General features: G+C 38.6%; 2 protein-coding genes across 3 annotated transcripts; both read right to left on the bottom strand.

Annotated features, from left to right (window-relative positions):
* Positions 1-1,069: 1,069 nt before the first annotated feature.
* On the bottom strand, positions 1,070-16,328 carry LOC306887516 (zinc finger protein 219-like). Of its 2 annotated transcripts, XM_079445300.1 has the most exons (5): positions 16,121-16,328; positions 9,132-9,222; positions 6,982-9,034; positions 6,570-6,713; positions 1,070-4,818 (listed from the first exon to the last, which is right to left on the bottom strand). In XM_079445300.1, the coding sequence occupies exons 3-5, from the start codon at positions 9,029-9,031 to the stop codon at positions 3,698-3,700; spliced, it is 3,315 nt and encodes a 1,104-aa protein (XP_079301426.1). In that variant the 5' UTR covers positions 9,032-9,034; positions 9,132-9,222; positions 16,121-16,328; the 3' UTR covers positions 1,070-3,697. The 2 variants fall into 2 exon arrangements, with proteins under 2 accessions (XP_079301426.1, XP_079301427.1); XM_079445301.1 differs by lacking the exon at positions 16,121-16,328 and having other exon boundaries at positions 9,132-9,266.
* Positions 16,329-24,162: 7,834 nt separating this feature from the next.
* arhgef40 (Rho guanine nucleotide exchange factor (GEF) 40) lies at positions 24,163-57,035 on the bottom strand. Its single transcript, XM_079432140.1, has 27 exons — positions 56,895-57,035; positions 49,049-49,138; positions 48,514-48,621; positions 46,210-46,495; positions 43,060-44,329; positions 42,662-42,888; positions 42,406-42,555; positions 42,220-42,334; positions 41,899-41,992; positions 41,713-41,799; positions 41,020-41,136; positions 40,190-40,288; positions 39,911-40,062; positions 39,602-39,740; positions 38,152-38,271; positions 37,803-37,994; positions 37,019-37,519; positions 34,477-34,859; positions 33,761-34,010; positions 33,394-33,483; positions 32,074-32,277; positions 30,720-30,899; positions 29,630-29,810; positions 27,680-27,790; positions 24,781-24,890; positions 24,644-24,706; positions 24,163-24,290 (listed from the first exon to the last, which is right to left on the bottom strand). Exons 1-26 carry the CDS (start codon positions 56,895-56,897, stop codon positions 24,680-24,682), a joined length of 5,286 nt encoding a protein of 1,761 aa, XP_079288266.1. The 5' UTR covers positions 56,898-57,035; the 3' UTR covers positions 24,163-24,290; positions 24,644-24,679.
* Positions 57,036-72,089: the final 15,054 nt, after the last annotated feature.

Raw genomic sequence — 72,089 nt, 5'->3', positions numbered from 1 at the left:
ACCGAGCTCAGGATCTTAGATTGCCAAGTTGCTTCAGTCAAATATTCTGAATGAAAGACGTACAAATATAGAGTGGGATTCCCGCTCATATTTCATGCACTTGAACTCCATTGGCCAGTTTCACTGGTGTGATTCAATAAGGCTTCAGTAGTATTCAAGGAAAAGGTATTTCACATAGCAATGTCTCGTTCCCTCATTTCGGGGAACCGATGTTACAATTAGTGCAATTAGAAAGGTGCAATTAGTGAGACATTAGAAGCACCAAATTGAACTTCTTCAATGTTTCGACAAACAGGTAGTATCAAGCCAAACAGTGTTTTGAAAGTTGCGCTATTCACAAAATCAACCTTACTGGGGTATTTTAATGTCACAAAAAACACACTTTACCTTCTAAATAGGTATTTACTGTAAATGTGGTATCATTTATCATGAAGTACATGCTTTATTAAAATGCACCAAAATGAGCCATGCAGGAAATGTAATGCAAAACACATCATACAGCAAGAAAACCATTTTTTTATTATTTTATTTTATTGATTCTTTTCTACTCTTTTTTTTTTTTTTCTCAATCCACAATTTCGTATTAGTCACTACTATGTTAGATCACCTTCCTCTGCCACCAACAGCAGTCAGCTACTGAAAAGACCAAACCAGACCTTCTCTCCACCTCTCGCTTCTCACTGGATAATATTTATGAATTCACACATTTCTGGTGGAATGACAAAAAAAAGTGCCTGTCAAACGTAGTGAATTTTTGAGCAGCACATCACTGTTTAGGAATACTTTATGCTTATTTCACAGTGTCAGTATATCTTCACAAAATATTAATTTTAAGACATCAGTGCGCACACACACAAACACACAAAACTATTGCCCTGATCCCTGTACACAGTTAGGTCGTCCTAAAAGAGCCACATCATTGCTGATGCAGATGTTTGGCTGCGCAGGGAGCGATGGAGAGCAGGTATCCCAGTTTGATCTCTCCTTAGAAACACAACATCTCTATTTCTATCTGTACAACATTCAAGAGACACATTTTGTTCATGTTTTTTTTTTTTTTTTTGCAATTTTGTTTTTTTCCATAAAACAAAAAGAACAATGATAATAATAATTATGAGCAGAAGAGCTTGATTTATATCTCATAGGCATCAAAGTAACATCATATAAATCAAAGTAACTTCTAAAAAGGCCTCAGAGCTAGATATAACGTAAGCTTTCAGTGGTGCATACGCTAAAGGGAAGGGGGGAAAGCAGGAGATGCAACAGCACACACGAATGATGGAATGACACTCATTATTATGAAATGGAAATGACCCCTACAAAACAGAGGATCAGATACAGAGACGTACAGAGCAGTTTACCAAAGAACACAAAGTGAAACAGTAGGGGCTAAGTGCTTTTGGTGAGCTTACAAAATACTTGAGGAAGTGCTCAGGACAGAAGGCACAGTGGCTTGACTGTTATCTCAAAGGAACACCACATCAGGGGATACTGAACACGTAAGATAATCTACACACGAAACAAGGACACGATAACGCACGTATTAAGGCCAGCCTCTGTCAATCACTGGACAAAAGTACTGCCCACTCGGTGTCTAATGATAAAAATGAGATGACCCGATGGAAATGATTTCACAGAGTTGGGCGAGGGAAGATCATCATTTGTAAGATGTGCTAATTTCACATCAAAAATGCAACACGATTACATCAAATCAAATTTGGCAAGCAGATCAGTCAGACTGACAATGCCGATACTGGGACATGTCTTGGACACGATTTCAGCATCAGCTTATAAATATATTAGCAATCACTGAAGTTTCAAGATCATCAGGCAAGCTTTAACATTGATTGTGTGTCTGAATGATTAATTTGTTGATTGGTGGATACATAAATGCATCATTTAAGGGAACGTGAATTGAATCAGCATTGTGAAAAAATTGTTTGGGAAAAAGAACGTTTGGTCTGCATTTAAAGGCGAAACAAAAGGAAAAGAAACTTTGCACAGTGCTCTAAAGACATTCTAAAGCAGTCTTCTTTCATAATTATTATAATACTTATTACTATTCTCCATATCCGTTTCCATTAACACTTCTTAAAAGGAAAACAACATTTTTTTTTCCTCTTTTTGATCTCTTATCTTTACAAAAGCTACATATGTTCTACTGGGATGTCTGAATTTGTTAGTGTGTGTGTGTGTGTGTGTGTGTGTGTGTTTTCTTTTTTAGTTTTCGATATTTCAAAAAAAAAAAAGTCTACTCACGTCTAAAAAAAAAACGCAGCTTACTGAATGTTTTAGTAGAGACCCACTTTCCACCCTCTCCCGGATAGTTTGAGAATCTGAGATATTACAGGAATATGAAGGATATATTGCCGAGTCTCCATTTTCTAGATTGTGATTCATTTCCGACCCTGAAATGACTCTTTCTGTAGTAACGGTGGTCTGGATTCCACCCAGAAATCCTGGTGGTGGTATCTTTACTGTAAACACTTCCATAGGGCCCTTGTCAAACGACCAGCTGTTCCCACATGTGGTGCTCTGGGTTCATTCATTGTTTCATTCACAGTCACACAAACTGCCACCATATTGTCACAGAACTCTACGCTCTAGCACGACTACACATATATACTGTATATATTGACTGTAACTATATTCCTGTGTTGCTGATTCTGCTAAAAAACCTTTTACATCAACAGGCACTGAGAGAAATAGCATATAGAAGAGGCAGAATCTCTGTTTCATATAATATCTGAAGAAGACCCGTCGGAGCAGACTGGCAGTGTGTGGATATCTGGTAATATAATCTTTACTCTGTCCTGTTCTGTTAGAGGTGATTCACAAGTACCGTTCAGTTATCACAGCATTCTGTTCAGAGTCTGGCAGGTGCATGGTAAGAAGTGTGCTCACTCCTTTGGTTTACTGAAGACGTGCAGTCAGATCAAGTTCACGTGGAAGTAGGATGTCCGTCTCTCTCAGCATTAATACTGTATAGCGTAGCGATTAAGAACAGTGTCTCTTTTTTTGCTTTTCCGGCTCCCCAGATTGACATTGCAGGTCCTTGTTGAGATGAGAGCAAGATTCACAGGAGCAAGGAAATTGTAAATTAAATTCAACTTGGCAATTGCGTTCACTGACGAGAAGACAGGAACAAGAGAACAGTGTTCAAGAAGGCCCCAAAACAGGCAGGCTTAGACTAGCATACAATACTGGATATCTCTGTGTGATTAAGAGTCTGTGTGTGTATGTAGAGGTAATCGATCACTAACCAAGGGGGGCTAGGAGGATATATTAAGGGGAATGTTTGATTTAAATACTTTTGCAGGCTATCTGTTTACTGATACTGTACAGTATGTTAGCATAGCGACTGGTCTGCCCTTGGTTTGAATTCCCTGTTCAAAAAACAGCATATGCTGGTTAGATATGTTTTGAAGCATGGCAACTGGTTTGAGCTGGTTTATGCTGGTCCTTAGTTGGTCATGAGCTGGATTAAGCTGGTCCTGAGCAGGAGCTAGTTGCTTTTGACCAGCACATGACCATCTTAAACTAGCTCAGGACCAACTAAGGACCAGCTTAAACCAGCTCAAACTAGTTGCTATACCTAACCCGCAAATGCTGTTTTTTTTTTTTCAGTACTGATTGGTACCGAAGTCGGTACATTTGACAACACTAGTCGAAAATCATCCAGGGCTCTTGTTTGATGTTATTTCCCAAAGACGCCTTCCTCTTTCTTGGGCAGATCCTCAGCCGTGAGGTCTGATGAAACAGACCCAGCCCTTCTGCTCTGATTCTGGGGTGCATTTCCTGCTTCCAGGTCATTCTCTTCCTCATCAACTTCCTCATCTTCCTCGTCCAGGTCCTCTCTCATTTTAAGACCCTTTTCACTGACGCTTCCCACAGGTCCAGGGGCCAGTTCAAAACTGTCCTCTGTGTCCCTGTTCTCTGGGCTGACTCCGTTCTCAGCTCTTGTCTTTGACAAGACCCAATCCTCAGGAGATGCTACGCCGTCCTCTGCACCGAGGAACTTCCACAGAGCCAGCGGATCGCGATCTGGCCCGGCCAAAGTGAGTCTTGGAGAATGATTGCTGGAAGCGAGAGGGGCTCCCCTCTTGCGACGAGACTTGCTGGTGTGATTAACCTGAAGGTGCATGGCCATCAGCTCAACAGAAGAGGTTCGGAAGGGACAGAACACGCATTGATTGAGGATGTCATTCGCTCCTTTAGAGCCACCTGACGGTCCACCTATAGAACAACTTACTCCACCTTCATCTTGTAAAGGGCGGCGGGAAAGGTCCAGAGGTTCAAAGCGTCCTTCTTGGGACCCACTGGATGTCGTGCCACCCTGGAAGCCATTTGCTGACATCATGCGGCTTGTAGTAAGGGGTTTCCGTCGAGACACTTTGGGCATTTTTGGAGGTGGTACCTCCCCAATCCAACTTGGTTCTAGACTATCAGCAAAGAGAGTACCCATCATCCCTGACAGACTGCGATACTGACTCTCCACATCTCCCTCTCTTTGACGTCCAGATGCAGTAGTGCCCTCCTTCTTCTCTGGTTGGCTTGCAGCCCATGACTGACTGTGCCTCGAAGAAGGAGCCTCTCCAGGAACCCTCCCAAAAGAAGACTGGGATATGGAGGGGTGACGGCGCTTTTTCACCGCTTGATGAGGAGAGCCAGTCAGAGAGGGGAGGTTAGGAGATGGGGAATTTGTGGTGGTTGCCATAGCATTTCTTTGCTCACGATGATGACGTTGAAGGTGGTACTTGAGAGAGCCAGACTGGGTGCCAGCATAATCACAGTGTGGGCATTTGTATGGTCTCTCACCTAAAACAAGGAATTAAACACTCATGTTAAGTAGATTGAAAACTAAAATGTTATTTTAATAACATTTGTTATTCTTGTCCAAGAATAACAATGCTTCATTAGGGAGGCTGCTGTGGTTAAGCAAAAAAACAAAAACAAATTGATTGTGTGGAACGACTATATGCAGTTACACACAGTAATAGATAGAGGGCAGTGCTTGTCATCATATGCAGCATCAGGTGTAGTCCCCAGTGCATTACTGTTAAATTAGGACATTCCATCTCTCATCAACCGTGAGAGCACTGCCCTTTTTTCTTTTTTTTTTGGTAGAGGACATTTTGTGGATGAACCTGATATGCAGCAAATGGTTTCAATCAAGCTAAATCAGGAAAATTATCATATGGGGCTATGTGATGTAATGAATAATAATAATAAAAAAAAAACCTTACATAATAATAATAATAATAATAATAATATTAATAACCACTAGAACAATCATTATCATAAGAATTATGCAGCAAAAATGGACACTAAATGGATCTAAATGGACACAATAAAGACATCCAAGTAGAATAAAATAAGAAGTGCTAAAGATTTGAACATTACATTGATCAACTGTATTTTTACAGTATTTCCCAATCTGAGCTTGGAGTCTATACTGTATTTTGCTACAAGTGTCTTCCACACAACATATCAAACTAAGATTAGGAATAATTATGATTATGTAGCCTTTACCATTGTTATACAGTAGGATCATTATAAAAATAATGTTGCTGTAGATTAATATTTAATCTAATATTATAACTCTTAATTTCTGTTTTATAGGTTTAGGGCAGGAGTCGGCAAGCCAATGCTTTTTCATCCGTCTGCGGTGGCTCCCTGCAGCATGGGGGTAAAATACGCGGGGGGACATGTTCCCCTGCAATTTTTTGGGGAAAGTGTGTTCACGTAGAGGTTTTCAAGGGCCAGTGTGAATAAATCTAGATTTAAATTAAAAGAGACAAGATAGTCACATCACTTTGGATACGTTTTATTTGTATCCAAAATGATGTGAACATTACGGAGCGCTAAACACACTCATGTTTCATTCATACACGAAGCCGAGGGTGCTCTCGTGCAGAAAGTCCAAAACAGACTCATAGAAGTAATATCTTTTGAAGTGCCAAGAATAACAAGCATAAACCTTAACAAAATATTAAGTATCAATACAAAAATATTATAGAATACAAATTATTGGTTATTGTCCAGCAGTGTATTTTATTTCTTAGCCAAATAAAAGTAAGATATAAGAAAAGTGTTTTTTTTTTTGTCAATTATACATATATTAATAATAATTATTATTAATTATAATAATATAAATTATTATTAATTATAATAATATAAATTATTATTAATTATAAATAATAATAATAATAATAATAATAATTAATAATAATAATATTATTACATTTGTGCCCCCCTCACTTCTGAAATGATTGTGATCCCCCTGCCCTGTAACATAACTGAATAAACTTATATGCCATATATGCCGTTATATAGCTATATGCCGTGTTATCTTCATTTTAGGGATCAAATAAGTTTTGTGACTCCACGTGAATTTTATTTGGTGACAAAGGGGCCAAAATGGCTCTTTTGATGTTGAAGGTTGCAGACCACTGGTTTAAGGAAATATAATTCTTTCTAAATGTCTTCTGAAACCCGATAAAGTACACCCTGGTGTGCACATGCCACTGGGTTGAGAATCACAATTCTACTATTCATGTTGGCCTCACCTGTGTGTACACGAAGGTGCACTTTAAGGTGATGGGAAGAACGGAAGGCTTTACCACAGTAGGGGCAATCCTTCATCCCTGTTCCTCGAACACGCTCCCTTGGAGATGAAGTGGAAGAGGATGATCCCCTCAGACCATTCTGACCTTGAGATGAGATAACATATAATGAATAAAAACAATTGCTTTGAAATATAATCTGAGTCTACACTGTTTCTAACAACATGCCTGCCTTCCTGAAACACAGGGAGGAATTTAGCCAAAACGAACAAAAGTGAAATATTAAAAAAAAATAAAAAAATAAACTCAAATTCAATCAGCGTCCTGCAGTGTAATAGCCTGTAAAGGATTGCAACAGATAAGAAATATTGTACGATAAAGTCAGCTGTTTTTGATTATGCTGGTTGATCCTTACCAGAAAGATGTGATATGACAGAATGGAAGCTCCCAGCTGTCCCGATTCCTGATGGTAGTTGCTTTTCCTCCTGCCTTCCTTCATTGTCATTAGTTCTTTGTCCTCCTCCTACTCCACCTGTTGCCTGAGCTCCACTCACTCTGGTTATAATGTCCTCTTCCCTGGACATGACCCCTCGGGCACTTTGACCTTTTTGTGGTTTCTGGACATGGACACGGGCATGCGCAACCACCTGCTGAAGGCTTCTGAACACCTTGCCGCAATCTGGACACTCCCAAGGTAGACTAGATCCCTCCAGTTCCTCTATAGAACCCAACCCACCCAGGTAGGCCCTCATCTGCTTGGCTTCCCCAGCGACTGTGCCTCGTGAGGAAGGAAGCTGATGGTGTGAATGAGATCGCTGTTGCTGTTGGTTGTGCTGTGCTGCCACCAGACTGCGAGCAACCAGCTGCCACATGGCTGCCTGGTCCACTCCGTCTGCTGCTTCACCTCCCCGTCCTCCACAATTACCCATTTCTGCAACCTGTGCCACTGCCTGAAGGCGCTCCATGCAACTTCCATTGCTGGCATCTTTGGGTAAGCCCAGATAACCCAATATAGAGGATTTGCTTGAGCCTGCACTGGCATCTGACCTCTCGGTGCGACTTCCTGAACCACCGCCACCAGTCATACTGCGAGCCAGGAGCAAGTTGGAATATAGGGCTCCCAGCACTTGTGTGCTTGCAGGACCTTTGGATTGCTCATTTCCAGCTGGCCCCAAATTTCCCAATCCAGCCTTGAGGCCCAGCTTGTTGAGATGCACCTTCATATGGTTCTTTAGGAACCAGGGTTCCTTGAAGCCACGGCCACACACCTGGCACTTGTGATCCAATGAGTCCTTGTGCTTCCGCATGTGCCCCTTCAAAAACCAGGACTGAGTAAAACGCTGTCCGCACGTCTCACATCGGAAAGCTGGAATAACTGGCATTTGTGAGGGAGGAGGCTCTGTTGGTGCTGTTACAGGGTGAGAAGGGAAAACCGTTTCAGCGGCAGGATCCTCAGGTGGGTGGCTCTCCTGCAGATGGGCAGCCAGGCTTTCCTCCTGACTGGCTGAGAAGGGACACATTGTACATTTGTAGGGGCTGTGGAGGATCCGCACATGACGTGCCAGCTCTGAAGCTGTACGGAACTTACCCTTACAGGCATGACACCGGAAGGAAGAAGCAGCTGCGGAAGGGGTGTTGTCTTCCAAGTGGGCATGGCCAAGTGGAGAGAAGGAGGCTGAGATTGGTGCTTCCTCTGTTAAAGGTGGAGTCAGGGCTGTGGTTCCTTCAAAGAGGAACTGAGGGCTGCTAGCAGTTTGAAGAGGTTCCTCTGGAACCATGTCCTCATCCATACTCTTATGTAATGACCCAGATAATGGACTCGGTTTCAAACCAGGCTCTCTGTTGTTGAGATTCTGGATCACACTGTTGCCCACATGGTTCAGCTGCAGTTTGGCATGTGTGGTTCGGTAGGGCGCTGAAGCTCGACGCTCCCTGTCTAAACTGTGTGCTCGAGCATGCAGGGACAAAATACTCTGGAAGCGGAACCTCTTTCCACACACATGGCACGGGAACCTTAGACCAGGCCCGGAGCTGGTCCCTCCAGGGACAGCCATGCCCTCATTGTTGAAAAGCTGAAGATCCAACTCATCATCGCAAGTGGTACTTTGACCAGAGGAGATCGCCTGCTCCAGAGCTCCAAAACCAGGAAAAGGTGTTAATGGTGTGGCTGGGGGGCTGCTCTCCGATGAGGGACTACCAAGCTCCAGTTCACCAGGAAACAGCGCCACCGCTGGGGTGGGTGATGGGGAAGTTGACAACTCCTCATCCTCCTCCTCATCTTGGAGACTGGCTTCTGGAAGGGGGCAAGGTGAGACCGGGGCATAGAGTTCTGTTTGAGGGCTAGGAGGGGTAGATTGAGGACTCTGGGGTAGGAATTGGGGACTGTGGTCCAGGGACGGCATGGAGGGAGGAGACAATGGGGGCTCACAGAAAAGAGCCAGCATACTCTCTGGTGGGGAATCCATACTCTGAGTGAGAAAAGAATAGATAATTGTCATTAGATCTAGATTAGACAGATAGATAGATAGATAGACAGACAGACAGACAGGCAGATAGATCACTCACTGTTGATGTGTTTATGCCATGCTTCACTTCCTTGACTTAAAGAGGGTGTGTTCTGATGGTGGCAATCTGCCTGACCACCTCCAACAGTCCCCTGTCAAGTACAACACAGAATAAAAAATGAGTGTACACACATTTGTTCCTGTGTACGGGTCTAAGGGCAGAGCAGGACATGGACTGTCCCAAACAGGATGGGCGCGAGATGTTTGGACTTCCCCACTCACCCTTCCTGTACATAAACTTACAGTAGCTGCTTAAATCAGAACAAAAATACATACATACACACCTTAAATACACACACACACACACACACACATCAGTGTTAGGTTCTGTGTGCTTATATGTGTTGTATGAGTATATATATATATATATATATATATATATAACTGCTCTCACCCCCTACCAATCTCTCTTTACCTAAGCTACTCATACAACAGATATACTGTAAGCACACCCTAACAATGATAAAAGTGAACAATTACATAAAGTCACACATGCATACATTGCATAAGTCTGCAGCGGACAGCCCCAGACACAATAATAATAAAAAAACACCTGCTACTTTCATAAATAAGAGAAAAATGAATTTCATTGATGATTACAGAAAGACAATCTGCTAAACATCTGTGAGGGCGTCTGTATGCCTGGATATGTGTCACTATGCTTGTATTTGTGTGGGTGGGTGTTTTTTTTCTGTATTTACCTCTGCGAACAGACTGAACTGTATGCATGTGTCTGAGTTGGGATTTATGTACACAATCAAGTGTTTGCTTGTGCATTAGTGTGTGTTTGTGACTGTGTGTGAAAGTATATGTGTCTGTGACATAAGACTTGGACGAAATGGTGGCTAACAGAGCCAGTTGACATTTTAGCTCAGACGTGACTCACAACGATATCACACTAAATCAATCATACTGCCCCCCTCCGTTTGTCTTTCTTTCGTTCTTTCTTTCTTTCTTTCCTAATCCCACCATCATTGTCCTCCTTTCCCTTCCTTCTGTCTTTTCACTTCCATAGATTGTGATTCCACCCCCTGCACTTTTTCTCTTTTCACCCTCATTCCCTCCTCCCTCTGTTCTTGACTGATTTTCTTTCATTCTATCCTTCCCTCTCTCACTCTCTGTCTCTCTGCAGCGGTGCCAGTTGGCACGGTGCCAGGGAATGCTGATATCAGCTGGTAGATTGGGGCCTGCCAACATGGCGAAGAGAAAAGAAAAGAGAGGAGAGAGACAGACAGGCGAGAAAGAGAGAATGACGGGGGGTGGGGGTGTTAGTGAAGAAAAAAACATAAATGAAGAACACAAATACATTCTGAATGAGCATATTTGATGAGTAAATCTGTCGAGAAAGGGGACAGAGTGTCCTGCTCTGCAATGGAGGATCTCGTGGTCTGTTTTGTCTGCTGGCATTATTATCATATGAATATCGTCATGGCAATGCACTGTTCTGCCTTGACAGACACATTCGTGTCTGACCAACCCTGTCACGCCAATAAAGCTTCTCCAAATTTGGATAGATGGAGAGAGTGATAAGGTGCTAGACAGAGGGGGGAGGGGAGAGATGAAGGCAGGAGAGCGATAAAGCAGCATGCGCAAATAATGCATGCACACACACACACACACACTCAATATGGCACCTAGTCACTAGATGATGCATGCATGCTAAACACCTTTGTCTGAATGGCCACATGCTACACTCCCTGTACAAGCACACACAAATACACGCTGGCACATTTTGTGCCTTCTTGGGGCACATGCATTGGCTATTTAACTATGTCATGGAATTAATATCGTTTAAACAAAAAAAACAGAGAAAAGAGAAATAGGCCACTGTTGTTTGAAAGAACTGCATGTAATGTAGCTGCTATTAAAATTGTTTGCTGTATGACTTCCTTTTATTTTTTGACTTCTACTAATTAAAAAGGTCAAAAAAGTCAACACTGAAGTAACAAATACATCCAAGATTAATTACGTCAAAAAAAACAACCTGTTTGCATCATCTGTAGGATTTTGATTGAGGTCAACTGATTATTCCATTATCTAAGTATCACTAATTGGCTTTATTGAATGTTTACGACAGAAGTACCGGTACTTTAAATAGGGTCTCATTTCACATGAACACGTTTACAGTACACACAACTTAACTCGCTCTGAAAAACCACTCATGAAACCTCTATATGACTGAACAAGCACTTGAGTCATCTTTGATAAAACAGATATTTTCCTCGCTGCGGCTCGTATTGCGTAGCCTTGAGCACCTGAAATAACGTCTCCTGCCTTTGGTGTGAGGACACACTGGGCCTCCAACAGTATAGCCATGTAACATATCTAAAGGCTAAGAAGAGCTCATTCATACGCACTGAAAGACTTTAGACTCGAGGCCTTGAAAATATAACATGAATGGCTTTATCGCAGCCTGTTCTTTGACATGTGGAGAGAGCGAGCGAGAGAAAGAGACCGATATCTTTAAATTGTGAGAGACTAAGAGAGAAACGATTGCTCAGTATGTGATGCCTGTGTGTGTGCGCTAACTTTGAGGCTTGAACTGCACTTTACCTCATATCTCTGAGTGGGATTTCTAAGGTCAGTGTGCGTATAATTCGGGATAGTTGCAGTCATACAACAAATCCCCACAGACAACATTCATTTCCTGTTTCTAACCTTGGCCTGAACTGTATCTCTCTCAGCACCCCGGCTCCCACAAACAGCGTCTCGAGCGTGTGCAAAATTATCTTTCCCTTCAACTTTCTCTTTTTAGGTTGAAATTCCAAGTCATCCACAACCTTCACCTGTTCTCCGCAATTGATATTTCTCAGAGAGACTTGCGGACAGTTTGAAGGTTCAGTTTAAAGATGCTGAAGAGAGGATAAGCACGTTCAAAACATCACAATCTCGCCCATTATCTCCTTAAGAGAGCATGACACAAGGATATCAGCCTTGAGATGATTCTACATTAAGGTGACCCACTGTCAAATTCTTACGTTAAGGGATGGCTCACATACACTAAAGATTCTGTCATCATTTACTCACACTCATGTTGTTCCTAACCTTCTGCTGAACACAGAAGATATTTTGAAGAGTGTTTATAAACAAACAGCTGATGTTCCGATTGATTCCTTTAACATAAAAAAAATTTAATAAATACTATGAAAGGCCATCAACTCTTCTTTTACTTTCCACAGAAGACAGAAACTCATACCGTTTTGGAACAACTTGAAGGAGAGTGACATGTTTTTGGGTGGACTGTCCCTTTAAGATTAGGTTTATTATACCTGGTATGAATAGCCATCTCAGGTGATCCAATAACGGTAAATGCAGGTGTAAATAGGATCCAAAACGTGTTTGATCTTATCACTACAACCACATTCGAACACACTGCACCTGTGGTGTAAGCATTAATGCATCTGGATGATAGTGATTAAAACATTTGTAAAATCCAAACATATATGCATTAGACAGAACAACAATGACATGTCTGGCATCATATATAGGCAGTGACAGATAAATATACCTATTCTTCTTTTTTTAGATCAAAATTAAAAAGCAGCCATTATTTGGGAGCAGGGGTATGCCATTTCCCCCCTTCATTTTATCAACTTGCAGTAAGAGCCTGACATATATATGAGACGTAATCGCATAATAATGATTTGACCTGTCAAAACCGAGGCCGGATCACCTGAGATGGATAATAACAGGTGTAAACCGAGTCCGAGTCAGTACGGACATCAAGAGAGTATGAGCTCTGATTCAGGAGAAATCAACCCTTGAATGAGCTAAAGAAGTGATCATTTTCAATCAGAATTAATTTCCTTTTTTTTCTTTACAACGAACAGCCCACCTCTGACCTCCACCAGTGAAACGAGCTGTAAGGTGTTCTCTGTGTGCAACAAGTGCTCAAAGGCAGTGTGCTGTGCTAGAAAGTCTAGCTTCAGGCATCTGAGCAGAGAGAGGAACTCAAACCGACAACTCTGATCTATATCTGCAGGAACGGGACGAGCCCTGCTGAATTTTAACTTGGCATTGCTTATTACAATGTAGTATGTAGAACATTTTTTTTTTAAATCATCACTTAATTTAAAAGTATGCTTTATGAGGTAGCCTGTAATTTAACAGGCTTTATTGACATCACAAATAGTATCTAATGAGACTAAATAAACATAATTGCATTCTGATAAAACACTCAAAAGCAGTTTTTAGTTGTCAAATCGGGTAAATTTGCAGGCAACTGGCATATTTTCACTTTTTATAATGATGCATAATATGCAGAGGTCCCACTTCATATTAGGTGGCCTTTACTACTATGCACTTACTGTTAAATTAATCATTTGATACAACTTATTGTGTACATGTTTTTACAATGTACTCTATTTAAAAAAAATGCATGCATGTAATTGTATCTGAAATTTATTTCTATAATTACATGTATATATAATTGCACTGTTGACCAATCCCTTACACCTGAACCCTCCCTTAAACCTACCCATACCACCAAACCTGTCCCTAACCTTACCTGTATCCCATCTCAACAGCAGCAGAAGTGTTTTAGGTAACACTTGATTTTAAGGTGTCCTTGTTACATGTACTTACTATTATAATAACAATTAATTATGCATAATTACATGCAAGTAAACCAAAGCCAAACCCTAATCCTAACCCTAAACATTACTCAGTACTTAAATGTATAATTACACTGTAACAAAGACACCTTAAAATTAAGTGTAACTATGTTTTGCAATACAATATGAACACAATAAGTGCATTGAACTTTTTTTTTTTTTTGATGTAAGTGCATAGGGCCGCCTAATTTAAAGTGGGACCCATTCAGAAATGTCCGTCAGTTATCAAACGCACAGATACCTTCAACTGACAACCTGTTGTTCCTTACATAAAAAAAGGAGATAAAAAATTTTTTTTCATTATTTGCAAGCATGCAATTATGATTCTTCATGAACACGAGCAAATCCAGGCTCCCTGTATGTTATTGCTAAATACTCTTATCCCACTTCAACACCAGCCGAAGTGTTTTGGGTAACACTTTATTTTAAGGTGTCCTTGTTACACGTTACATGTACATGCAACAAATAATTATGCATAATTACAATATGAACACAATAAGTACATTGCACTATTTTTATGTAAATACATAAGACCACCTAATATATAGTTGATCCATGTTTTGTCAGTTACCAACAACCTGTTGTTCCTTATATAAAACAAGAAGATTAAAAAAAAAAAAAAAATCCTAATTTGCAAGCATGTGGTTATGATTTTTCATGAACACAGGTAAATCCCAGTTTCCTGTACGTTATTGCTAATTATGTCACCATACCAAGCTGGAAATCTGAGGCTGAATTAGCCAGGTGCCAGGTCAGATTCTGAAGCCACTGCAACATCTCATCCAGATGTGCTGTCCCTGCAGGTCATCAAGACGAGCAGGACCAGAGCTGGTTGTAAAAGTTGTTTACGGGGCTTCCACCGCCCTGTAGCCTCATCTCTGCGCTGCTCTGCCCTCTTTATCCGTCAAGCTGTCGCGTCAGTTCAGGGGCTGGTCTCATTCCGTCACCCCGTCTAATAGCCTTTATGCCAATGCCCCAAATCTGTGCCAGCGCTAAATAATGGGAAGCAATGGCGCCTTGTAGAATATATATTTAGATATGTGTGTAAAGTTTCTTGGCGGGATGCATTTGCAGGACCTCAGATGAGCGTCTGTGGAGAGGAATTTCCTCGCGTGATGTGCGTCAGTAAAAACGCGCAACCATTTTCAGTCGCCTTCTCTCTCTCGCGGCCATCTCAATTAAAAAGCCACATTAATGAAATAAATAAATGCTCACAAACAAATGCGCGCACGACGCGTCCTCCCGTGAACGCCGACATTAAGCACGCGCATGAAATCGCGATTCACAAACGCAACGGCATCGTATTTCCCCAAACCGAGGCAGAAATGTATCTTTTTTTAGGACGGGATGTTGTGAGCTCCATTTTCTTCCTGATTTTCTTTCAACAAAAGATAAAGGGAGGGGAAAAGGACAAGCGATCAGGGCGCAGCTGAAAGTGCCATCGTGGGGTTTCTTCTTGAAATCCGCTGCCAATCTCGCCGCTATCCTGACAAATCACCAAACTTTACGTGTTTTTAGGGCCGTTTGTGAAACTAGGTTTAAACAGCAATGGCGAGCGCGCATCTGTGAGGTGACGTTAGGACATGCAGAGCGCGTGCAGATTAACAGTTTTGTATTAATATGCACGGAAAGCTCTCCTATGTTCTTCGAAGTTATTAATAAGATGCTTTTAAACAGCTGTTTCCCCCCAGATCCAGCTCAAACATGCGGGGTTTGACAGCAGCAGAACTAAGTAAAGCTTCTCATAAAGTATAAAACTTTGCAGGATTGCAGCAGCGGAGAAATGAACACTTGCTTCTCGCACTAAAGAAAAAAAAAGTTCAAACATTAACAATCAGCTTGCACCTCTGAGTGCAGGGCACTTTTTTCCACTCTTGAGGCTCTGGAAATATTCAAGGGCCTTAAAAAACGAAAGTTGCATTTTCATGCGCGAGCCTCGCATCTCTTTCAGGACACACACACACACACACACGCGTGCGCGCGCTCACACACACACCGGCAACATACACGGCACGAGACAAAAGTGAGGAAGTGTGTATGCGCGAGAACATGTATGATGTGCGCTAACAGAGACACACACCAGACGCCAATCAATATTTCCTGTATATGTGCAAAGAAACGCGGCGTTATTCCGTATCAATGGCTTTCGTTCCCCGGATCAGACCTCCCCCCCCCCAAAAAAAAGTCGTCGTCGGATATTTGTTGTTTATGAAGGCGACAACAATCGCTCTCTATGCGTCTCAAACTGTACGCTCGCGCACACCGTCTCAGTCGCGAGCGATGTGCATCAGTAAAAATCGGTCAAAAAGCGCAGATTAGGTCAGTTATTTGAACGAATCGGATATTTAGTGATGAAAGTAAGGCTGGATGTACTTACGGGAGAGGCGGCGAGGAGATTAATGACAACACACGTCATGATTACGTTTCACTTGAATTAAATACATTACGAGTTCAGGAAAAAAATGGAAATCGGGGGGTAGTTGTATACAAGCATACGCCGATGCCCCCCTCCCTTCTGCCCTCTCTATCTTCTCCTCCTCCTCCCCTCGTCTCTCTCTCTCTCTTCTCAAAGATCCATTTATTGTGCAGTCGTGAGTGAGTGAATGAGAGAGAGAGAGAGGCGGAGGCTGTAGGTTGCAAATGTAATTATAATCTCGCAGAGGCTCCATTTTAAACCGATCTAAAGATCCTCGGGATGGACTTTTGACTCAAATCACGCAGAACACGCCGCTCAGGTGTACTCTCGGACGTCTTTTAAAGATGAGCCTATATGCACGTTTGTTTTCTACTTTGTTGTCGGTCAGAAAGGGCTTCTGTGGTTGAGTTAGTTTGGAAAGAAACTCGCGCTCCACGTGGGAGCTGTGCAGGTGCGCGCGCGGGTCACCATCCGCTATCCCAGCTCTACTCTACATCACACGACCACAGGCGATATAAAGAGTGATAGGTGCCACTTACCCTCTTTCAAACAAACTACCACGACCTGAACTGAAAAACAACAACAACAAAACATACAAACATAGGCCTAAATAAATAAATGCATGCATGCATTCATTTACTACTAATGCATTTGAGGCATTTTTTTCTGTATAATAAGAAATAATGGTAACGCCAATAATAATAATTTCTCTATATCCTTTATTTAGACTGCATCAATCTATAAATGCTATAGATATCCATATGCATCTGCTATTTACCCTCTTTTAATGAGAGATCCGTGAATAAACAAATGAATAACCATCTACAGAGAAAATCAGATTCAGCACCTTTTATTTCCTTTGATTAATATATATATATATATATATATAAATAAATAAATAGGTGGAACTACTAATGTATTTGGAAGATTTTGTTGTAAAACAATACATGATAATAACAATAATAATAACATCTATCACTTTCTATATACAACAAACAAATAACCAACCAACTACTGTTATTTTTGATGGCCTTTGAAAAAAATAAAATAATAATAATATAAACTGAACTCCTAATGCATTTGAAGCATTTGCTGTAAATCAGGAATAAATTATTAAATAATAATAATAATAAATAGGTTAAACTACTAAATGATTTGGTACAATAACAACAGTACTACTAATGTCTGTACTCTATGTAGAGTCTCCTCAGATTGAACAGCTTTGTGTCAGACTGAGAGTGAGTCCTGCTGCTGGGTGCTCTTCATGTTCAGGTGTTAGAGGCTCAGATGTGTCTGTGAGTTTGAGGATGATTTTGGATATTAACTCACACACACCTCTGACTGTCAGCTCACACGAGTGTGTCTGCGTGAACGTGTGTGTGTGTGAGTGTGTGTGTGTTTGTGTGTAGTGTCTGATACAGTCATATCATCACCCGCCCCCCAACGCTTTGATTGTCTTGTACGCCACAGCACAAATGCACCAATTAATATGCAGAGAGTGAGTGAGACGGAGACAAAAAAAAGAAAGAAAGAAAAAAACATGCAGAGGTGGGGGGAAGAGATGGCATGGAGAACAGGAAGGAGTGAAAAAAGGGAGATGAAATGACAGATGAAGAGGAGGAAAAGAGAGCGACGTAGGGGTGGTCTGAGGGGAGATGAAACCTGATAGATGTTAGAGAGAAAGAAAGAGGGATGGAAGAAGAGAGCAGGGGACCGGCGCTGAATCAATACGTACATATTTAGTCAGAGATGGAGGGATCGATTGGTGAGGATGGAGGGAGAATGAGAGAAGAGGGGTTAAAGGGGTGGAGTGATGTGGCATTGGCTCCTGTCTCTTTGTCGCAGTGTCAGGGTATTGATACTGTAATATCGCCATGACAATAGCACCGTGGCGACGGCCATGACGACGCCTGGCAGCACAATACAGCCGCAGTATACCGAGGGCAGTGAGGCGCAGCAGGCCGCAGACGCAGATGCAGAAGGTGCACACAGCCCAGACACATTTAAACTTGGAAATAAATGAGGTTTCAAAGGGGCAGCATTATGGAAGTGGATGAGTCAGTGAGATCATCCGGTTCAAAGTTCATGTCAGCTGGCATTAAAGCAAAAAAGGGAACATAAGAAAAAAAATGCTTTTTTTTTTAAATTAAATTTTCAACAAATTGTCATTTGTAATAATACTAATTTAAAAAAATCATGCATTTTGGACCTCATGGTGTCTATTGATTAAAAATGTAATCAAATGTATTAAATTGCAAGTAAATCACATATCAGTATTTATTTGCTTATAATATCATTTGTAATGTAAATAATCATGATACATATTTTTGGACCTCATGTGGGGTCTATTGATTAAAAATGTAATCAAACTGATTGAATTGCAAGTAAATCACATATTGATAGTGATCACATAGTGTTAGTAAATCACATGACAATAAATAAAATACAGATGAAGACAGTGCATTGGCAGGTGAGTATATCACTCAATGGAAACGACAAAGGTTGTCTTTGTGCTTTTTGTTTTGGATTTTAGTTTGTATTTAGTTCTTGTTTCCTGTTCCCGTCATCAGCTCCTGAGTTACCCAGTGTGTATTTCATCTGGTGTTTTCTGTATTCTCGGTCAGGTCTTGTATTATTGTTGGCTGTTTGGTTGTCTTTAGTGCTTTGTGTCTCCTACTGTTTTCTGGTAATTCTTCATCTGGACTTGAATCCAGCTCTTCCTGGTCTCTAAGGTCGCTCTCGTTACAGTCTAGATCTAGAAGTCAGTGAATGGAGCCTTTTCAGACTGGGATGATGCCTTTCCACAATTAACATCAGAAACATACTAATACATTTCTAAACAAATCTATATTTATAACACATTTACTTGGTTTTATGTTACTCTGGTATTGGATGGAGAAACACGTTAAAACTACTACAAAAGTGTTTCTATGAAAGCCTGCATCACATGACATAAAGTCATGCTTAACTATTTTAATTAATCATAATTATAATATAAAAAGTTGAAATTATGAGATATTAAATCAATAAATAAATTTCATAATTGTGAGATTTTTTTTTGTCAATTATAACTTTCTCATAATTTTGACTGTCATAATGAGATCAAATCAAAATCACAAGAGTCTTGAGATTTTATTATTGACTTATTTCAACGTTGTCATTTTTAATCTCATAATTATGATTCAGCATCTCATAATGTTGACTGTCATATCTCATTATGACTATGACTATCTCATTATGAGTCATCATGACTTATTTCAACATTTTGTCACGATTTCAACTTTAGTATCTCATAATGGTTACTATTTATCTCATTATGAGTCATATTTGACTTTATCTCATAATTTTAACTTTTTGCCATGATTTGAACTTTTTATCTCAATTTCATTTAATTTGATCTAATAACGTAGTATCTCATAACGTTGACAGTCATAATTTTGACTAATTATGACTTATCCATTTTCAACTTTTTGTTATTACAATTTATCTCATAATGTTGACTTCTTTCTCATTATTACGAGCCATACTTGTAGCCCTTTAATCTCATGATTTCAACTTTTTATGTAATTTCAGTTTATCTCATAATTATGACTTAGTATCTCATAATTTTAAGGTGCAATTTTGAATTTAATTCGTTATGACAGTCATATGTATGACATCTCAATTGTTTTATCTCATAACTATGACTTCTCTTAATTTCACTTTATTTCATAATTTCAACAATTTGTCATGACTTTTTAATCCAATAATTTCAGTTTTTATAATTTCAACTTTCACATTTCTGTCTTTTGGCATTTGTATAATTTAAGATTTACCACAGCATGCTTTTTTTAATAATATCCTTATGTTACATTTCCTCTTTTTATGCTTTTGTGGATGTGACAATGAAGAGTACTGGCTGCAGAAAATTCATCACGAGAATGCATTACATTTGAAATATATTAGAAGAAATTTAATATTACTGTTTTTTTACTGTATTTTTGATCAAATAAATGCAGCCTTGGCAAGCAGAAGAGACTTTTTTTTCAAACTTGAAACTTTTGAATGGTAGTGTAGATATGGTATAATAATGAACAACGCAGAAAAGAAAGTACGGAGAGAGGCATGACGCAGGCCAGATTCGAACCTGCTTCTGTGAACACAGCAGCTCTCGTAAGGTCCTGCTCGTTTCCCACCGCTCCGTGACAAATGACTCTATTATTGGTGTTAATTGTAACGAAGGCATGTTTTCAGATAGCACATGTACTTCATAACTCGCTGCATGCGTGAGAGAGGCATGATCTTCAAGACAAATGGCTGCTTGTCAGCACATAAGTCAGTGTGAGTATTTCTCTCTCTCTCTCTCTCTTTATGATGTGCGCTTCCCCTCACTCGCCCCATCCCTCCTTAATATGATGTAAAAAGCTAATCGCATGCAAATGTCTGTTGTCCCGGTAACACGGCCGAAAAATCCCTTTGATGTTTCACCCAACTCATTCTCTCCACGTTCTCTTTGTTCGCCCGAGTCTCGCTGCCTCGTCAACACCCCTCTCTCTCTCTCTCTAATCCTCACACTATCTCTCTCTCTCTCCCCCCATTTAAACCCATTCTCTCACTCTCTTCACATTTCTATCAAGACAAAAAACTTCTCTGCCCTCAGCCATACCTTTCTCACACTCACTGCGTCTGCTGCGCCCCCCTCACTCGTCTGTCTCATTCTTTCGCTCTTGTTCTCCCCTCTCTGTGCCTCTCCGTCTGTCCCTCCTTCATTTCCCATCATCCCATCTACTGTCTTTGGCCTCTCTCTCTCTCTTTTTCTTTCTGTCCTGCACACTCTTTTCATCTCTTTTTTTTCCCTTTCAAAAATGCGATGCCTTCTGCTGGTCACTGAGTGGCTGCCATTTTCAGCGTGTCAGAAATGTTGTCAAGTGCGTATCCCATAATGCTCTCATATGCACTAAATGTCATCAGGCTCTAAAATGGCTGCGGGGAGAGAAAAAAAAGGGGATAACGACTTTGTTCTGTTCATTTAATATTCCCACAAAGACAATTAAACAGTTACAAAGTCAAAAAGGAGCATGCAATCTAAAGCGTTCAAAAATGTAAACATTAATACATGATGAGGCTTATAAAGACGGCTTGTTTCTCTGGCACACGCTCCTGTTTACAATCAAAACCATGAATCACGCCAAGGTATTTATGGTTTGGGAGCGAGCTGGATCGCACACGCCCCGCTGCGGAGAGTATTTTTGGCCTGAATGTGGGTTTGGTGCTGTAGATACAGTGCATTCCTCCCACACTCACACAGGTTTGGGGTCGGCCGCGCTTCAGTCCAAACTCCTCTCTAAGTGCTCCGTCTTTCTCAGAAATGGGGTTTGTCCTCCGAACTGCTTAATTATTGAAGAAACTATGCAACTTCCCATTTCTACAAACATAGCACAGTGCTGTTGCTCAGAGGGTGCTCTTCTGCAGTTCTCAGTTGGGTTTTATTTCTGGATTTTCCTTTGAATGCACACTTTAGTGTCGTGTCTAATCTGAGCGGAGTGTGAGACGTTATTAAGATCTTTTCTGAAATAGTTGTTTTCCTCCAGGAGTATAATCTCTTCTTAAATCTTGTTACTACTATTAAATTAATATTCAGAGTACAAGTCAAGGTCAATCAACAATAAAGTTGAAATAATGACAAAAAGTTGAAATCTTGAGATAAAGGGCCACAAGTATGATATTATACACACACACTTGACTTTTTAAAAACTTTTTGACATGATTTCAACTTTTTATCTCATCATTTTGACTCATTTTGTTTTCATACTTTTGACTTTTATATCATAAATTCAACTTGTGTCATGATTTCAACTTTTTTTCTCATAATTATGACTATCATAATTTTGACCCATGTGTTGACTATTTCAATGGGTCTCTTCTTTGTATAAAAAAATGAAATAATAATAATTATATTACATGCAGACAGCTGAACTTTAGAGGGCTATTTTGACCCACTTAAGTAAAACGTCAGTAAAACTTAAGTATACTTAAAAAATAAATAAATAAAACAATCTACCTCATTTAAAAATGGCACTTTTTTGAAGTGTGCAAGTGTGCTTCTCATTAAGTGCACTTATGCAACCTTTCATTTCATTAGTAGGCATATATTCTTAAATATTTATTTCACTTCTTTCCTCAAGGGACTTACGATGGAAGTAAATGCTGCCAATTTGTAAACATTAAAATACTCACCATTTTAACATGACTTTAGTCTACTTTCTAACATTTTGTGTGAAGTTTATCCAATTTTGCATTTTTTTTGCAATGGTAATTTAGAAGTAGATGGTTTAAAATGGCTGTAAAACTGATGTAAACAACATTACCGCTCGAACTTAGCACAAGTTTGAACAGAAGCATTCATGTACTGGAAGTACTTTTATAATATTATGAACTTCAAAATTTTGCTTTTAAAATCCTCCAAAAACTGGTCCCATTCATTTCCAATGTAATAGCCTCACTGTAAGTTATAATCAGATATTCCTAAGTGGTAATCAAAAGGTTACACCACAAATGCTGTTGACTGATCCTAACTTGTACAAAAAGATCTTATTTGCGAGTCAAGCTCAATACGCAGCTGGACAGAATAAAACTCTTCAGCGCATGGAAAAACAAAAACTTAGGCTGTTGTTTCATCAGTAGAAGACATGCATCCACCATCTAAAACATGCAACAAGACAGATGACTTGAAGTACAAACAGAGCTTATAAAGGATGATTTTCCAGCGTCAGACCTCATAAATTCAAAAGTGGATTACAGTTGCTGGAGTCAGTTTTTACGCGGTTGAACCTTTGAGTAGATTAGCGTTCCAGCACCTAATACTCTTTAAGACTGTGCAGAATCTGGCTAATGGAAAAGATGAGGGCGGAGTTAAATAATAACATAACTCATAAAGCATAAAACACACCATCCATAGCAGCTCTCTTTTGAAACGCAGGTCTGGATTTGGCTCTGGGATCGACCGGGCAATAAAAGACAGCTGGTGCTTAACTAAACTCAGAGAACGGAGAAGAAAACCGTCCCTTTTCTTCAATACTCTGAGATGAAGATGGGCCGAAATACCAGATGTGTCCTCGACCAAAAACAGTCGGAGTTTGATATACAAAATCTGTTAAAGCCTTTAACTCATATATCACAAAGTGCCACTTGAAATAAGCTGCTCTGACAGAATCTTTGCTACTTTTAATATTTTGAGAGTTTGATCCACATTTGCAATGAAGTTTGAAACTCCAAGGCACTGCTGTAGCACTTAATGAGCGAAAGTTCACTCACACTTAAATACTGACCTTAAAGTCAACATGAAATCTCAAGTTCGCCTCCAGAGTATCGCCATGTTTCCCATTTAAACATCTTGCTTTACTTCATATCATTGCTCTACTCTTTGTTATTATTTTCAGTTGGAATATAATTTCAGAGGTGAAGAAAGTTATTACAGTCTGATAAGAGATTATAAACTAATTTTCTTTGGTAACAAATATTCATGCACAAGTAAAGTTTATTAAATGAATAATTCACCCAAAATGATAATTTGCTGAAAATGTGCTCACCCAGATGTAGGTGAGTTTGCTTCTTCATCAGGTTTGTAGAAATGTGTCTCTGCATCAGTGTCTCAGCAATGGATGCTCTGCAGTGAATGGGTGCCGTCAGAATGAGAGTCCAAACAGCTGATAAAAACATCACAATAATGTTTTTTATCAGCTGTTTGGACTCTCATTCTGACGGCACCCATTCACTGCAGAGCATCCATTGATGAGCAAGTGATGCAGTGCTACATTTCTCCAAACCTGATGAAGAAACAAACTCGTCCTAATCTTGGATGGCCTAAAAATGAATACATTTTGATTTCATGTTGACTTTAATGTCATCTTTTGCAGTTTCTAATGTGTGTGGGCCTGAGATGTTGAATCAACTTTGATTCACTACCTGAAAGTCAGTTATCAAGAGCAACTGAAAGTAAAAGCAGCGAGACTGCTGCCGACACACGACCTCCAGTCTTCTGTAATACTGTATTTACATGGCTGTGTGCGTCTCGTGATCCAGTTTGTGTCCAGTTGTCCCAGTCGGAAATATGTGGCACAGTTTTTGATTAAAGAAAAAGCACCCGTTGAGTCTGAGGAAAAGACCAAAAGTAATGCTATTATGAGTAGAAAATATGTACTTTACACAGAAAAGAAATAGTTTACACCTGAAATGAAACTATAGTCAGAAAAAGAAACCTAAAATAAAGTTTGGAGTAGATTTTGTGTGACAGCGAAGTCTGAGTCTGTGCATTAAACATACACAGGTTTTAAAGGGTTAAAAGAGCATTTAATAGTTTATTAATGTTTTGTTGCACGAGGTAGCTGTAAACACACACTCTGATTCTAAAAAGCATCTTTCTCCAGAGACATATCCATGTATTTAAAAAAATGAGGAACTGTATTAATAAACAAAACAATCCATTTAAATACATTAAGTACTTACATTAATTTTAAGACTTGCATTATGAGCTGAAATGATTCACACAGCGGTGGAGGGTGAAGAGCTCTGTAAAACATAAAATATCATCATCATCATCGTCACTCAGTGTACACAGCTGTGTGTGTGTGTGTGTGACTCACCTGAGTGTGACCTGTTTGCTCGCCGTTTCTCTTTGAATCTCTTGCAGAGGCGGGTGAGTCGCCCTCTTTCATGCTGCCCACAGAAGACGAATCTGAACAACTGCTCTGAACTGAGCAGAGACCGTGAGAGAGAGAGATATACAAGCAAATATTAAACATCAGAGTAATTCTTGTACTGCCTATATATATTGCCAATTGTAATTAAATAAAAATTACTTAAAATATTACGTAACACTTAAGTTAAAGCCTTTATGTATTATGCATTATAAAGGGTTATTAAAGGGTCATATAATGCAATTTCATGATTTCCTGTATCTCTGGAGTGTTACAAGCTGTTTGTGCGTTTATAAGATCTGTAAAGTTGCAAAGACTAAAGTCTCAAAACCAAAGAGATATTCTTTATAAAAGTTAAGACTTGTCCACACCTCCTAAAACAGCTCATTTAAACACGCCCCCACATGTCTACGTCACGATGTGGGAAGATTTTCAAAACACCACCCAAATGTATACGCAATGAAAGAAGGCGGAGCTATTATTCTGGCTGTAGTGTTGTTGCTGCCGCCGGCGCCATGTCCTGGAGACGCTGTGTTTCATTGTGAAAGAGGACACGACTAGAAATCAGTGGTTAAGTTGTATTTACAACACTGTTCCAGAACAGTTCAACACAAATATTAGAGTGTGTGCAGCGCATTTTACAGAGGACTGTTTCCTGATCCTGGGAGAGTAGCCTACAATGTGAACACTATGAATGGCTGTGAACACTATAAAGTGGGGCAATTCCAGCTTTGCAAGAACAGTCTGGTGCTTCTGACTCAAAGCCTGTAAGTATGTTTCGATATTTAAAGAATTTGCTACTGACTCTTCAAAGTGAGATTTGAACAGTGTAGAGTAGCGCTTGTTTGTTGTTTCTCCGATCACAAATGCAGACATGGTCATGTTTACGCGGTGCGATGCAACACGACGTGTAAAAAGACAGTATAATTAATTATAATCAGTCATTATGTCCCCACTGGATGCAACAAATGCCTCGTTTATAATGGGTTTTTACTAGTGGTGTCAAAATTAGCGCGTTAACGCATGCTATTAATTATTTTCAGATTAACGCGTAAAAAATATTTAACGCAATTAACGCAGGGGCGGGGCTAGCGTTGGCCACCCCATTCGCAACTGCTGCCTCTGTCTCTTTTTTTCTTGCAAAGGATTGCGTTTATTTAGATGCAGAATGTCTTTATGACCACATCAAACGGGAGAAGTTTCAGACACGTGCTCTATACGTCGCCTCCACACCAGACGCGAGTCAAACAAGTGCGTAAAAGATACTGTGCTCATAGCGCGTATTAAGATGAGAATGATGCTTTTTTAAAACTATATAGTTATTTTTAAGGCATCATTTTTATTGTATTTACTTTCTGCATTGTTCTCATAGGATCTCCTTTCTGGTGGATCCGTTCATTTTCTATCTATATTTCTATCTATAGTGTCCTCTCTCTTCCACTAATTATTTCTGTTTCAAAAACATAGTATCACATTTTACACTTATTTTAATGACACTTTATAACAGTTTTCTGTAAAAACATCAGAAAATAGTTTAATGTAATTATTGCATTTAAGAATTATTGCATTGAAAATGATCCAAAAAGAATAAAAAAAGAGTTAATCAAATCTTATTTAATTATATAAAATGCTTGCTGTCCTGTGGTGTGACAGTACAGGCTTCACACCGGAGGACCTTTTCTGTCACACCACAGGATGTTTCAGCCTTTGAGTCAACCAATGACCTTGCTATTCCAAGCTAACCTGTCATTAGTGGTTTGCAAGAGACATTTGCATAATTTTCCATGATTATGTAGGTTAAAATGCAGTTTTTAATAAAAAATATATATATAATTTGGGGGTGTCACACCAAAGGACAACAAAACGTAACACTTTTGTAGTGGTTCCAAAAAAGTAAAAGGAACATTTCTGTGCCAAACTTTGACCATGTGCTCATGTCATGGGCTTCACAGGGGGCTTCAGTAACACAACCATGAACGGGGTCCTTCAGCTAATAAACGTTTCCTCTGGAATTGGCTGATGTACAATCAGGACATGGTTTTCAGAGACAATCAGTTCCTACACTTTCAGAATTATATGGATGAAAAATATGATTGACATTTACTAAAATAGACACTTGTACAATAATGCCGGAGGTATTTTTATACAATTTTTATGCTTTTCTTTTTCATTTATAAAAGTTGCAATTTATTGAACCATGCTTGAAACAGTCACACCATTGGACAATTTTGACATTTGGCTCAAAAATGTTCTAATTACACTGCAGCTTTTATAACAACAGGTCCATGCAGCACAAAGCAATGTTTAACCATTTACTGCATTTTAAATACAACAATTGTAGTGTTTCTTCTCGTGCAGTGTATCCGATAGACTACATACACGGAGAATTATATCTCAGAACTGCATGTTTATTAATACAGACCAGAACCGAGCAGCTCCTGCTGCTAACCCACTCAAGCATGTCACAGTCCAACCAAAAACCCACAGCGTAACCCAGGTGGCCCTTTAGTGGACTCAATGTGAATTACATCATAAGGGCATTAAGCTCTACACCACAACAATATTAATTATATTAATTTGTATCTTGCGGGACAGTGAAAATGCAAAAATGCCATGTCACATATATGTATGTATCTATGCATTTATGTATGTATATATACACACACACACACACACACACAATAGGCCTACTTTTTTGTCTATGAAAGATGAAATTCACCCTTGAACCTTTGTGATGAGGGATAAAGTGACATCTGGTGGATACTACATGCAGTGCAGAAGAACAGGAGGATGACTGTGTGTGTCTTCTGTGTGTGTGTGTATTAGTGTGTGTGTGTGTGTGTACCTCTGTCGTTCAGGCTGGAGCTGGAGTCCAGGTCTGAAGCTTGAGCTCCTGTCACATCCAGTAGCAGCTTACTGGAGACTCCCATACACAGAGACTCCTTCAGACACAACTCTACACACACACACACACACACACACACACACACACTTCATTCAGTTACACTGCCCCTGATAATATCTGGACACTTAAATCACACTGAAAATGTTCATCATCGTGTCTGAAGTCTCGGTGTGTTTAATTGTTTTGGTGATTTACAGGAAGTGAATGAAGTCAGTTCTGCTCAAGTTCACACAGGTGTATAATAAACACAAACAAACACAATGCTGATCATCTTCATATTTAACACTACATTATTAGACCAAACAGAGGTCGTTTTGTGAAAATATGTGCTTGAAAAGCGTACTGGGCAATCTTTCTTCACAGTGAATGACTTCTTTGTTATTTATCCCATGCTGCATTTGGAGAGTCATATAGAAACACCACTAAAGCATGATGGATAACTAACAAAACAGAAGAAAATGTGTAGTCATTTAAAAGTCTCATTTGCATAAAGAAAAGACAAAAGTGCAAATGCAAATCAATGCCTTAATGAGTGACACAGATTCATTTTCCATTATTAATTAATTAATCACAAATTGGTATTTTACAAAAACTGCCCCTAGACAAGATCCTGCAGAAAACACACAGACGGAAGATGTCTAATTAAACTGCCTTTTAGTGTTGTCTTAATTAGACATAAATAACTGGGTCAATAACGGCAAAGTATTCGTATTTAAGAGCTCATTAATTAGAGAGGACGGGCACTTACTTAATTAAGCAGAACTTTGCGGTATTTAACTAATGTATTTTTGACAGTAAACTCTAAAGCTCAAGATATTGTGGAAAAAATCTGTCAAAACTCCTAGTGCGCTGCCTACTGAGGCATCATCTGCATGCATCACAAGCCCTATTCAGATATTTTACATGGCAGCGTTTGGTCATTTTAGCATTTACAGGCAGTAGTGGCCCGATGCGCATCCAAGATATTTTCCTCTAAACACCACAGAGAACATTCCTGGCTGAATAACTTGGTGTTTTTTGACAAACACCAGGCTCGTGTGGTTATTTACTTCCTCATCTGAGTTTATAGGAGGCTACTTTATAGGCTACTTCTGAAATCATGATGTTCACTATAATAATCATAAGAATACTGTAGCTCTAAACAAGAGACATAGAGACCAACAATTTAACTGTGGCTCTTGGCTATTTTCACCCAAGTAATATCTATCTATCTATCTATCTATCTATCTATCTATCTATCTATCTATCTATCTATCTATCTATCTATCTATCTATCTATCTATCTATCTATCTATCTATCTATCTATCTATCTGTCTGTATATCTATCTATCTATCTGTCTGTATATCTATCTATCTATCTATCTATCTATCTATCTATCTATCTATCTATCTATCTATCTATCTATCTATCTATCTATCTATCTATCTATCTATCTGTCTGTCTGTCTGTCTGTCTGTCTGTCTGTCTGTCTGTCTGTCTCCTGTATTTACTGATAACATTAAGATAATACAATAATATTAATTTAATAAAAGGCCACTTAATTTACTTTCATGATTGTTCTCAACACACTTAAGTACACTTTTAAGTGCAAAATTAAAAGTTGTACTTTAAAGCATGACAAAGATATTAAAAAAATGATTTAAGATGTACTTTAAAGTACACTTATTCTGATGCAAGTCCTCATTTAATAGGTCCTCATTTAAAACGTATGCTAAAGTGTATTTCTTTTTCACAAGCAGTGTAATGAAATGTCAGTCATAAATTTAGTTCTATTGTACTCAACACTGCATCGTAGAAAATAATCAACAGAAAGAAGCAGAGAGTGATATGTAACAGGGTCAGCGGTGCCTGCTGATGTAAAGCTGTGAAGTCAAAGGTTAGTCCAGACCTGTGTTGTGCATGGCGTGAGTCCAGAGCAGCTGTGCGATGTCGTGGCTCCAGGTTTCTCTGTCCTGAACGCTGGAGGCCTGGAGGGTGAGACAGTCTCTGGTGCGGGACGCCTGTCTCACCCACACCTCAAACCTCAGTCCGTCCTCGCCCACGCTCTGAGTGAGACCCATCTCACCGGTCTGAGGAAGCACAGGCAGTCAGACACCACCATACTAACACACTACTCACGCTCTGTTTAAGTGTAACGTGCACAGAGTGTAAACTGTCAGTGTGCACCCACTGAATAAATGAAGACTTCAGATGTAAAACCCTCTAAGCACGTCTGACGTTTTTCTTTAAAGTTAGCATTTCTTTCTGGCTGCTATTTATAGGTTTCTATGTATACATAGAAACCTATAAATAGCAGCCAGAAAGAAATGTTTGAATAAACTGACAGCTCGGATGCCCAGATTATGCAGAGCTGTAATAGCTGCTGATGCTGGATATTTTGAAGGATTTAATTTTTACGTTTTTTCTATGTATAAACGGTTTATGTAATAAAATATGTTTTCGTAGTTTGTGTTGTCCCTTACCAGTTGCTGTTGCTGGCCCCCAGCTATGGAACAAGTTGCCAGTATCTATCAGAACAGCTTCTTCAGTGTCTGAGTTTAAAAGTCTCTTAAAAACGTATCTTTTTTCCCATGCTTTCAATGTTTTGTGACTGTATTTTCCAATGATATGTTTATTTATCATGTGACTGGGTCAATGTAACTGTTTACAGCACTTTGGTAAACTAAGGTTGTTACATATATTATACATTTGAAATTGAAAATTTTTGCACCCTCACATTTTCAAATAGTTATATCTCGGCCAAATATTGTCCTATCCTAACAAATCTCAGTTTTAAAAAAATTACACTTATGACTGGTCACATAATATCTATCTTATCTCTGAAGTAGACTACAAGTGAACAGTGAACACAATTACCTTTTTTGTCTCATAATGCATACTGTAGTCATTTTGTTCTAAACAAATAGCAGGCAGCGTACAGTAGTGTTCCCCTCCGAACACAGCCTGTGCGTTTTTAGTGTGTGTGTGTGTGTGTGTACCTTAATGCTGTGTTTGAAGCTGTACACACTGCATCCTGGGTTGGGTGTTTTGTGTTTGGTGAAGATGACATAGTTCTGATAGAGGAAGACGTTTCTGACTCCTGCTTTCTTCCGTCGGCCTCCACCGCAAACACACAGCTCACCCTGACGCACCAGATCTCCACGCTCCGCCACGGGGATCTGACACACACACACACACACACACACACACACACACACACACACACACAGAGAAGAGCATCATGTCAACATCTACTTTCTGTTTTGTGATTCAATATGATATGAAGGCTGCATCAATTATTCAATTGTTCAGTGTTTACATTATATCATTTGGTTTATTTATTTATGTTTTATGATCACATTCACCCTGAATCAAATACAACTTCACTAAAGGTGAAGCATGCCATTTCTGTGACTAAAGAGTTGCCAAACAGAACTGCAGAGAAAAGAGAAGAATTTAAGCATCTAATAAAAAAATCTAATAATAATAAAAAAAAGAAAATTGGTGCAAACTGGCCAGCAGCATTTTATTCACTCATCGAAACACACTGTTGCTTGCATCAGGGGCTTGGGCAAGTGTTAATTCTGGTTAAAACCACTCATGTTCCACTGTGCATGTGAGCAAGACCTGGACCTGTAATAAGTGTACTTTACATCACTGAGGATAAACAGCCTGCTAAATAATTATTAAAAAACCCTGTTTTTAAAGGATCATGAAACCACATATTTTGAAACATTAACAGATGTGTATGTGTTGCACATTATTAAAACAGTGATATCACACACAGTTATTTGTGCATTTGCATTTATGCATTTGGCAAAGGCACACATTTTTGCCGGTATAGGTGTAAGAAATCAAAAACCTGCAATCAAGGTGTTGTTGGCACCATTTAGAGCTACAGGAACAGCATAATTATATGATTATTTATATAGTATTAGATTAATATATTGAATTAGCTTTTTTAACTATTTACCTTTTTTCACTTTCACTTTTAGTTTTAGTCATTTATTTTAATACTCCAGCTTAAACTTTTCTCTTTGAAGGCACCATTTACAAAGTTTTTAAGTTTAACATGTTCATGTATTTATATTTTATTTGAACTTACTTTCAATTAACAAATGTTTTGAATAGTTTTAGTTAGCATTAAAAATACTTTACAGGAGCATAAAAACATATTTGATTTCATGATAATTATCAGTATTATGTTGTGAATGCTTGACCCTTTAAATTGAATAAAGGTCAATCTGTTATTTTCTTTTTGACCACCAGGTGGCAGCAGTGCAGTGGTCATGTGACCTCACAAAGACACACTGTAGACTGTGTTCTGAGTGAATGTGGGATTTGAGCTCATACCGGACACCCTGTGATGAGATCACTGGCTCGCAGATCCTCTCCGTGCCGCTGGGCGTGTTTTAGGATGGAGAGGGCGGAGTCAGAGGTGGGGTTGAGACCACCCAGTTCCTCCAGTGTCTGGCAGTACTGCTCCAGTCTCTGAACGGGAGTGGAGAGACACTGAGGAAACGGAGGAGCAGGAACAAGAGAGGAAGACAGCTTCGACTGGAGACAGAGAGAGAGAGAGAGAATGAATCATTATATCCCACATCTAAAAGATGGCACAGATATCAAAAACACATGTGCCACCCTGTGGGCAAAGACAGTAGTGCAACATAAACTGCTCTACAGTACACAGAGCCAGGAATAGACAGATCAGCTTACAGCCAACTTGAGAAACAAAAGTGTGCCTGATCGTATTGAACGCATCCTTCAAATCTTATAAGATAGATAATGTAACATTAATGAAACAGAATGTCACTTAGGCGACTTAATGAGACCCTTTCATGACTGATTCTTAACACGCTTAAGTACACTTTTAAAAAGCAATTTGTTTTAATAATGTCAAATTGAAACTTTTACTTTAAAGTACATTTTAAATTGTTGTTTTAATCACTTGTCATGCTTTAAAGTACACTAATTTTGATGTGCGGACTAACATACTAAAGCAGATGCAAAGAATTTGATTATAATTTTAACTGTAGTGTGCTATTCAATATTACATTTATTATATGTTAAATGTACTCCGTTGCAACCTCATCATTACAAATGTGTAATTACAAATATATTCAAATACAAGCCAGGTTTTCTTAGCAATGACAGTATATTTTAGTTATAAATGCTGGTCAGTACATTCAACAATGCTCTTTAACCATATTTCAAGACAATAAGAATTCATAATGAAATTATGCTACTAATGAAAAGCCCTACTTCAGAGGGTCAAAAACACTCTAAAACTGTATTTAATATAAACTTAAACTGAGTTTTACATCCAGTACACATAGTAGTATATTATTTTATTATATATTTAGCAGTATATTCGTTTAAAGTATACTATATCTGTACTAAGTACTCATTTTAAAACGAAGTGCACTTTTTTACATGGGTATAAACTGGCCTCTCATTCCATTTTTTAAGGAACAAAAAGCACACATTTCATGCATTTTTGTATGATTTTTGGGAAAAAAAACTTGGCCCAGAAAGTAGGTAATGTAGCATGCACTGAGGCTCTGTTTCCCACTCAATTCATGAAATATTGCATATGGACACAGCTATAGCTCTCCTGTGCGTGCTCTGATGACATACTGATCTATTAAATGAAACTTTGATTTGCTTTCTCACCCTGAAGAAGTCAGCAGCCTGACTGATGAGCAGAGCGTCCGGCTCAGGTCTCATCCGGATGTAGTGGGAATACAGAAGAAACTGATCCTTCTGTGGAGCAGAGACCAAACAGATATCAGGAAATACTCCATTCACAAGGATACATACCAACATTTCATTATTCATAACATTCTTATTATAATCTCAGAATCTTCATTCACATTTATGTGTCTGCTTTTATTTTATTTTAATACAATTTCTTTTTATATGAAGATCACATTAAAACAGCCTTGTTTTTTTTAACGATTCTTTATTTATTTTTAACATGTTGTCATTTACAATGTAACTGTAATTTTGCAAAATTATGTAAAAAGTTGTTGTTACTCACATATTTGCTGAAGCAGTCGGTCTGCTGCAGTGTCTGGGAGAGAGCGCCCTCCATGGCCGGGAGGAGTGACTGCGAGTGGAGGGCCGAGAGGCTTTTCCAGTTACAGAAGAGTGACTCTGTCTTTCCTCTCAGCGCAGACGGGACGTCTGAAGACTCCAGGAGGGGCAGATAGTTCTCCTCCACACCTTTAAGAACAGCCACATACTGCCTCTCTGTGCTGACCAGCCGGCACCACTGTAGGTACAGCTTGCTGTGACAGAGAGAGAGAGATTGACCCACAAAACATGGTTTATCTTTAATGAAAATTGATCTTGAAATGCCTTATTTGTCATTGACCTGCTTTGTAAAAAATCTAGCTACTCTGTTTGCGGTTTTTCAAAGTGTTGATTTTTGGTAAATTGCATGGAAACCAATGGTCGGTCCATTTGACCCGTATTTTCCAAAACAAATCTATGTATCGAAACTTTTCATTCACATGCATGACCCTAAATGAGAAACTGTCACAGCATTTCTGGAAGAAATAACTGGGAGAAAATCAAAAGCAACAGGAGGGTGCAGTGACTCGGGAAGCAAGACCAAAATAACACAAAATAAATGCATTACATTGGCAGCTCTAGAATTGCAATGTCATTTATTTAGCCCTTTAATGAACGTTTACGAATATCCTCAAAGTAGTTTGATCAGGTGATTGTTGAAGGGAAATCTCTCACACACACCTCTGTGCGGTCACTCCTGCTCTCTCCAACCCTGTCTCTCTTTCAGTACGGCTGAGCAGCACATGCTGGCGCGTGAAGCCCGTATGATCCGCCACTTCCTTACTGCTGACCTCCACTCCTCTGATCAGCACTCCTCCTGTTCCTGCTCCTCCTCCTCCTCCAGCAGGATCCCTCCATCCTGGAAGCGCTGCTGCCACCCCTGCCGTAAGGATGGGATCCGTCAGCGCCCGACGGCCCAGCCAGGACAGAGGAGAGGACTGGCCCGATGTGGACTCGAAGGGTTTAGACACGGCAGCAGAACGGCGCGGGGCCAGCAGAGCCTGGAGGTCAAAACTGGGGTGACGCTTGCGAGGGGGTTTGGGAGGGAGTGGCGCATCTGTGGCCTGCAGCAGGACAGAGACAACCGTTACTTAAGCCCAAAGTATACTTGGGTTTTTACGTGAACATGATGCGAATTGTATCACCAGAACAGTATGTGCGTACTGCACATGCAACACCTGATTTTTGTAACCAACTTTAGTATGCGCAGATCGCACATGCACACTGAATTTGTTTGGCAGTAATCAGTTGTTCCACAAGGTGGCAGCACTGACCCGGGCCATGGTTAGAAGAGATGCGGAAGGGAAATAAAAATAAAGTAAATTTGCTACCTATCACATTCTGCTTTATTAACGTCTACACCTACCCAACCCTAAACCTACCATTACATTAATGCAAATACAGATATTATTGTTGTTCAGTGTGAGAAAAATTATGCAATGTTGATTTGTGCATGTCCAGTAAGCCTTGGTGAACGTAGCTGTATCCCTTCTAGCCTCAACCCCGGGCCGTTGTTTCACAGTAGAAAATTAAAATAAAAAGACGAAACAACTACAACAACAAAAGAGTGGAGGTTGCAACAGATTTCTGCAATGACAAGAACTCATGTGAGAGGGTTATGAGATACAAAGTACGAAGACATTTTTCTTGGTCATAACATCTGGCGAAAAATAGCGCAGACACTGGACAAAGGTGAAGCATGCGTTGGCTGCCTGCATTCGAGCATGCTATCAAATGTAGTATGTTTTCAAATGGTGTATACTTTTTTTGTATATGTACATGCATAAAAACTAAGTATACTTTGAGCTACAAGTAATTATTCATTTTAACATACACTCTTATTCACCTAAAAACAAAACAAAAATAAAACAGGACACAAAATGAGCACTTACCAAACAACAAATGCAAATAAAAGCTAGTTGGCTGAATGGCAATTTTTTTGATGAATTGCAACATAATAAATGGTTTAAAGGTGCAGTAAAACTTTCCTGATAAATACTGTAAAAGTGGATCAGACTGACCACCGAAACACACCTGCCGGAAGTGAGACTCAAACCCACGACCTTCGGGTTACAAGTCCGACTCTCCATCCATTAGGCCACGACTGCTCCGCTAGAGGCAGAACTATCAAGATGGATTGTGATCCCTTTGGGTAGGCATGTGTTTGTTTTGATGATTTCAAATATCTAGAGCACTTCTCAGATATCACTTACTGCATCTTTAAATCTACAGTATGTGATTTAAACAAATATATCCTTAGTATTTGTTCTAATGTTTTACATAGGGTTGCTAAGGGATTGCTGTGCATTTTAGTTGATGCTAGTGAGTTGCTAAGAGTGTTGGAATATGGACTATGCTATGCAATTTGCAAGGTGTTCTTGGTGGTTGCTATGGTGCTGTGTGAGGTTCCCAAGGTGTTGGTCTCTAGATGGTCCCTGGGGGGTTACTATAAGGTTGCTTGGGTGTTTTGGGTGGATCCCAGGGCATTGGCATATGGTTGTGGTTGCTGTTTTTAGAGTGTTTTGGGTGTTTGCTAGATTGTTGCTAGGGCATTGTTATGCAGTTTCTAGCTGGGTTCTTGGTGTTTTTTAAGGTGTTCTAGATGGCTCCCAAGGTGAGGCTAGCAGGTGTTAGGGTGTTGCTGTTTTGCTGAGCAGATTCTAATGAGTCCTTGGTGGTTGATAAGGAATAGGTAGATAGTTGCTAGGGTGTTGGTGTGCATTTAGGAGGATGTTGCTAAATCATTGCTATAGTGCTGTGAGAGGTTCCCAGGGTGATTCCTGTAGAGTTATGCAGCTGCTAGGGTATTCTAGATGATTGCTATGGTGTTCTGGGTAGATCCCAGCATACTGGTTTACAGTTACTGGAATATTTCTGTGCAGTTGTCAGGGGGTTCTGGGTGGTTGCTAAGTTGTTGCTATTTGCTTGATAGGATGTTCCGGATGGTTCCCAGGGCGTTACTATGCAGATGCTAAGGTGTTACAAAGTAGTTTATAGTGTGCTCATGGTGGTTGCTAGGGAGTTGCAATGCATGTGTTTTGGGTGGTTTCAAGGGTGTTGGTATGTGGTTGCTAGGTTGATGTTAAGTGGTTGCTAGAGAGTTGCTAGATAGCTGTGAAGGTGTTAGTATGCGTTCATCAGGTGGTTTTTAGAGTGTTTTAGTTTATTTTTGGTTGCTGAACTCATGACTGTGACTCCCTCACTCTAAAACATGCACACTTACATTTTTCTTCGCCGGGTGCAGCAGATTTTGCAGAAACTTCCCCCCTCCTGGAGTCACCCCCTCTTTCTTCTTTTCCTCTCCAATCTTGAGCGTTGAACAGTTTTGTGGCCGGAAGAGAGACGCCAGTGAACCCCAGGACTGCAGGCCCCCGTCTCCTCCTCCAGGGCACCAGTCCGGCTCGATCTCACCCTCTAAATCGCCCAGGCTGGACGTGCTGGGAGCGGGAGTCCTCCCTCGTCTCCCGGAGTCCAGCTCCTGACCCTGGGCCATTGACGAGCCTCTTTCCGCCTGCAGGATTCGGCTCTTAAACTGAGCCAGAGTTTTCTGATAGCGCTCCAGAGTCTGGGACCAGAGGTCCAGCAAAGCCCCACCACCCAGATCCAGCGCAAGAGCGCGAGCGTCCTGGAAACGTGATGGAGGGATGGGAGGCAGAGAGGAGAGAGGGGAGGACGAGGAAGAGGAGGGAGAGGAGGACGACACTACGTCACACCACTGAGACGCCTGCAGAGAGAAAAATGGAGAGTTAAGTTATGATTTCTGGCTTGAGTGTGTGTATGTAGAGTAAGTACTCTAAATGTAAAAGTAATTTTATATTGCACTCTGGTCAAAATGCTCTCTCACGTCCACGTTCACTCTCTGTTTTTGCATTACTCCATAGTAATATAAAGTGGTCCTGTCTATTGCTGACTGTAGAATTATCTCTACCATGGAATAAACAGTATAGAGATATATTATCACACACAATCATACTGTAAACTTATGTGTGTATTTGTTTGTGCTTTACTTCAGTAAGTGTAGACAGCAGCCGTTGTGTGTTGTCCAGTTGTGTCCAGCAGTCCGACAGACAGTGAGACACGTCTCGTACTTTTTCCCTTATTGGAGGGAGTTTGTCCTGCACGGCTCTGAGTCCAGGCCAGTCCAGCTCAGACCAGTTCTCCACCTCTCCCAGCAACACCAGAGTCTCACTGTGAAGCTCCTGATAACACACACAAATGCCAAAAAAAGCCAGGATGCATGAGTGGCATAGGTAAGATCACATATATAAGTGAACGAATAACACATATATGGGAACGAGGAGCGTCTCAGATCATTTATAAGAGTCCATTTCAGCTGTAGTTATAAAACAGACTCACCATCGCAGACTCTCTGAAGCTCTTGAACTTGTGCTGTTTGAGTGAGAGTCTGCTGAGAGACAGAGGAGGATGTTTATAGTCCTCGAGCTGCTGCTGTACGTGCTCTACGTCTCTCTCACACTGGAGCAAACACACACACACAGAGAGAGAGAAAGAAACAAGAAGTCGGGTTAGTAACTGGTTAGTATTTTCACCAACAACAACAACAAAAAGGTTTTAAGCAAGTTATTTTGATCTTTTGCAGTAGTGTGTCCATAGGAAATATCAGCTTATATTTCCAAACATTCATTAATTGTAATATATGTTTTTTGTTAATTGAAATAAAGCTGAAATTACTATATATATATATATATATATATATATATATATATATATATATATATATATATATATATGTGAAACAAAACTATAATATATACTATATGTATACTATAATTTTTTTTTTTTTTAAATGACAAAAGCCAGTGAGCCATTAAATTAAACATCTCAGACCAATTATGAATAAATCATTTAGACTATTTTTGCAAATCAGAATCCAATTTAATAAAAGATTAAGAATTAGATATAAACTCAGTAAGAAAGAGAGTCAGCAAATGTTTGTGAAAATCAGCCTTAATTTCTGACTTAAAATATAGTGAATGAATCCTTTATGATGCATTTTATGTTCATATGAACGATTCCTTACAATTTTCTTACAAATAGCCTACAATATTCACCATCCATGCATGCCATTTTCATAATGAACTCATCCAAAACAAACGGAGGATTGTGTTCCTGAATGACTTTATTGCTGCTATATACACTATCATATCAGTAAACCAACACATAGCCTAAATGGTCAGCATGGTTCTCCTGGACCTAGAGGCCTAAAAACAAAACAGTCATTCAGAGCAAGTCAGCGACATGGTGAGTCAAAACTGGAATGATCCCATTATAATCAACAAAGCTGCAAGTTTACACAGTTTCACGTGACTGTTTGAGTACGCGGTTTAGCACGAGTTCATTGTCTGCATGCAATTCTGGATTCTCTCCAACATTCCAATATAGTCAGCAAAGTTTGCACTGCAAAATAACTCAACTCTGGGCCTGGAGGACTGCAGTTTCTATCCTAATCAAACACATCTGAAGCTGATCTAAGTTTGCAGAGGCCTGTAACCTGTAACTAGTTTACCAAATAAGCCAGGTTTATTTCAGTTTGTCTGACTTATTGTCAGTTGATTTGACTCCAAATAAATCAGACTAACTGAAATAAGCCTGGCTTATTTGGTAAACTAGTTTTATGAAACAGGCCCCAGGATTACTTGAAAAGTGCAGATGTGTCAAATCTGAAGAAAAAAAACAAAACAAACAACAACGAAAAAAAAAGGAATTGGAATAAAATAATTTGTAACTAATACCTAATTAATATTCCATTGACAGATCTAGCTGTTCTCTTTATCCTCAAACATACCTTGTCCAATTTATCTACAAGTGCAGCCAATCTCCCCAGTGCTTCCAGGTCACGACCCCTCTGATTGGACACACGCACCAGCCGGTGAAGCGCATCATCCACCCCGTCATACAGGTTAGAGGTCACTGCCAGAGCAGCCCTGAATGCAAAAAGTTATGCATTACTACAGTCAGACGAGCAGAATTACATTTGCAACATTTTAGATTTAAAGTAAATACTGTTAAATATCCACAAAGAATAAATTTAAGTCAAGCTAAGTGAAATGTCAAACTAATTTAACAGAGTTATTATGTATTCTCTCATTCATACTTGCAGTCTGGTGATTTCTGTGCCAACCCTGGTGTCCCATTGGCCAGACCTGCCAGCCAAGCCCCGCCCCTCTGCTGCAGCTCTGTCAGCCGTTGGTCAGTGAGGATGCTTGTCATTAACTGTCTGTGTTTGTCCACGCTGAGGGGAACATTCTACAGGTAAATAGAACAAGACAGTCCAATAACTCAAATATTTGCTTAAATATCACACAAACAAATGTGTACTTAAATAGACTTTAATTAGACAGCAAATCATATTTTACACCAAACACAGCTTCACCTTAATGCAGTCAGGTAGTGGTTCTGTGTCTATAGACTGCAGTGCGTCTCCCAGCAGAGTGAGGGCGCTCTCACAGCGCTCAGCCAGCTGCTCCAAACTCTGCAGAGCATCAGGAAGAGCATTTCATCTGCTGCAGATGTTGGGTCTGGCTTGTGGTAATTCTTCAAATGTTTATATTTAAGTTTATTGGCATTTTTTATGGGTGTGGCTTCACTGTATTTTTAAACGTAAAAGATGTTTTGTGGTGGCATATTCTAAGTATGTTTAACCAAAGTGCTACACAGACACAAAACGATATCCATTCAAAGATTTTTTTATTTTTTTTATGTCAATGAACAGGTTAAGTAAAAAAAAAGAATTTGATTATTTAGAAAATAATCAAAAAACACGTGCTGTATTTTAGCCTTTAATCCTACAGCATCTTATAACATATAAATGGCTAGATGTTACCTAGCTAGTTTCTCCTCGCATGAAAAACACTTATTTATTTATGCATTCATTTTTGTTTGTGATTCCATGTTAACGGTAACTTCTCTGATGGTGAATCTTGATTTAGGATTGTGGCTAGTGCAGTACTGTACTTCACCAGGAACTTGACATTTCAACATTGTGCCATGTTTACAAGAAACCAGGCTAGTACGGTGAGCACTAATCACTGGAATTGCCAAATAAGTGGCGTAAAATCATATAAATACATTACAAGTTTTATTTAAAACTGTTAGTGGCAAGTAAACTGGATATCCACAAGCTGGAGAGTCAGAATAAACTGTACTGCAGACCATGCTAAATGTCTGGCTATGCAGGACAGTAATTTCCCAGTAATTTCTTACCAGTCTGAAAGTGAGCCAGTCATCATGTGAGTGGTTAAAGTCTCCACCCATTTCTTTGGGCAACTGCTGCTTGTCCACAAACTGCTGAAGGATGCCTGTACCTCGTACTGTATGCACCTGAGAGAGAGTAAAATCTCTAATGAGTTTTATCATCTACTCAAATGCTTGAGCGCCAGACTGAACGTTAATTTTTCCCACTGGAACTGAACAAACTCCCCGGGGAACTGGAGGAGCTGACAGAAAGCAAACGTGCTGCCAACATTTGTGTTGCAACTCCATGAAATTGTATGTGTCTGTGAGATAGTCTCTGTGACATAAATAATACAATCTTCTGTTTGAGGTGTTTGCATTACACCTTTCATGTTTTATATATAGCCTTCCATGAAACATTTTTGGCTATTAGATCTAATTGTTAGATATAAATGCACTGATAATACAGATGCAATCCAGAACTAGGGCAGTTAAGCATAGTTCACAACAGCAACTAAAAGAGGCTGGGCTATTATAAATGTCAGATCATAGGATGGCGTGTCTTGTCTAAATTCCTGTCCTCATGTTCAGCTTTGTAGAGATTTCAGGTACCAGTAGCTGCTCCTCTGTCTGTCTTGGGGGTTGAGCCCAAAAATGATCGAAAAGCCCATTCCCCATTCTCAAATTGATTGATAAATATTAGCTCAGTGAATAAACATGCACCTCTATTCCATCTAGACATGGTTGGGTCGATTCATCTTGTTCCTCAGTTAGGATCAGGACCGAGTCAAGCCCTGTTTCTGCCTGTCCCTGTTAGACACAAGCAGACACATACACCCAGACAAAACAGATTTAGAATCATTACAAAACACCTATTGGACCACAAACACCATCCGTGCACTGACTCACCTTGAAGAGCTTCAGTGCAGAGAGACAGAGTTCAGACGGGGCAGACTTTCTGCTGTCCACTATGACTGTAAGACCCTTCTCTCTGGCCATAGGTCTGTTATTTCAAAATAAGCACAGCACAGAACGCACATTAGCCAAACACAGTACAAGGTCATGAGACAGTGCCCTCCAGTCTAAAATTAAGCGAAACACTGGGGGTTTACCCAGAATATGAAAATACTCAGCCAGCTCTAACTTTAGCTCACTCAGTATGAATGTTTTCTCCAAAACAACCTGTAGTGACAGCATGATTGTCTCTGTTACATGGGTTGAATAACAGACCTGGTGATGGTGTAATAGCAGGACAACACTTTGAGCATTTCATCTGTGGTCCATCCATCCTCTGGGAGGTGACTTTCTGTGATAACCAATGCTCGTCCCAGTCGGTCCATAGTACCTACATGAGAAATGACTTAATGTTAAGGGAATAATAAATATTTTGTAACCATTAAAAGTAAGAATATCTACCTGTTACTATTAGCTTTCCTGACTGCAGAAGATTGAAATCTAAGTCTTTAAGATGTGGAGGGGGAGATTTGGACTCTAAGTGAGCAGCAGATTCACACAGTCCCATCTCATTTTGGGAATGGTCAGGAAAGGATGTGCCAGTCTGGCTTCCTGTAATACATGTTAAATTTGAACAAATTGAGTATGGAGTGAGCTATGACTTCAGCACTCAATGAGAGGCCACTTATGAGCATTAATTGAGACGATCACAACATACCTCCGTCTTTGGCTTTTGACTTTGCATCTGTTTCTGTGTCAGTGGCTGCTACACAGCCATTGCAGTCTTTGGATAATTTGGGAGCCTCCTCTGATTGGCTAGAATGGTTGATCGGTTGGGTGGCTTTGGGTGGGTTCTTTGAGTGAATTTGGTCACCCTTGCCTTTATGTTGGACACGGCCATTGGATTTGGTCTTCCCTTTGCCTCCTTTGGCTTTTCTTTTCCTCCTGTAGGAAGGCAAATTTATCTTTTTTAGTTATAAAACAATTTGTATGTGTTTATAGTGGGTATTCCTTGTATGGGCAGTGCTAACCACAACAAAATGGTGCAGACAATTAAAACAATTTGAACAATTACCATCAACTATGCACTAGAAATTCACATTTACTTAACCATACCTGGGTGCTCTAAATCCACCTGTTTTTACTTCTTTTCCTCTGGGACAAATAAGGTTATCTGACTTTCCAGGACACCTTTCTTCGGTGGTGCTTACAGTACCTGATGGTGGCAAAATTGTATCTGTTTTCTCTTTACTAGTATTGTCTGAGTGCTTGGTCCTGCTTTGTGCACAACCTGATGAATCAGATGTGTTGTTCAGGGAAGAATCTTGGAGAGACATTGTCCGTGTCCTAGATTCCCCAGCCAATTTCTTGTTTATGTCTTCTGTTTCTCCATAAACAGCCAAAGGGACAGCTCCATTATCTGCAGAAGTGGAGGGATTTGCTAATGTTGCAACCTCACGTCTACTGTCTAAAGTGCTGGCCAATGTTTTATCATCACAGCCACAGTGCGATCTTTGATTGTGGTCCGGTTGTCCATCTTCCAGTCTCTCTGCTTTGTTCTTAACCACATCATTATCATCAGTGGAACATCGCCTGCTGGAAACTTTCTTTCTCTGACACTCTTCCCAGGGCAGTGTACCCCCAGTCCCATCTCTCTCTTTTCCTACCCCCGGCCTCCTCTCTTTGGCCAGACTGTCCATGCAACGAGATCTGCATTCGAGACCTACTGGGTCTCTAGCACCTTCGTCAGAGTACTGGAATAAAGGGGAATATGACCTTCTTCGGTGACCCAAATCAATGACACGAGGCAAGGGCCGTGAGGTAGCCAAGTCACTGCAGGAAACTACATCATCCTTGCCGTTGTTGTTGCTATCCCTTCGTACCAGACTTCCAGCCTTAGCACCAGTTTCAGTCTTCCCATACCCTCTCCCCTTTCCCTTTCGTAGTCGTATTGCTTTACCCCTCCTACAAAGGGGCAATGTTTTGGTCTTACATATTCCATGCATCTCCAGATAGCACTGTTTAGGATCAGCACCACCATCTGGGCCTCCTCTGGGCTCTAGCAGCTCAACATAATCTCCAGCACCATCAGCTACAAGATGGTCATTGCTGCTTCTGCGCAGGCATCCTAAGGCAGCCTCAATCTCCGCCTCGTTCCCATCTGGAGGCAAGTCATCTTCTTCATCCCAGGACCAGGAATCATGCTCCCCTGAAGAGCTGCCCCGACCAAGTCCCAAACCCCCTGATGACAAGTCAGTTTGGTCAGGATTGTCTTGGAGAGGATCAGATGGATTGTGGAGGAGTTTGGGATAGACCACCTCTTCCCATGGAATACGGACCACTCCGTCACATGTACTCACCAGACAGGTGTCCAAACATCCTCCACCTACATGGCAAGAAAGTTTGAGAAGAACTGAGTAAGAGGAAGATGGTCCACTCTTGTGTATCATTCTAAAAATTCAAACAAGAACTTAAGACATTGCTTTAAACATCATGGCCCGTATTCAAAAATATGTTATCTTATCACTAAGAGTTCTCCTAAATAGCAGTAAAAGTTTTTAGCTAAGAGTTTCTCTTAAAACCTGTTCACAAAGCTGCTGAGACAAACTTTTACTAAGGAATAGAGAGAAGTCTTAAGCTAAGAATAAGGGCGGGGTTGACCTCGTTGCTATGGATCATGTCAGCATGCTTACTAACTATGCACACAGTGATTGGCTGATAGGAGAGGGGAGGGGTCTCTGTCAGAGATTTATTCATAGAAATATTGTAGAGCCAACATTATGTTACCATATTCAAACAAAGGTTTAAAAATAAAATGTTAATTGCCACATTCAAATAAAGATTTTAAAATGCAGGCTAAGCGCACTCATTAAACCAGTATATGTTCAGCTAAATGTCAGCCTCTTGCATGTATGCTTCTTGTAGTGGATATGCATATAAACAGCTTTTTAATTAACAAAGTAGAATTATCATGGCGGATAGTAAAGCCCTATTCGGACAGATTAGTTTTACAGGGGTAGATGGGGTAATGTAATTTTACCACAGTACGTCTGTAATAATAATGGCCGATTCGCACAGGATTAGAAATCTCAGTAAAACTATCAGAAGTGGGAGGGGTAACTCGATTTACGCACCGCCATCACCTGCCTGTCGTCACGTGCATTTTATGTTACTTCCTGAATGTAAGTGCTCTTCATCGTTCTGTAACAGTAAAAATACTTGAGGTGGTTTAGACTAGACGAGTGATTCGCTGAGTGATTGACAGAAGGTGTGACTATGTAGAACTGCTGTGTGTGATATGAACTCACTGTCAGAGAGAGAGGAAGCGTAGCGTAGCTGGTATTGTTTTACTAATCCTGTATCGTTTTATGTTGAAAAGAATTGAGGTTTGCCACTGACTTGTCCCTCTGCCTAGAACGCAACTGAAAGGTTCTTCAAGCACCTCCACATTTGAAAAACTGCAGAAAATGACAGGAAATGACGGAATATTTACATATATTTTTACAGCTGGTCTATTCGCACGGGATTAGTATTACCTGAGGTAATTTCTCCAGACCTTTTTAAAGAAGGTAAAAGACGCCGTAATCTTTACTGACATTGTCTGTAATGATTACTGAGATGGCTCATTCGGACGGGACTAAAATAACTGAGAAGCTCTGTTAATAATTACTTTAACTTACCTCTCCATGTAAAACTAATCCCGTCCGAATAGGGTTTAAGACATGCAAACGTAAAAGAAAACCAAACTGGACGCAAGAACAGCTGTTACTTCTTGCCCAACTGGTTAATGAAAAGCATATAATCAAAGGAAAATCTGGAGTTGGGATAACCTCCAAACCCCTAAAGGTGATACCTTTTTTTAAAGCTCATTATCATCAAATGTTTATATTCTGAGGCAGATTGCCAGAAACAGCCATTTTAGGACGGTTGTGAGTTGGTCTTAGTGACTTTTGAGTCCTCTTCACTACTCCTAACGTTTCACAGATTTAGGAGCTAGTTTTAGTGCTAAAACGATTTGTAAAATACTCTTAGAGCAAAAATTTAGGAGTCCTAAATTTAGGACTGACGCCCATTATTTTTAAGATTTTCTCCTAAATCGGCAAGTTAGGAGCTACTTTTAGCCTTAAGATGTGTTGTGAATACGGGCCCATGACACACTAAATTCCTCCCAAATGTGCTGCACCTTATTTCTACCATTGGATAGTATTTCCCTGCTCCCATTTCTCTACCATCTACCCTAACAATTGGCCTCCATTTTTGTCTTACCTTCTCTCTTGCATCCACGCTCCTTGTTGATGCAATGTAGCCACTCTGAAGTAAACACCAGCGGATGCTGTGACTCTGGCACCAAGACCTCCTGTACATTCCTCCCACCAGGTGCAAGACACTTAAGAGCAAGGCGAGGACAACGCGTCGAGAAGGGGACCACCTGCAGGTAGAAGTCAGTACTACGCAGGAGTCTCCAGTCCAAAGTAGAGAGCTGTACTACTACCTTCTCTTCCAAACATAGTGGCCAACCAGAGTGCAAGAAGAGACAGCCCAGATACTGAGACTGAGAAAGAGACAGAAATTATTGTTACAAATACAGTCTGTCTAATGTCATAGCAGACTGCAGCTGCACTAAAACCACAAGCCCACATTTATTCCAGTTTGTTGCACAATGTTAAAATACTCAAACAGTGGAATACACCCAATACTAGGGCAGGCCATTATACTGGTAGTCATGATAAACTGGTCGGGATTTGACAACCAGTAGAGATGTCGGATTATTGTCTTTATCATGGTTACGCTCACATGACATCACAGTGTTGCTTTGTCATGCGGTACAAGCATGCTGTTGTGAAAGAAAGAAAGCTCAATTTGGTACTTTCTCAATTTGGTACAAGCATGCTGTTCTGAAAGAAAGAATGCTGCCTGTCACACAGCGTCAGTACTGAATTGAGTTATTTTTTATTTATTTTTACTGTAGTATTCATGTAGTCACAGTTGGTTATGTCTTAGGTGAATGTAAATATTTGGGATCGGAAAGAAATGGAAGTGTGTCAATACAGTATACCGGATCAATGCATTAGGCATTAGGTGACAGCAGCCTAGTATACCTGTTACTGTATGGAGTTAATATCAAACAACAAACGAAAAAGAAAAAGAAATCTCTGCTCTTGACTGAATAAATTGTGTGGGTTTGTCATTGTATATTTGATTCGTACAGTGAAGACATGCAATGTTTTATTTTATGTATGATTTATATTGCTATATACACCTACATGAACAACCTATTTCATCTGTATCTTTGCTCTATTTTGTCCTATTGCTCATTTCATTACTGACTGTTTGCTTGTCTTAAATAAGCTTAAATTAATTAGGCTAGTATTTATTATATTTTTGCTGTGGTATCGAAATTAAGAATTGTGAAACTCAAGTGTCATCTAAAATTGTGGTAATGTAACAACCTTATTCCAAGCAAAATGATGCAACACAACCACAGCAAGTAGAATTTATAATTAAGAAATGTCATTATAGCCATGTCCACCAAGTGCATCTAGAATTAAACTGCTGAGAAGCTACAAAAAACTGCACATTCAAGATCCTCTTGACTTGTGCAACATTGCTCATTACCTCAACATTGTGTGCATCGTTAAATATCGAATTATGTTACAAATTACACATGTATCTTCCACATGTATCATATATATATATATATCCATTTGAAAGTGTTTACTTACCTCACAACCCGCAAATCTTAACGTAGTTTCAAATGCTTTCTCTTCAGCATATAGGCTTAATTATCCTATGACATGAATCCCCCCTCATCCGTGCCCACTCACAGGACCGAGATCAAATTATGTTCAGGAATCCACGCCCCTCCCTACATCATCCTTTTCTTTTTCTAAAACCCCACCCTCTGTTTTATGGTATGTAATTTACTGTCATTTTAAAAGACATAAAAGTGTCTTCAGCGCATCTGAAGAGTGATTGTGAAGTCATATTCCTTCTTCCTCCAGTGACCAGGCCCCAGGTTTCTCGTTTTGATTCTCCCTGTCTACCCACTTTCTCAATGTGCCCCAGTGTTCAGTCTGTGTATCCCTCCCCCATTTCTCAAGCGAACACTCCTCCGGTCTTTCTCAGGCCCTCGTCTCTCTCTTTCTCACACACACATATGGTAAGAATTACAGCCATGACTCAAACCAAAGCTCTTGTCCCTGGCAGCTTCTCGTAACGACAATGAAAACAGAGCCGGCTGAGAATGTGTGTGTGTGTCATGTATTTATGTAAGTGTGAGAAAGTTTCATAGTGAACATTTTCCGTGTTTGTGAGCGACATGCGTGTGTGTAAGGGAAAAGTGCTAAGTGATTTTACTGCAGTAAGTGGCAATAAGAGTGGTATTGGTTATTGGCTTTTTAGGATTTCAAATATGATTTCTAAGAATTTCTAGGTGGTTGCTGGGTGTTTGCTGAAGTATTGTAGGAAACTGAATGTGGGGTCCTTCCTTCAGTTTATATTAGATTTTCAAAAAATGTAATTAATAGTGCTGATTGCCTTAGCAGCCACCACTAATAAGAGAACACTTACACATGCATGCTGCTGTAATCTGTGCAGAAGATGTTTGGCAGGAATGAAGAAATCCAGCAGATATCTCAAGCTGTCGTGCTGATAGGTGGACTCGAGTACAGAGAACACCTACATGACACAAAAACACACGGTAAAGAAAAAATGGGCAAGGCAGACTTTGAATGTTGGCTTGCTGAAGACATGAAGTAAAAAGGTTATTTAGTCCATGCAATTTTAATAATTAAGCAATGATAACTGATTCAGAGCTGAATGTTAAGGCTTGGGCAGTTTGAAATCTCCGAGAGTTTAAAGAGATTTGAAGTTTGGTTGCATTGGAAAAAAATGGTTTCTAGGTAAAAGTTGGTTTTTTTTGAACGTTTGATTGTCTTCTACATGGAAAACCATAATAAGTTATTGCACTGAATTTGGTAGACGTAAGAGGAGGTACAGTCAGAAATTGTCAATGGAAGTTTAGTTTTTTCGTCTTTCGGAAAACCAACAACCCAATCGGTTAGAAAACTTGAAACACTGAGAAAGGAGAGATTGATGGTCTCACCTGAGAGAGGAGAGGAGGAGCGGTGCTTTCAAAAGGAGGGTAGAGGGAAGATAGTGCCCCCTGCACGCAGTCCTCTACCGCCTCTGAACCCTGAAACACAGATTATATCAACACAAGCTGATGAGACCATTCACATATTAGTCATCACAGCCGACAGCTTGCTCTACTCTTCCTCCCCACAGACACAACTTCCTGTTTTGTGTTCCAGAGGGTAAAACTTGTTGGGGAGTAGATCTGACTAAAAGAAACAATGCTACCAAAATTTGTTATTTTTCATTGGACACTTTTCACAGACTGATGACGAATTTCACGGTCATCAGCATTGTAAATATTGCATTGTTTTGTGTATTTTCATTTTTTTTAAATGCATTCGCATTTATAACACTATACTTTGTATTATACCTTTGCATCAAATGATAAAAACCTAGCTAACACTGCCGTGAAGCTGTTTCTAATTCAGTGGCTGTGGGAGTGATGGTACATTAGACATTGTTCTCTCTTCTGACTGCATTACCAAACTCTATTTTTTTCTCTCTTTCTGAAAGTTGTAAAAACACTATTGTGGAGTTTTTTTTCTTTTGCTATTTGAGCACATGTGAACACACACACACACACACACAATATATATATATATATATATACTTGATGCAGTCTCCTGTTCACCACTATAGCAGTTTACACAATCTATGAATACTTCCATTTCTGAGAAACACGGAAATATGGAAAGGTAGTTTTAAAATCAGTAATATGATTTTAATAAATTAGTTTAACAGCAAAATTTACTTATTTTTTTACCTTTTTGTAAGAACTTATTTACAAGTTGCTTGTTATCTGTTTGTTTGTCTCTAAACAATATTCTGTTATTAGGATAATAATAATAATAACAAAACAATAATATTAGTACTATTATAAAACTGTTTTTAATTATTTTAAATTGTAAGAAAATGTCACAATATTTCTGTTTTGCTTTAAATAAATGCAGTCCAGCAACATTATTATTCTCAACAACATCCCAAACTTTTCAGATATAGGCTATATGTGTGTGTGTGTGTGTGTGCGTGTGTGTGTCCTTCATAAATTGTTGCACTGACTTTAGTGTGACGATTTACACATTAAATTTGTCTGCTTGTGTTTTATGAATGAGGCCCATTGACACAAGCTTGAAGCCATCCTGAGAAACACACACACACACACACACACACAGTGAGAGACTCTAATGTTTAGTTTACTGCTGTTTTGTTGTCATAGCAACTCTGAACATTTTCCTCTCATTTATTTCTTCACTCTTTCTCCATCTCCCCCTTCCCCGGCTTAAACACTCCGTCTCTCAGGAACTGCTTCTAAATATCATCTGACAACAATTACACCGAAGCATCTTCACAAAACATATTATGCTCTCTGAAGTCTCCCACTCAGTGAGCAGTGAGAGGAATAAACAAAAGATGAGGGGAAAGAGCGAGCGAAAGTCAGCCAGGAAGGCCAGCGTGTTTGGGGTCCCGGGGAGGGGGGAGGAAAGAAAAACAAACCGAGAAGGAAAATGGCAGGAAAGAAAGTAAAATGAAAAAGAATGCAAGAAAAACGAAATTAGAGACACAACGAGGAAGAAAAATTATGATTTTTTAGGACCAAACGGTGAACAAGTCACATGAGGATAAGCGAATGCACATACTGAAATGAAGCTGGAGAAATAGATAAACATATCCAGTGTAAGAAAAAAACACCAGTATTATATTTCAGTTAGCTAGTTATATCTAGGTTAGAATCTTTTCACTTTTGCATTTACAGAAACATACATTTATGTTTATGTAACAAGTAACTTGTTCTGGTTTGTAATGACATGATGGAGAGTAACTGCTGCATGATTTGTTCTAAAAACTGTTGTTCTAACAATCAAATACGCTCTTTCTTGCTCATTTTAAACACATTCTGTGTCAGTACCCACTGAGAACTGTGTCTGACAGATGAAACTTATTTATTCAGGCCATCCTTAAAACTGACTAACTGTTCAGACAATCCAAGTAGTCAGTTTAGGAAGATGTGTCATTTTGCACATAAGTTTGGGAGGAGGTTCAAGAAATATTAATATTAGCTAAAAATGTCTTCATCTGTAATGACGTAAATAAGGATGCACATCCACAGCACGACCTCAAGCACAATATAACACCAGCGGCATGTCATTGTTCCGCTCAACTTCCTCTCTTTCTCAGCGGCTCCTAACGGAAGAGTCGGTCGAGAGAGATACAGTGAGAGAGAGAGAGAGAGAGAGAGACTGCTGAAGAGCAGAATGATAGAATCCAGATGCAAGCAGATGAAAGAGAGAGAAAGACAGACGGTGAATGGAGGAAGAGAGCTAGAAAAAGGATTCATGAGGAACTATTTCCTCTTTCTTAGAGGAACTCCACACAGAAACATCTGATCCAACAGCTTCTTTTGTCTTAGATCATGAATGAAGTGGAAGTGCAAGCGGTTTCTATTCGAAGATCAGGAACTTAGGAACTTAAATGTGACTCGTATCTCCTAATAAAGGAAACCCTAATTCAGGCCAGAAACAGTTTACATATCAGCAAATACTTGCTCAACACATTAAATGTGTGTTCTTGTGTTATCTTATAAACACTGCATTCAAATACATTACAGTTTGAGGTCAGTCAGATTTGAAAAGAAGTATCTTTTGGTCACCAAGGCTGCATTTATTTGATCAAAAATACAGTAAAAACAGCAAAATTGTGAAATATTATTGGAATTTAAAATAGCTGTTTGGTACATACTGTAAGTATATTGTAATATGTAATATTTCCAGCATCATTACTGCAGTCTTCAGTGTCACATGATCTTCAGAAATCATAATAATATACTGATTTACTGATCAACAAATATTTCTGATTATTATCAATGTTGAAAATTTGATGAATAGAAAGTTCAAAAGAACAGTGTTTATTTTAAATATACATATTTTGAAACATTATAAATGTCTTTACTGTCATTTTTGATCAAAATATTGCACCTTTGATGAATACAAGTATTCTTCTTTAAAACAACAACAACACAACTCATTGACCCCAAACTCTCGAACAGTATTGTATCTATTAAAACGGAGGTGTTACTATTCAGGCAGCTAGATATATATACAGTATATACAGGTACATCTCAAAAAATTTTTTGTCACTCATTTCAGAAAGCGAAACCCATATATTATATAGATTCATTACACATCGAGTGAAACATTTCAAGCTTTATTTCTTGAAATTTTGATGATTATAGCTTAATGAAAACCCAAATTTCAGTGTCTCAGAAAATTTGAATATTACATAAGATCAATAAAAGAAGGATATTTTAAACAGCAATGTCCGGCTTCTGAAAAGTATTCAGTGTATTTCTATGCACTCAATACTTGGTTGGGCCTCCTTTTGCATGAATTACTGCATCAATGTGTCGTGGCATGGAGGCGATCAGCCTGTGGCACTGCTGAGGTGGTGTGGAAGCCCAGGTTGCTTTGATAGCAGCCTTCAGGTCATCTGCATTGTTGGGTCTGGTGTCTCTCATCTTCCTCTTGACAATACCTCATACATTCTCTCTGGGGTTCAGGTCAGGCGAGTTTGCTGGCCAATCAAACACAGTAACACCATGGTCATTCAACCAGCTTTAGGTACCTTTGGCCGTGTGGGCAGGTGCCAAGTCCTGCTGGAAAATGAAATCAGCATCTCTATAAAGCTTGTCAGCAGAAGGAAGCATGAAGTGCTCTGAAATCTCCTGGTGGACGGCTGCGTTGACTGTGGACTTCAGAAAACACAGTGGACCAACACCAGCAGATGACATGCAGTCCAAATCATCACTGACTGGAAACTTCACACTGGACTTCAAGCAGCTTGGATTCTGTGCCTCTCCTCTCTTCCTCCAGACTCTGGGACCTTGATTTCCAAATGAAATGCAAAATTGACTTTCATCTGAAAAGAGGGCTTTGGAGCACTGAGCAACAGTCCAGTTCTTTTTCTCCACAGCCCAGGTAAGATGCTTCTGATGTTGTCTCTGGTTCAGAAGTGGCTTGGTAGCCCTTTTCCTGAAGACGTCTGAGCGTGGAGACTCTTGATGCACTGACTCCAGCTTCAGTCCACTCCTTGTGAAGCTCTCAAAAGTGTTTGAACCCTTTTGTTTGTGCACCTTTTCCTACCCAAATTCTTCCTTCCAGTCAACTTTGCATTTAATATGCTTTGATACAGCACTCTGTAAACAGCCACAGCTTTCAGTAATGACCCTCTGTGACTTACCCTCTTTGTGGAGGGCATCAATGTTCGTCTTCTGGATCATTGCCAAGTCAGCAGTCTTCTCCATTATTGTGGTTTCAAAGAACAAGAGATACGCTGAATTTATACTGTAGTGATGGTCATTAATTGAAACTCAAACGTAAATATTCTAATATTTTGAGATACTGATCTTTGACTTTCATGAGCTGTAAGCTCTAATCATCAAAATTAAAACAAACAAAAAACTTTTGAAATGTTTTACTTTACATGTAATAAATCTAAAATATATAAAGGTTTCACTTTTTGAAATAAGTTACAGGAAAAAATTAACTTATTCATGATATTCAAATTGCTAGATGTACCAGTATACAGTAAAACAAACAAACAAACACACACACACACACACACACACAGACAGATAGATAGATAGATAGATAGATAGATAGATAGATAGATAGATAGATAGATAGATAGATAGATAGATAGATAGATAGATAGATAGATAGATAGATCAAACACTCACATTCCTGTACTGGTGTTGTGTGTTTCAAGCCTTACTGGTCTTCACAATGACTTTGCAGTGGACAACAGATCTGTCCAATAAAAATGTCTCACTGTAGGGTGATATTTTGTGTGCATGTGTGTATCTACAGCGGCCTCAATAATTATTTGGACACATAAGCTTGTCTTGGACACACATAACAAATATCTGAATATCATTGCACAATAAATATCAACGCAAGAGTCAACTGAAAACAAACAATGCCAGAGCTTTTCTCCATGCTAACTTTACTACTGCTTAACTACTTTACTATACTAGCTTTTCTGCAACATGTTTTGTCACTGTCTGTGACTCATCTGGTGTTCTGGTGATGTTTAGTGCATGTCCTCAGGTTCACACAGGTGTAGTAACTATCAACGTGATCCAGTGATCATCACAAAGTGCACTGTATCTATTGTGTTACCATTTCTAATGCAACACACTCTTTCACCTGTGCGGACTCAAAATAATCTGCACTTGGTTTGATGGTTTGTTATCTAATGCAGTGATATTCAGACATGTTTGAGTGTAATATAAGTGCCAAAATATATAAGCCAATGTATGTTTATGCTCCTATTTTATTCTGCAATCCACTTCTGCTCTTGATTATGTACTAATATTATTTGTAATTTATATATTTTATAGTCATTGTGCACTATTAATATTATTGGCTCTTACGACAAATTGCTTGTGATGTTCTTCATTTGTTAATTTTGGAGAAAGCATCTGCTATATTAACAAATGTGTGTGTGTGTGTGTGTGTGTGTGTATTGATGTGTTTTTCCATGCACTCTCACCTCTCCCAACTGAAAATGAATCATCTCCCTCTATTTCAGGTCTTATGTGGAAAATGCAACTTCACCCAAACCACCGTCAGGTCTTTTCATTTTTCTCAAAGTAAAACAGTCTCTCTCTCTGTGTCTCTGTCTCTGTATATCCAGCCAGACGGCTCCACCCTGTCCCACACACACAACAAACACTGGCAGCAGCTGACTCACTTCAGCATTCGGCCCTCATCTGTGTCTGTTATTATTTGTATAATGCTGACAGATGGACAGTAACACGCGTCTGATGCAGGACGTCCAGAACACTGCAGTGACATCATCACTGTCACTCTATTAACACTGCGGTCATGTGTTATCTGTCTGTGATGAGCTACACACTACACAAACCAACTACAGTTATCAAAAGATTCCATTCTAATTTATTCACTTTATTCTTTATATATGCAATTTATTTGTATGCAATTCTGTACTATTCTCTTCTAATCATTTAACTGTATTGTATGCAACTCTTATATTCTACTAATTCTATTCAACAATTCTATAACAGATTCTATATTATTTATGATTCTTCAACTACACTATTCTATTTGTTGCGCTTTATTCCTAATTATATTTTTTTCAACTATTATTAGTCAGTTATTCTACTCAATTAGGTTAACTTCCCTTAATTCTATTGTATTGAATGATTTTATTTTCAGTACTTGTTTCAGTGATTAAAAATGATTAAATTGTAGTTTCAGTTTACTTGTATTCCTTTAGTTGACTCTATTCAGTTTTATTTTATTCAACTATTATATTCTGCTAGTTCCACTTGACTTGTTTATAACTATGCAATTCTAAGTTTCACTTCAAACTTCAAAACTTTATTCTATTTTCTGAACTTTACTCCTGTTTTTTTTTTTTTTTTTTTTCAACTGTTCTGTTATTCAATTATTCTGCTCTACTGGTTCAACTTTCCTTATTTCTTTTTAACCCTTTTTTTACTGCTCTGTTCTATTGTACTGTATATTTCAATACACTCCAAAAACTTTTTTTTTCCATTTCATTCAACTATGCAATTCAGTTTCACTTCAAATTCCACATTTCTATTGCATATTTATCTCACATCAGATCTATTTTATTCAGTTACCCCCTTCTTATTCTTTTAACTTTACTCTTCTAATGAGTACCCCCCTCACATTTCTATTCATGTGGAAGCCACAGAGAAGTACTCACACTTGTTGGTTGGTGAGAAAAAGATTAAATTCAATTCAGATTAGTTTCAGTTTACTCCTACTTTGTTTTCTTTCATTTATGCAATTCTGTTCAATTTATTAATTTTATTTTTTATTAATTTTATTTTTTCCATCTATTTATTTTTTCCAACTATTCCATCTGTTCTATTAGTTCCAATTGACTCATATTCAACTATGCACTTCTATTACATCAGTTTCATATTAGACTTGAATATTCAGCTATTCTATTTAAAAAATAAGTATATTCTATTGGTTTAACTACACTTAATTCTATTGTACTCAACTACTCTATTTTATTAGTTTCACTTCACTTTCTATTCTATTCTATTCTATTCTATTCTATTATATTATATTATATTATATTATATTATATTATATTCTGTTCTGTTCTGTTCTGTTCTATTCTATTCATAGGAAACACACAGTCATGAAACCAGTCCAGAAGCCCTGAACAGAGTGTTAGTGTCCTGCAGAGTTTCCTCATGAGCTCAGATGGGATGAGGGGGAATCCCACCTCCAGCTCTTTCCTCACCGCTGTGTTCACATTTACCATAGTAACCATATTTCCACCGATATAATCACTGCATTTAATATGACCACGGCAGACTGAAGTACAATACTGGTTCTCTTTCAATCAGTTGCTTTCAGAATCTTTTGATCATGTCATGAATTTAGTTTGATAACATGGCGAAAACAAACACAGTTTTCCAATAATAAGAATACATAGCAATGATATTTCATGACCGTCAGTATTTCTGCAAGGATCTCATATGCATACTGTCGTTTCAAACAAAGAGAGACCGATTCCTTTCTATCTGAAAGAAGAGCTAAACACACACTGGAGGAAGTAGCATTGATTCAATCACATTCAGCAGAAAAAATAAAAGTTACTATATAACAGGTTAATTTTGTAAGTTTGTATCAGCTATCGCAGTTCTTCTGTTACAGTCTCTTTAAGATGAAACGCCAGTGTTTTCTGTATTTTACACGGGTTTGTTCTGAAGCGTGTTCTAGATGATTTAAGCAGTCTCGGGCTGGACTCACCATGACTTCAGGCGCTCGTCCGGAGTCACTACATCGCTTCTGAACATCCACACAAACGAAGCAGAGCTCGCTGCAGTCAGTGCTTTCTGAAATGCAGGAGTTAGTTTGATGGTGGAGGGAGAGAGAGGCATGCAGTCCCTCCCATCTGCTGAACTAGAGTCTCAGTCACTCTTTCCACTGTTGCTCCTAACATCAGCTGAATGCAGAAACACTCAAATCTGCAGGATTTACTCGAGCTTTACAGTTGACCAATTATTATTCTTTATTATTTGTCTATTAGCGCCATAATAAATCTATTTACTCTCAGAATTAATCTCCAAGAACTAATAATATTGAGATTTAATCTTTAGTAAATTCACTGAAATGCTTTGAGTTATTTCTCAGACACAGTTCACTTCTTATATACCGTTAGTTTATGAAAACAGGTTAAAAGTCTCCATCTGGTGGTCAGCAGCTGAAATACTTTACAGAAGAAGAGAAAGCACATGCAACTATTCGGTTTTATTCACATATTAAACATTATTTATGATGACCATGTATGAGGTTAATAGGAAAACAAAGCCAGAAAGCAGACAGGTTAGGTTTACGGTGATAAAAGTGCATCGAGAGAACATCAAATATGGTAACTCAACCGTATTTATCTGGCGCAAATCAAATCAAATCAAATAACTTCATTGTTGTTGCTGGTGATTAAAAGCGTGTTTGAGGTGCCGCTCATTTGTGTTAAACTGAGTTGATATAAACGTGTATTTCTTAATAAAAGCTTGAATTAAAACAGTTCATCATCATATAAAGCGACCGTGTCTCTTCAGAAGACTTGAACTGAACTGATCAATGCATACAAATTACACTTGTCCTTATGAATGTTTCTGGGTTTTGGGTGTGGAGGGCCAGAAATCTACAAGATTTCATTAACATTCTTCATTTGTGTTCCGAAGATGAAAGGAAATCATATAGATGAAGGAAATCAAGAGTAGATATAGTTATTGCCAAAACCTGCAAATAAACTAGGCATTAGGGAAAATGTAAGGAATATCAAGTCGTGTAGTTTAGTATTTACTTGTCAACACAGTAAATACTAAAATCACATGAAATGTAACTGTGCAGATTAAAAAAGTAAAAAACAAATAAAAAAGAGATTGTAGTTATCTTATTTTGATCAAACCATATGATGCACATTTCCCATGTAATGGCATGATTTGTGCAGGCATGGGTTGAACTAATGATAACAACTACAACAGTTCGTCTTCTTTTTATTTTCATAGAACACGTCGAATGTAATATTTTCTATATTTGCTGATCTTAAACTTGTAAGACTGTAAAATCTCTCAACTCTGTTATAGACAAATTGGGTCAAATATACACATTAATTCTACTTTAAACTTAATAAGATATATGCTTTTTGTTTTGGAGTAAAAACATCAACACGTTTAACTGAAAAGTTGCCAAGATGGTGTGCATTTTCCCTAAACATACTGTAGCTTTAAAAATGAATGAAATCCATTCAAATGTCATGTAGTAATAGTACTAATTCAATTTCTTTAGCCTGGAATGATATACAACAAATGTTTAATTTACAGTAAAATGATCCAAAACATAAAATAATACAAAATACAGATTGGGAACATTTGATTTTGTTACTCATTGTCAACTCTGTTATCATTAAACTTTTCAAACCCCTAACAGAGTTGATATTCTCCACCATCGTGTGCTTTAGCTCAAGATGCTAACCTCAAACCAGATACCACATGGCATTTTCATCATATTATTGTGGGGTTTTTTTCTTATTGTTTGTTTGTTTGTTTTAAGGGAGTGATATATTCAGCAAAATCACAATATGACAAATAATTAATCTAACAGAGTTGACCAGAACACAATTAATGAAATTACAAATATTACAAAAATGAGATCGTTTATGCAATTGTTTATGTAACTTAATAGAGTAAACACACCAACAACAAAAATATGAAAATTAGACTTGAATGTACAAATCAGAAGGCATAGACAGTCAATAATAGCTGCAGTGAGTCTTTCACTTAATATTTTCAAGACAAAAAGTGGCCTTAACAACTATGAACTTACATTTAAATGAATCATTTGATACAGTGCACTTATTGTGTACATGCATGTTTTTACATTGTAATTGTATTTTTTAAATACCTGCATGTAATTACATCTGTAATTAATTTCTGTAATTACATTTATAATTACTCTGTTGACCCATTCCTTACACCTTAACCCACCTTAAACCTACCCATACCACCAAACCTGTCCCTAACCTTACCTGTATCCCTTCTCAGTAGCAGCAAAAGTGTTTTACATTACAATATGAACACAGTAAGTACAATGTACTTATTTTCTGATGTAAGTACATAGTTGTTAAGGCCACTTAATATAAAGTGGGACCAAAACTTCCTTTAATATACATAAAAGCATTGCTTTGGTGATATCTTAATATAATTTATATTATTCAAAACTGATTCAAATGGAAGTTTTTGTTTTTAAAAAATAATACAAAGTTTATCCAGGAGATATGATGTATATATTGAATCAACTTAACCAAATTATTCAGTATTTCAAAGCATTGAAAACACCAGATGCTGGTGACACCTGCTGGTCAAACAGACATTCAGAACAATCTAGGCCCAAACATAATGACATCTTTTACAAAACAAGAGTGTAATATTTTTAAATCTTTGCTAAACAGACCATTTAGTACATGCAATTACCATCTCTCGAGCTTTTCAATTTTACACACGTTTGTCATTAAAGCTGTCTATGAAACAGTTGCAAAGTGGAGGAGGAGGAGGAGGATGCTATATGGGACCCTGGACCACAAAACCAAAAGTCTTAAGTGTCAATTTTTCGAAATTGAGATGTATATATTACCTGAAAGCTGAATAAATAATCTTTCCATTGATGTATGGTTTGTTATGATAGCACAATATCTGGCTGAGATACAACTAAATCTGGAATCTGAGGGTGCAAAAAATCTAAATATTGAGAAAATCACCTTTAAAGTTGTTCAAATGAAGTTCTTAGCAATGCATATTACTAATCAAAAATTAAGTTTTGATATATTTACGGTAGGACTTTTACAAAATATATTCATAGAACATGATCTATACCTAATATTCTAATGATTTTTGGCTTAAAAGAAAACTGGACAATTTTGACCCATATAATGTATTTTTGGCTGTTGCTACAAATATACCCCAACGACTTAAGACTGCTTTTGTGCTCCAGGGTCACATATATAGTTGTAAGTCTGAATATACAGAAGCAAATCTGAATATATTTTTACAATTGGTATTGCTGTTCATTGTAGCCTGAATCTCATTTTGCTTGTAAGGACTCTAGCTGTTGTGCTTACTATTGAAACAATCAATAACTCCAGGTAAGGTCCAGGTATATTTTGAAAGAATGCACTATTTAATTAATTTATTTTACAAATGTTGTTGTTACGTCCCGCTAGTCGTGCCTTCATGATTTTTTTTTACTCTCTCTCAACTCGTCATTTTCTTAGGTTCAACCCTCCCGGTCCCAGGACTGCTTTTGGTTTGGGAAGCAGTCAGTCATCATCTGTTTCCCGCAAGTGTTTAAAAGGATGACAGACTTTGCTTTCTTGTTTTGGGCATTTGTATTATTTGTTAATCTGCTCTCTCTTTTTTTTCTTGTGTTGTTCTTTGGTTCGAGTTGAACATTCAGGTTGAATGTCCAAACTGTTTAACCAGAAATCACACAAAGTATGACAAAACCAAAATAAATGTGCCATTGTCATTGGGGTGATATTTCCATTACATTCATCTCACTTCAACACAAACATTGTTTGGTGTGGTGCAGTTCATTACAGTGATAAAGTAATAGCAGAGAATCAAGTTCACCTTAAGGTGGCACTGTGGTGTGAAAGTTTAATATGGCGAAGCTTCAAATAATTCTGGAGGAATCCCTCAAAACTTCATAAAGCTTCATTCTTAGGATCAGTGACTTACTAAACAAAGTAAATTATGCCCAAAAGTTTTAGTAACACTATTTAACTACACTCTCAGAAAAAAAAAGACACACACACGTCAACATGTATCCTTTGAAATTTCTACTCTATTATCATGAATAAATAAAGTGTAGCAAATACTTTAATAGAAAGTTGATCATATTTACATTTAAAACTAATACCTAAAGGCTATATTTCATTGGTAAACTATTACATTTTATTCCAAGTTAAGAGTCAACTAAGTAATTTGCAGTTTACATACACTCTCTATAACTGTACATTCTCAGCCTTTCACTCAGTTTTCAATTTCATTAAACACTTTTTGCAAAACACAAAACACAATTCTCTATGTAACACACAAATGTAACATGAGTTAATATTGTGGCAAAGGTGATTGCAAATGCTTGCCTTTGAGATTTTTGTGATATTTTGAATGCAGTGCTTCATTTTGAAAGAGATGTGAGGCATTTTGCATTCTCTGTGTGCAGTGTGTAAAGTAAAAAAAAGAGGCAACGTTTTGAGAATGTAAGTATAGTGTAACAACTGTAACAATAGTGTGTGTAACAACAAAAAAAACCTGTAACTTTCTTGAGAGAATAAACTGATTCTTTCTTTCACATCAAATGATGCATCCTAAAAGATACTTTTTAATCTCTTAATTTGTTTTACTTTCTCTGCTTTATACTCTCCTTCTTTCAGAAAACACCTCTGGTGACTGATGAAACTGACATCTCATCAGCGTTGGGTTCTGTGTGTGTTTGTGGTGTCTGAACATCTCTGAGATTTCCTCTACAGATCAAAACACATAGAACAGGGTCTGAAATCACTCTCAAACTCATCAGACAGAGACACATCTCATACCAAGATCTATAAAATCCACCTGTGAAGAAGGTTACACAGATGAACAACAAGAAAGGTAAGTACAGCATAACAAAGGTAAAAACAGCAACAGTGAACACTGGACGTGTGTTTTCGCTGACAGGAGTGGAAGAGGCTTTACAGGTGACTGTAAATGATACAGCCAATAAACTCAGAGATGCCAAACTTGTGCCAACATTGAATAACAAAATGGTCGTATTTACAAATGGATCCATGAGAAAAAATAAAGCAATCTGTACAGAAAAGACAAGCACAAAGATGAAGATTATTAAATAACAGGGGTGTGAGAAAATACGAGCAGAACACAGGGGATATTTCAGTGTCAAGACCCCCTCTAGAGTCACCAGCTGATGCAGATGAAAACCACACAAACTTAATCCTGACCAAAACCGGAAGAGCTCAGGGGTCCAGTATAATTGTGTCAGTAGTTGTGTCACTATGTACAGATTGAGCAACAGTTGTATCAGGTCGCTGAAGAGGAGGAGGATGATGAAAGATGAGATTTGCGCTCTGATCTTTCCATGAAGATGCAGAAGACGAAGAGGCCAAACCAGAGCTGGCAGACCCACACAAACACTAGTGATGAGGAAGATACACAGTCTGATATAAGAACTTGAAGAATATGTTACATCCATATATGGATCATAGAAATATATTTCAGTTGATGTGCTAGAGATGTCAGGATCACTGTAGTTATTTTTATCCTCCATGGTCACACTGAGATGCTAAATTAGAAAAAAAAAGAGTTGAGGTGCGATGATCACATTAGCAAAAAGCAGGTCCACTGTCTATGGTCAGGGGTAGGGTTGAATACCAGCACTATTGAAGTATCCCACTGTTTTGCGTAGCTGTGATAAAATGTACAACAATGTAATTTAAACGTGATAAAATGTATGAATTAAAAAAAAATGTTGTTGTTGTTGTGATAGGCCACATAAATAAAAATAGACCCTTTACATGTTCTAATAATGTCTGACTTTTATCTGTATGACCAAAAATGACATTTTAAGTTGTTTTGACAATTATAAGAACTCCTCATGAGCACAAAATCAGTTATAGCATTTCTGACTAGACATCGCAGCATGCTCATCGTCAGTGTAAAATGCGGTCAAATACAAGTACAAATACAACACAAATATACATGGAAAAGGTTACACTGCTCTACTGAAATGATCAGTTATTCAGTCAGTGTGACCACCAGCACACATGTGTGCACATGTGAGGGTAAAGAACATGTTTTCATAATTAAATAGCCTTATAGTTTAGCCACCTAATGTTACATTGCAAATATGTATAAAATTGATCTGTGCTGAAAGAGAGATGTACGTTTCAATTTCACTTTTTCTTAATTCACTTTGCCTTGACATTTATTGTTGCTCATAATGAATGCCATTATAATTTGTGCTAATTTTATAACTGTAAATATAATTTTATGCTATAATTTTATAGTTACTTATTCAGTATTTTTTTCTTGTTCTGTTCTGAATATGGGTCAAATTTAAAGGATCATCGACCAGTCGACGTCAAGCTCAAAGCAGCGATATTATATTATATTATTTAAACTACAGGCCAGTACATTTTAGGCTAATAACAATTAATATGTTCAGTTCACAGATGTATTCAGACTGGTTTGTAAGTAAATGTTTTTGAGCGTGAGCATATACTTTAAAAACCTTATATATTAAGCAAAAAAATACTTAAAAGTATGCTAAAGTGTTCTTCTTTCTCTACAGTCATTAATATAGTGCTTATATAGTGGTTATGGTCTTAATAGTTGGGAAACTGGCAAAATATGTATAAAATGGAGAAACAAATACTGATCATTTTATGCCATGATTGTTTCTGTTAAATTTACAAGATAATGCAAAGTGCAATTCAAAATATGGGTAAAATCAATATAGAAAATTCCTTTATATTAACACAATACACCGAGTTCCTATTTTTTAGAGTGTAACATTATATAAAACATATCTATTGGTCGGTCAAATGCAAACAATCAAACTAGAATTTAATTGGACTCATGAAGTCCTACCTGAATGGCAATGACAGCTCTCTTGAGTTTCAGAGTGTATCGTATTATTTTTTTCTCTCTCTTTTTCTCTCTCTCTCTCTCTCTCTCCCTCTCTCTCTGTTGCATGCTGGGAGTTGGGTGAGAGTAGTAGTGGGCTGTTGTGAGTAGTGAGGTTTTCTAAATCTTGCTAATATTCCACCTCCCCTTTGTGTGGTGGGACTTCACGATGGTTTCACGATGATTTATGCGTAATTCACGTATTATCAGAATTATCGTAAATGTGAGCTTCTTAGTCGGAAACTGGACATGAACGGCCTTAGAGAGCCCTTATATGGCCAATTTCCGACTAAGAAGCTCATATTTACGATAATTCCAATAACACATGAATGCAGCATAAATGGGGACCAAACGAGAACAGGAACACCAAATATGGAGATGGAGGGAGAAACTAGATCAAGGAAGGCTCATGGAGTTACTTAAGCCCTGTGTTTCCTTGTCTCCAGCATCCGGTGCTATATGTCTACTATATATGTCATCCCTGAGTTTCAGTGGTTGTATCCCTTCATTTTGTTTGATTAAAGTTTCTGTTGAAGTATTCTCCTGTGTCTCCTCGTTCCCTTGCTCCAAGGAAATTGTGACAGAATTATGTTTGTGACGAGTTTTTTTGGTATATTTTTACAGTTATTGGTTTGTAATACTGTAAAATACTTCACAAGTAATTTAAGTGCACAGTCTCTTCTATTAAAGGTTTCTTCCATATTTTGGTTTCAACGTGGAAATTACTTCATCTATGTATAGTCCCCCTTTACTTTCTGAATCTACTGTATACAGTAATATGATAACATTAAAAACTTGTGGATTTATATGCAGTATCAAAAACAGTTTAAAAATGCTCTGAACTACTTTACATGTGTTTTGTGTTCGTCAACACATCAACATAATCGAACTTATTTAAAGCATGGCAAAAGTTTATTATAACAGGATGTTTTTATTTCACATATAAACACATACATCAAGGCACATCAAATAAAGTCAACATGGAAACTAAAACATGTGCCACGCTACAACAAACCTCATTATTTCTTGTTCATCATGCATGTTTGAGCTTCTGTGTTTACCATATTTGATGGGCTCTATGTTCGTGTTATATGTGTGTGTGTGTGTGTGTGTGTGTGTGTGTGTTTTAATTTTCTATTGTTTTATCTTTTATGTCATTGTGTTAAATGAAGAAATACACAAGCAAATACAAGCTAATTTAAATTCGGCAAAGCTTACCTTGAAGACACCTAAATTCCATAAGGCCTCATTCTCTTATGCTGAAGTTCAGTGACTACGAACAAACCCTTGTTTTACATCCTAAATATGAGCCAATGATGACCAAAAGTTGTAATAGTCAACTCCATTTAATAAGAGAGTTAAACTAACAATGAATGAAACCAGTGAAGCATGAGTTTATTAGACAATACATTTCCCAACATGTATTCTTTTAAAACAGAAGAGTTGCAAACACAATTATCAGGAAAAAAAATAAAATAAAAAAATACAATGACCAAGTAAATGTTTAAAAAATATAGCAAATATTTAAAAGAAAGGTGACACAATTCTAACCAATACATTAAGGTCAAACTAATACATTAAGGAATTATCTTCCTTTCAATAAATGACCTTGTGACTGATGAAATCATTGAGTTCAGACTGATTTCTGATCAGGGTTCTGTGTGTGCTTGTGGTGTCTGAACATCTCCGAGATTTTCTCTGCAGACCAAAACACACAGGAGAGGATCAGAAATCACTCTCAAACTCAACAAACAGACAGACATCATATACCAATATGGGGGGGCACCACGGCTGATGAAGAACTTCATGCAGATAATCAACATGAAAGGTAAGTACAGCATAACAGAGGTAAAAATGGCAACAATGAACAATGAATATGTGTTTTTGCTGACAGGAGTGGGAGGAGCTTTACAGGTGACCAATAAGCTCAGTGGTGCTAAACTTGTGCCAAGACTGAATAAGAAAGGAGCAAATACAGGATTGTGTGCAGTTAATCCACTGGCTACAGAAAAGACAAGAACAAGGATGATGATTATGATATAACAGGGCACTGAGCAAATACGTGCAGAAAACATTGGATATTTCAGTGTCAAGACCCCCTCTAGAGCCACCAGCTGATGCAGATGAAAACCACACAAACTTAATCCTGACCAAAACTGGAAGAGCTCAGGGGTCCAGTATAATTTTGTCAGTAGCTGTGTCACTAGATATATATTAAGGAGCAGTTGTATCAGGTCACTGAGGAGGAGGAGGACGATGAAGGCTGACATTCGGCCTCTGATCTTTCTGTGAAGATACAGAAGATGAAGAGCCCAAACCAGAGCTGGCAGCCCCACACAAACACTAGTGATGAGGAAGATAAGTGGTCTGAAGTCTGGAGAATAATGTGAATGAAAATATAAAACATTATTCATTTTCCAAGGCTTATTTTATATTTTAGTATGTGGCCGGATCACTGTTGTTGTTATTGTTGTTGTTTTATCCTTGATGGTCACTGAGTTGCTAAAATAGAGAGAGGAAAAAAAAAAAGTGAGTGAAAGACCTAGTTGCATTGTATGTAAACTAATTATATTTCACATTCCCTTAAACAAGAACTCAACTCAACTCAAAACAGAACTGTTGTAAAAAAAAATAAAAAAGGTTCACACGGTCACATTTTACTGGATTTGGACTGAAAAGCTTATTTTAAACATATGTGCAATACTAAAGTGAAGAAATTGGGACAGAAATGTATTACTATCCATTATCACTGTTACTTTTCATTATTATATTATATTATATTATATTAAAGGTTGAAGTAACATGGTGTTTCATGCCAGAACTTTTATTTTGCCCATTCAGTCAGTCAGGAAAGCTAATTGTACATTATATTGTATTTCCAATATTAAAAGTATTTGAAACAAACAAACAAAGCTGTACTTGCAGATCATAAAAGTTCAAGTTCAAGTTCAAGTTGAGCTTTATTGTCATTGATTGAACGAAATGTCGTGCCTCGCAGGACCACGGTGCTACATAAATACAGACATACAACAATGAAGTAAAAAACACTATAAACCTATACACAACTAACCTACCGACAGATTTTAACTATAAGTATATATATATATATATAACTATAAAAGATAAAGAATACAAACTATACGAATGCTTCACATAAATACTGTACATGTGTAAAGAGAAACATTTTGAGTCAAGCAGCTGGTTGGGGAACAGTGCAGGATGATTTGTAGTGCATGAGCATGTAAACATACATATATTGCTGAGTCTTTTGTGGGATTGTGTTCACGCAGCAGTGTGAGTAAAGTGTCTAGTGCACATAGAGGAGAGTGTGTTACTACAGGTGGTTTGTACAGGCCCACTCACCTGTGTGTAGCACACTTCGAACTGCACAAAAAAAAAGTTTCATACAGTTTTTTTCTTTGGTGTGGTAACATTTGGGGTGGGGGGTTGGGTGGGGGGGGTTGGGGGGTGGGGGTCCATGTTTCAGGAGGTAGGGGTTTGCATGGGGTTTCAGAGGGGGACAGGGTGGTTTGAGTTCAGGGCTCTCACAGCCTGGGGGAAAAAGCTGTTGAGCAGTCTGGCGGAGCGGGCTCTGATGCTCCGGTACCGTCTTCCTGATGGTAGGAGCTGGAAGAGACTGTGGGAGGGATGGGTGGTGTCCTTCACGATGCTGTTGGTTTTGCTGGAGCATCGTATGAGGAAGATGTCCAGGATGGAGGGGAGAGGGGCTCCGATGATCTTTGCAGCTGTGTTCTGCTCATGGGGATGTAAACCATGACAACAACAATGGCAGTGAGCTCCCGCGGCAGATAGAACGGTCGACACTTCACAAACATAAACTCCACCAGCGATGAACAGTGTTTTGATATTACTGCAGCATTGTTACACCAGTCTTTGTTGATATACACACACAAGCCACCTCCGCGGGTCTTACCAGATAGTGATGAATCTCTATCCACTCGGAAGCTGGTTAGCCCGTGCTGCTGAATGGCGGAGTCCGGGATGTTGTCGTTTAGCCATGTTTCGGTGAAAACAAACACACAACAATGCCTTGCCTCATGCTGTGTAGACCGACTGAGTTGAATTAAGTCCAGTTTGTTTTCCAGAGAGCGAATGTTTTAGAGCATGAGTGTTGGAAGAGTCGGTCTTGTAGGGTTAGCCCTTAGCCTAGCTCGTATACCTCCGGGCTTACCACGCTTCTGTCCTCTCTTACACCGCTTGCGACGCTGCCTTGTGTGGGTAGCATCAGTAGGCGAGGCCGCCGTCTCGAGGTCCGGCTCCAGCAGTAAACAAAGGCCTCGTAGCTTCTCAGTAGTCGCCGGCGAGAGTTTGTGTTTGTACGCTCGCTATCCAAAATGCTTTGACGATCATATATGTGTTTTGGAGTGATTTCCTTGTGAGTTAGCAGTAATTTTACACTATTTGGGAATGAACAGATGACAATAAAAGACATAAAAGCACCGTCTTTGGGACCTGGAGCAGCCGCTACATCTGACCGCGCCGCCATATTGGCTCTTTCCCAATATCTTGACTGCGTTGCCATCTTGGATCTTTCCCAATAAAGATGGAACAGATGAGTTTGTAGCCATTTCTTGAAGATTGGTAAGGATTCGGCTGCTCGGATTGAGTTGGGCAGGTCATTCCACCAGATGGGAACAGTTAATGAAAAAGTCTGTGAAAGTGTTTTTGTGCGTCTTTGGGATGGCACAATAATGTGTCGTTCACTTGAAGAACGCAAGCTTCTAGAGGCACATAAGTCTGAAGTAATGAATTTAGGTAAAGGGGTGCAGAGCCAGTGGTGGTTCTGTAGGCAAACATTAATGTCTTGAATTTAATGCGAGCAGCTATTGGTAGCCAGTGCAAATTGATGAACAGAGGTGTGACGTGCAGCGGCATTTTGGATTAATCTTGCAGCTGCATTTTGGATTAATTGTAGATGTTTAATAGAATTGGAAGACCTGCCATGAGAACATTGCAATAGTCAAGTCTGGACAGAACAAGAGCCTGAACAAGGAGTTGTGTTGCATGTTCCGAGAGAAAGGGTCTGATCTTAATATTGCATAATGCAAATCTGCAGGACCGGGCAGTTTTAGCAATGTTGTCTGAGAAATTCAGCTTATCATCAATCACAACTCCAAGGTTTCTGGCTGTTTTTGAAGGAATTATGGTAGATGAGCCTAACTGGAAGGTGAGATTGTGATGAAGCGATGGGTTAGCTGAAACTACAAGCAGTTCTCTCTTAGCTAGGTTGAGTTGAAGGTGATGGTCCATCATCCAGCAAGAAATGTCTGTTAGACACGCTGAGATGCGAACAGCTATCGTTGGATCATCAGGATGGAATAAGAGGTAGAGTTGAGTGTCATCAGCGTAGCAGTGATATCAAAAGCCATGTTTCTGAATGACAGAACCTCGTGATGCCATGTAGACAGAAAAGAGAAGTGGTCCAAGAACTGAGCCCTGAGGCACCCCAGTAGCTAGATGTTGCGACTTGGATACCTCACCTCTCCAAGATACTTTGAAGAACCTATCAGAAAGGTAAGACTCAAACCACTGGAGTGCGGTTCCTGAGATGCCCTTTCTCAATAGAGTTGACAAGAGGATCTGATGGTTGAGCGTATCAAAAACAGCAGACAGATCTAGCAAGATAAGTAATGAAGATTTGGAAGCCACTCTTGCAAGTTTTCGGGCTTCAACAATAGAAAGCAAGGCAGTTTCGGTTGAATGTCCACTTCTGAAGCCAGATTGGTTACTGTCCAGGAGGTTGTTCTGTGTGAGAAAGACAGAGACTTGGTTGAACACAACTCGTTCAAGTGTTTTTGTAATGAAAGGAAGAAGGGAAACCGGTCTATAGTTCCCTAAAAGAGTTGGGCTAAGAGTGGGTTTTTTAAGAAGTGGAGTTATACGAGCCTGTTTAAATGCTGAGGGAAAAATTCCAGTGTGAAGGGATGTGTTAACGATGTGAGTGAGTGCAGGTACAACTGCAGGAGAAATGGCTTGAAGGAGATGAGATGGAATAGGATCAAGCGGACAGGTAGTAGGATGACTGGAAAGGATGAGTTTAGAGACTTCTGCCTCAGAAAGTGGAGAGAAGGATGTGAACGAGTGTATGTCTGCTGGTAAGATGTGTTTGATAGAATGTGGTGTGACAAATTGTGCAGTGAGGTTTGTAATTTTATTAATGAAGAATGTGGCAAAGTCGTCAGCTGTTAGAGATGATGAAGAAGGGGTAGGAGGAGGACAAAGGAGGGAGGAAAATGTTTTAAAGAGCAGGCGAGAGTTAGGCGAATTGTTAAGTTTGTCATAATAGTATGTCCTTTTAGCAGTGGAAACATTAGCAGAGAAGTCAGAGAGGACTATTATAATTTTAACTGTAGTGCATCATTCTAGTGATGCACCGATTGACCGGCCAGTGATCGGAATGGGCCGATTTTTCGCATGACCAGCCGGTCAGTCTTGCAGATTCCGGGCCAATCCTTTTATTGGCAGCGGCGCAGGAAATGACGACCCAACTGTCGTTTCGCGTGAGAATGATTCTAATTTTAATGGCATTCACTGATAATAATGTCGTGCCAGATGAGGCTTGTGAGAGACAGCACACACAATGTAACTCACAGAAATGTATAGAAGCATACTGCGGTAGAATAAAAAAAATATATTTAGAAAATATGATTTAGATAAGCAACATTATATGACCATGATGTTTCCCCGCATATCAATACCAAAACGTTTTAAATGGATTACAGCGAGGAGCTTGTTCTTTTAAAACTGGAAGGTTTTTGGAGTGTTTTCTCGAACAATCAGTTCACTCGAGAGACAAGAGGTAACTGAGCAATCCGAAATGGCACATGAGAGAAGTGCATAAAAACTCTTTAAGCAGAGAGGGTAAAAACCCATTTTGGATTAATTTGAACCCAGCAGTATAGTCTTTTTTTTATTATTTAATTTTTTTTTTTTTATAAATAATACATTTCTTTTTAAATATTAAACTTTCTGTCCCAGTGTTGGGTTGCCAAAATGACACAAATCTGGTTGTTTTTAACCCAGCATTTTATTATTATTAATATTATTATTATTATTATTATTGCTAGTACAGCACTTTAACCATATTCTAAACAACACAATTTGCTATTTAAAAACTTTTTGCACATTCCTCTTAGTACTATTTAAGTCAACAACATACTGACCTGTACAGACCTGCACATTTATATTTATATTTTTTTATCTCTTATTTTATTTGATTCATCTTATTTTTTCTACTTTTCTTTTTCTTAATATTTGTATTCTATATAATTGCACTGTCCTTGGAGCGGACCTGACCAACATTTCACTGCTGGTTGTACCCTGTATAATTGTGTATGTGACAAATACAAATCTTGAATCTTGAACACAAGCATATTTTAACATTTTAAACATAAATCCTACCCAACTATATCAAAAAGCACTCTAAATGTCATCTAATTGTATTGAATATTGGTTTAAACTAAAGGACATTTAAGCCTTTTGTGTCATTTTGTTGGTTTATTTTCACAGTGTTTGGTAGTTTTATTTAATGTATTATTTATTACAATTATGTAAATATTTAAATAACACATGCTACCAAAATGGAAATAACCAATTAAGAGGACAATTAACATGGCTTTCAATCAATATGGGCCACATTGGTTAAAATGTGCAGCTCAATCAGTTAGCTCTGCACTGGGTTGTCAATTAGATTGTTTTTAATGTTTATAATAATTAACATTATATTTGGTTCATGCTTATAAGTGTATACTTTGAAAGTACATAATTTCCAAAATAATTACAAATTTTTAAAGCTAAAGTGTATATTATTACGACTGTTTATATTCCTTTATAGTTGTCAAGATTTACAAGCATAAAATGACTGAAGAGAAAGGGCTAAAAGATTCAATGAAGAGAAAATTTTCAACAATAGTTTCCACGCTGTAAAGAAATAAATAAAACTCAGTAGAAAAACAAAAAGGGTTGTCGTAATCTTCTGCCAGTACATTACTGGTTAAATTTACTTACATTTCCTTTAACCATATATATATATATATACACAATTCCGTACAATTCATACTTTAAAATATGGAGAGGAAAAAAAAAAAAAACAACACCTGTGGAAAATCAATACAGAAAACTCCTTATAACACAGAACATCAGGCCTTATTTTTCTTAGAGTGTATAAAACATCTTTTGGTCATTTGAAAGAGAACAATGAAACTGGAATTTCATTAGATTCATGAGGTCTTACCTG

Source organism: Barbus barbus (assembly GCF_936440315.1).
Source record: "Barbus barbus genome assembly, chromosome: 2".
NCBI lineage: Eukaryota > Metazoa > Chordata > Actinopteri > Cypriniformes > Cyprinidae > Barbus > Barbus barbus.
Note: the sequence above shows the minus strand (reverse complement) of the source record. Positions and strands in the feature narration are given on the sequence as shown.

Bases quoted from the DNA above. Each gene is read 5' to 3' on its own strand.
- arhgef40 (XM_079432140.1), bottom strand. The intron at 34,860-37,018 runs GTAAGTGTGCAT...GTCCTGCTGCAG, and splicing joins TGCACCCGGCGAAGAAAAAT to GCCACAGATGCGCCACTCCC. The intron at 34,011-34,476 runs GTGTGTGTGAGA...TCTCTGTCACAG, and splicing joins GCAGGAGTGACCGCACAGAG to CAAGCTGTACCTACAGTGGT.
- LOC306887516 (XM_079445300.1), bottom strand. From the start codon at position 9,031: ATGGATTCCCCACCAGAGAGTATGCTGGCTCTTTTCTGTGAGCCCCCA. The intron at 6,714-6,981 runs GTAAGGATCAAC...TCTCATCTCAAG, and splicing joins TGTCATATCACATCTTTCTG to GTCAGAATGGTCTGAGGGGA. The intron at 4,819-6,569 runs GTGAGGCCAACA...TCCTTGTTTTAG, and splicing joins GCACCTTCGTGTACACACAG to GTGAGAGACCATACAAATGC.